Source organism: Macrotis lagotis, chromosome 1, assembly GCF_037893015.1.
Source record: "Macrotis lagotis isolate mMagLag1 chromosome 1, bilby.v1.9.chrom.fasta, whole genome shotgun sequence".
In the NCBI taxonomy this organism is placed as follows: domain Eukaryota; kingdom Metazoa; phylum Chordata; class Mammalia; order Peramelemorphia; family Peramelidae; genus Macrotis; species Macrotis lagotis.
Window position 1 is genome coordinate 641,557,271 of NC_133658.1, and position 72,089 is coordinate 641,629,359.

Below are 72,089 nucleotides of genomic sequence, written 5' to 3' on the forward strand. Positions count from 1 at the left end.
CACATTATCAGCAATACCTTGAGATGATAGACTAGGATGGATGCATCTCCTCTCAGCAGTTCAGCAATCAAGGACAAAGATTTATGATGGAAAATGCCATCCACATCCAAAGTAGAGTATACTATGTTGACTTTTTAAAATGTCTTTTATATTTTTCTTTCTTCCTTATGTTTTCCCCCTTTAGTTCTAACTCTTCTTTTACAACATGACTAATATAGAAATATGTTAAACATGATTGTACATTTACAATCTATATAAGATTACTTTCTGCCTTGGGGAAGGGAAAGGGAAGGGAAGATGTAGAAAAAATGTGGAACTCAAAAGCATACACAAAGGTGAATGTTGAAAATTATCTTTGCATATAATTGGGAAAAAATTTTTAAAAATAAAAAAAGTCTGTCAAGTAAAGATCTCTGGATCTATATGACCTGAAGACCTTCCAAAATGTATCATTAATGACTACCCTTTAGATATGGACACTTAATCAATTTCAAATATGTCTAATTATACTATTTGTTCAACCCACATTTTCCATCTTGTCCACAAAAATACCATAAGAAATTTTCTGTTAATCTTATGGTCAAGAAAGAGAGATGAGGTTAGACAAAATTAAAATTAGTTGTAATCAGAACTGGTTGTGAAATTTGGTTAAACTAAATTACTATTCAAAACTAAACAAATTGCTAAAATGAAGGTAAATTCTCCTGATCAACTAGTTTTGTAAACTGGCTAAATGTTAAATGAAATTAATTTGATATGATCTGTTTCTGATGAACTTGTCCTGGTTTTTTTACCTTCACTTCCTTTTCTAGATTTTACTAGCCATCCCTTTCATAATGTATCCTAGAATGCTTTTTACAGTAATTAAAGTAAATTCTGGAGTGAACCCATTTTAATTTCTTTCCTTTTTGTAAAAAAAAAAAAATTGAGGTGTTTTCGCCTGATCCAGTGGTATCTCTCTCATTCTCCACATTCTTTCAGTAGTACTATCCACCAGTTCTTTCAGTACCTGCCTGGGATGTAGGTTGGCAAGGTCTAGTGACTTGAACTTATAAAGGGTGGGTAAATTCTCTCTTACTACCACATTTGTACTTACAATCTTGCACAAAGTAGACACTGACCTATTACCAACTTTTTTCCCCTGCTTTTTCTAACCTAAAGATTATTCTATTAGAAAATATAGTAAAAAAAAAAAAAAGCATTGATTGGAAAGATCTGCTTTCTTTCCATTGTAAGTTTGTTTTCTAATCCACCCTAAGTACACTTCTTTGATTTTCTTCATTTCTCCATTATATATCCTTAAAATAAAAAAAATCAAAAAATTTCTTTGGGGGGGGGGATTCTCAACTTGATCAGTTCAATCTCATGTCATTCTTATAGGAATTGACCTCCTTTTCATTCTTTTTTCCCCACTTACAATTCTCATTTCCATGTTTTATACATTTACTTTTAAAAATCTTGAATTGGTATTTCGGTTCCTTACATATCTACATTGTTATATTGAAACAATGCCCCCCCTTTTCCTCTTCAAAGTATTTGTTTTCCTTTGTGTCTTCAGAATTTCATTCTCAAGAGCTTCTCCCCAATTTTAGACCACAGGATTGAATATATTATTTCTCTGATCACTCTGATGTCTACTCTTCCAAAATTCAGGGAGCATGTCAGATTATGCCCAAATTTACCTTCTTTCTCTTTCACAAATTCTAAGATGACCTGGTCACTTCCTGCTAAGTCTCACCATTTCTGCCCTAGCAATTAGTTCCTAAGTTTTATTGAGGAGGACCTGATGCAAGTTATACTTCCCATTGTTGCTTGCTTCCTCCAACTTTTAAATGGTTGAGTTATGATTAAGACCAGCCAAGAAAATAATGATTCTGCCTTTGGCAGAGGGCTAGAGCTCCCACAGATGGCCAGATAATTGAAGTTCCCTATCAGTACTATCTAAGACCTATTGTCGCCTTTCAATCTATTTTCCAAATGTTTCATGGAGTTGGACATCCTGTCCAGATGGTCTCCAGTACAAGGGTCAAACTTGGGCTGTAGACCTTGGGCTGTAGACCTTCCTGCTTAATAACACTCCCCAGTAGGATCAAACCAGATTAAAATGAAATTGAGAAATAGTTAACAAAATAAATGCAAATGCAATAGAGCATATACATTGTTGATATGTGATTTTCTAAATCAATATGAGGACAGCAGCTCCATTTGTATTGGAGTTTGGCACAACTGGTCTATAGATCAGTTCTGCTGACTATTTGATGTGATTCTTGGGTTCTAGTTTTCCTCTATAAAATGGACTACATGATTAAAATTATAGTTCATGTTTTGTAAGGTCTCTAACAGCTTTCAGACCCAAAGATTCATAAAATTTCCTTGTAAAATGGAAATACCAGTGACATAAAAGGTCATAGGTTTAGTGTTTGATGAGCAAGGAAAGAGGGAGGGAAAGGAAAAAAATAAAGAAAAAAGAATCAGGACTGAGGAACAAAAATGAGAGCTATTTGGAGGTTCATTGAGTCAATTTGATTCAAGAAACATTTATTAACCACCTATTTGGTACCAGGCACTCTGTTAGGAACTTGAAAACAATCCCTGCCCTCAAAGAGCTTACATTCTACTAAAACATGGAGAAGGGGAATGGGGAAGAGGGGTCCAGAGGGCAACAAGTACAGTGGTAAGTAAATAAAAATATATATACAAAATAAATATAAAGCAATTTCAGGGGTACAATGACACTGGAAAAAATCACTGAAGGTCTATTGTAGGAGGCAACATATGAGCTGAACCTTGAAGGGAGCTATAGATTCCAAGGGGGTGGGTGAGCAGAGAGAACATCCAGGTACAGGGCCATGAAATATTGAGAGTGTAAAAAAGGGGAGGAACATGTAATCAGTCTGGAAAGACAGAATGGAGGCAGACTGTGAAAGGTTTTAAATGCCAGAGAAATTGTATTTTAAATTTCAGGCAAGGCAATATAAGACCACTGAAAGGTGTCTTGAGCAGGGAGAGTTAGGTTGTCCAAGCTATGCTTTAAGAATCTCAATAAAGCATCTGTGCAGAGTATTCACCAGAGAGAGGAGAGCAACTAGAAGCAGAGGCAGCTAGTGATAAGAAGCAGGGCAATTGTGGTGTGGATAGAAAGAAAGAAAGAAAGGGGACCAGTGACTGAAGTTGTGAATCCAGGAATCCAGAAGAATGCTGATACTTTTGACAGAAATAGAGAAATTAGGAGAAGGGATTGATTAAGAAGGACAAGAAGTCAGAATCTGGGACTGTCCTGCCAAGTCCTGGTGTTGTATTGCAGAAATAAGGTTGAACAGCCTCATGACTATGTAAGGGGGTAACTGTAAAATTTCCCCAGGCAAGGAAGGAAGCAAGCTATGTTTTCTCCTTGAGGATGGACAATTTTTATTATTAAAGCAGATTGTCGGATATACCTGCCTAGGAAAGGGATGGTCATCCCCTACAGGGACATTAGCCAACATAATTCATAGCAATGCTCCCTGCTCTGACAAAGAAGTGCCAGACTCAGACAGGACTTGGTTTCCCTGCTCTGATTCTTCTATTGGCTAAGAGATGACCTCAGTTTAAGCAGGGAGGCCCCTGCTCCTATAGGTTGATCACATTTCTCTTCTGCACATGTCCCTCCTGAATTCTTGTTTCTGAGGCCAGTTTTGGAGACTAAGTTAGCTCCCAGATGAATGAGAAGTATTAGAAAAGAGGAAAAGACATTGTTCAAACATTCAGCATCTGGAGGGACTTGAAAGGCAGACCACATCAGTGTCTTCTGGGAGCAAAGCCAGCTTGGTCCTCAGAAAGAGCAGTGTGGGGAGGGGATAGAAGTCCAAACGTTTCCTCCTTAGGTGCTGCTGGAGAACACATATATGACACATTGTCAGACCCAAAGAGAAGATGAGAAAAGTATAGATGGAATCTTAAGGCACTGAGGGCTTGGTAGGCCTTAATATAGGAAATATGTGTCCACTAGAATTTTGCCATGGATTCTCAGAACCTGGGCATGGATCCATATCTTTGCCACCTCCAGTCCTCAAATCTTCTAGGCGGAGAAAATGTGGTTCACTTGCTGGAAGCCAGAGGAGAATTCAGGGATCTCAGGAACCTGGCAGGTCTAGAGGAACCCTAAGGCCAATCTCTTGGGAAAGCATTAAACTCTGTGTCCCAGTCATATAACTTCTGGAAAAATTCAGCTACTTTCTGTGGACATAGGAGAGACTGGGGGGAAGATGCCAGCTCTGAAATTCCATGAAGGATTTGAAATAAAAAAAAATCTATCTAATACCTCTTCAACTCTTTAAGAAAAAAACAGGGCTGAAAAGCAAACACAGGTTACTTTATAACTGCTTCCATTGATAGTCACAAGGTTGATTGGCCAATATGATAGACTGAAGCATTAGGACAATGGAAAGAGGTCTGGAGCACCTTTCCTAAATGTCCATTACAGATCCAAGGGCCTTCCACATCCACTGACCCTCCACTGTCAGTGTGGCTGCAGCCTAAAGAATTTGGGTTCCACATGTTCTGTGCCTTTGCCAGTTTGTCTTTTTTCCACAGTTCAGAAGGCAGTGAGACAAGAGCAGGATAATAGTACAGTTCATTGAAGTTATCTCCAGAGGTCCTCCACAACTCTGTTCACTGAATCCACCCACCCACTTAGACTTTCATGCCTTATTCCCTCTCTGAACTGGCCAGAACACCCTCTTAAAAATATCCATGGAATTCAAAGTCAACCATCCCAATATTTTTCAGTTTGGTTAGAAAATTAGGTCCTTTTCCATTTTATAACAATGCTGTCCAGTCTTGGGAAAGCAGGGACACATAGGCACATAAACATTCAGATGTGCACATGCACACACATACATGCAGCCATTGAATTAAATAATAATGTTACTGAAGAGTATCTTTGAGCCCACATTTCCAGGTGATACTGGAGAAATCCCTGTAGCTTCAATCACAAGGTAGAGCCTTCATAGTCATGGTCTGGCTTGCCATGCCAGCTGATTAGGACTTATGGCCCCGCACCTCACCCTGAGAATGAAAGAAAAGTAGAGAGCAGGTTAGAAGGGCAAAACAGGACCTGGAAGTTGCCTTGCCTTCCTTAGCATTGATTTATTCCCTTCCCTCAATAGAGAAGATAGTGGGTGAGCCTCACTTCAATTTAATTGAAGAAATACTTCTTGTGGCAGGCATCCTGCCAGGCAGGGTAAACAGCAGCAACAAAATAGTCCCTGACCTCAAGGGGTCTACATTCAACCACACACAAATAGGTAAGAACAAGATAATTTGAGGAAAGGGAAAGAAATTGGAAGGATTAGGAAAGGCTTCATGAAAGTAGCTCATAGCAGAACCTTAAAAGAAGCTAATAAGAATTCCAAGAAATTGAAATATGGAAAGATGTGAGTGATTTCTAGACTTAGAGAGTAGAAAAGGCAAAGGTAACAAGATGAGAGGTATGCCAAATTTTAGGTAGTCACATCAAAGTATGAATATACATTTGGTTAGGATTCATGCTAAGGAAAGTGGCTCTTTAGATGTCTGAGTGACCTGTCCTAGGCTCCCCTTTCAATTTTTTCTCTTATTATTCTCCTACCTCTGACACATTGGTAGGATTGGAAGCAGGGTATAATGGTATATGATTGACAACTGACTCCCCCCTCCCACAAAAAACAAAAACAAAAACCCAACAACAAAAAGAAAGTATAAAATACATTTAAACCTCATCTGCATTATTAACATTTCCTTCATCATTTACTTAAATCTGGACAATCAACAAAACAATAAAGCAAGCCCTGATCTGTATAGTTTGCCTATTTCAGAGTATAAATGCTCACAATGAAAACTGAACAATCGATGCTTTGAGTTGACTCCAGCACACCCCTGACTGGGATGATTTTGCCCTTTTGACCAAGGGAGAAGCAAGGCAGAGAGACATCTAGTATCTTGCCTGGTCATATAGCAATTTGGGTCAGAAACCAGGTCTTCTAACTCTTAGCTTGCTCCTGGACAATACAGGACTTCCAGCACAGAAGGACAAACTCCTTGGCCAGGCTTATCTTTCATTGTCTATTCTAAGCAATGATATATATGGTGTGCCCATGGGCAGGGGAAGGACAGGGTGACATTTCAGGGTTAGTACAGAAGCAGAGTTCCATCATATTTTCCTAGTAGAGAAGGAACAAAAGAGAAAAGATCTTTGAACTTAATGAAGTCTTAAATTTTTGCCAGTCTTGTGTTTTGTAATTTGCTAAGCCACTCAACATATAAGATGGGATATGATATTTTGGGGATTTTGTCTTGTCTTCTTATTAAACTGAAAATTTCATGAATGTAGAAACTGGGTTTTATCTAAGCTTTGTATCCAGTTGTATCCACTATCTTGGTATACAGTTGTATTCAGTATCTAAGCTTTGTACCACACAGTGGTACCTCATAAATGCCTATTAAATTACATTTTATTTTAACCCCCACATTTCTTAATCAGTATTATGGCAACATTAGGCAGCTAACTGGCATAGTGGAAAGATCACTAGACTTGGGAGTCATGTATCTTCAGACTAGCTAGCTGTGTGATTCTGATCAAGTCATTTAACTTCTGTCTGCCTCTCATATGTTAAATGGAAAAAATAAAAGCCCTTACTTCCCAGGGTTGTTGTGGGGATCAAAATAGATAATATTTAGTGCTACATAATAATTAATAATTATTATGGTAATAATATAAATATTAGTCAGATTAAGGAGAAAAGAGTTTTTGTCCTCATCCAACTCAGGAGAGCGGAAGGCAGGGGGAGGGTACCTAGCGGTCCCAGCACTATCAGGATTAAAGACTGCTCTCTTGGTTCTGCTCTTTGTTATTTCATTTAAGTTTTTCCATTGTTTTCTAAGATCACTGAGCATATCGTTTCTTATATTACATGGTATTCTGTTAAAATTACACACCACAACTTGTTCAGTCATTCCCCAATTGATAGGCATCCCTGTAATATCCAATTCTTTTCCACCACAAAGAGAGTTGCTATAAATATTTTAAAACATATATGTTCTATCATCTTTGAAAATAGACCTACTAGAGGCAGCTAAATGACGCAGTGGATAGAATACCAGCCCTGGAGTCAGGGGCACTTGAGTTCAAATTCGATCTCAAATATTTAGTAATTACATAGCTGTGTGACCTTGGCCAAGTCAGTTAACCCCATTGCCTTGCAAAAAACAAAACAAAAAATAAAACATAGACCTAGTAGTAGAATTGCTGGGTCAAAGGAAATAGAAAGTTTAATAACTTTTTGAAAATATTTCCATATTGCTCTCCAAAATGGTTGGAACATTTCACTATTCCACAAACCATGAATTAGTGTTCTTGTTCTTCCACATCCCCTCTGTTGATCTGTCACTTTCTCCTTCAATCATTTTAGCCAATCTGATGGGTATGAAATGATATTCCAAGGTTGTTTTAATTTGCATTTCTCTAATGATGATTTAGAGCATTTTTTCATCTTACTATAAATTGCTATGATTTCTTCTTTGGAAAACTGCCTGTCCATAATCTTTGACCATTTATCAATTGGGGAATGACTCATTCTTATAGATTTAACAAAGTTCTTTATATATTTGAGAGATGAAACCTTTATCCAAGAAATTATCTATAAAGTTTCCCCCAATTTTCAACTTCTCTTCGGATCTTGGCAGCATTTGTTTTATTTGTACAAAACCTTTTTAATTTGATATAAATGAAATTATCTATTTTATAGCTAACTCCTCTCTTTATCTTTTTTAATTCACAAATTGATTACTTATCTATAATTCTGATAAATAATATGTTCCATGTTCTTCAAATTTTCTTGTAATATCTCTGTTTAGATCTAGTCCGTGTATCAATTTTGGCCTTATCTTGGTAAATTGTATAAAATGTTGGTCTATTCCCAGGTTCTTCATATTACTTTCTGGTTTTTCTCAGCAATTTTTACCAAATAATGAAATCTCATCCCCAAATCTTAAGTCTTTACATTTGTTAAATGTAATATTATTATATTCATTTACTGCTGTAAATTATAAGTCTGTTCTATTCCATTGATCTACTTTTCTATTTCTTAGCCAGAATTATAAAGGGCTAAAACAAACAGAACCAAGAGAAATTTATATAGTAATAGCAATATTGTTTCAAGAATGAGTGAATAAGTCATTTTGGCTATTACAAATACCCAAATTAGTTATAAAGAACATGTGAAGAAAGATGCTGTATGCATTCAGAGAAAGAACCAATAAATAGAAGTATGTATAGAATAATTTTATACACACACATGTATTATATATGTGTGTCTAATGGTAGCCAGCTCAAAAAAGCAGGGAGGAAACTTTGCTGTATATTTAAAAGGAATAGCAAGCTTATATAGTTTATTTCCAGATTTATGTACTATCATCTTTTTTATTGTACTATGTTATGGAAATGCTTTTTTATGCCATAATGTTTTTTAAAAATGAATTAATTTAAGAAAATTCACTTTCATAATAAACATTATTATTATCTATTTCTAACAAACTATGCCTCATCAAATATTTAACAGTTTTCAAATGTTAAAAACAAACAAACCAACAACATTAGAGAGTAAGGTCTAGAGTTCAGTTACAAATAAATACCCCATCTCGCTGGAGAGTATGCCCTGGTTCTCTCACCTCCATTTTGCTGTAAATCCAATTAAGAACTTCTGTCACTTTGGTATATACACCAGGTTTGTTCCTCTGGCCACAGCCTGTGCCCCAGCTGGTCACGCCTGTGAGGTACCATCGGTTGTTTCTCTCACATACCAGTGGGCCCCCACTGTCCCCCTACAAGAAGAAGATAGTGGTCACAGACAAGGAGGGAGAGCAGATTTTTCCCTGGGTATCCTGGGTGTCTTGCTACAGGGAAGCCCCAGTCTCTCTATTCCTCCCCACTCTATTCCCATGGCCATTAGGATCCATCCTGCTCTTCCATTCACCCAAACAAAAGTCATTCTCTCACCTGGCAAGAGTCTCTCCCTCCTCGAAGGTCTCCAGCACACATCATTCGAGGAGTCAGGTAATTGTCATAGACCAAATAGTTATTGCACTGTTTAAAGTCAATGAGATTCACTTGAACTTCCCGCAGGAAGGGGGAAGTCTTCTCTTCATGGAAAAAGAGTGAGAGAGGAGGGGAAATGGAGATAGGGGATGAAATCTAGAGTTTGATTTCCAGTCCCTACAACCAGCCCAGTCCAGCCTCCACAGTGCCCATGACCAGGAAGACTTCTTAGGGCTATAGAAACCCTTTCAGTGGAGTCTTCCAAGGGTTCTTGTTCCTTGTACTTACTTGATCCTAGGTCCAAGTAAGCCCAAGGGGTTGAATGCATATCCACAAACATACCCATCCACCAGATACATTCTGATTGTCCCTCATAAATGTATATAGATAAACATACACACACAATACTTTGATTTTATAAAACTCATTCACAGAGCACCTTCACATATATGCACTGATCTGAAAGAGTTCTATGAAGAAAACAGGGCAACTGTTCTCATTCCCATTTTACTGATGAGGAAATTAAGTTGAATGAGGTTGATATAGATCATCTGGTAACCTGGAAGCCTAATCTCAGACCTTTTGATTCCCAATCCACTGTCTTATCTTGTCTTTTCATATTTACCACATTCATGAATATATAAACCCCAAAATGTGCTGAGTTAACTATACAAACACACAAAAAGAAACAACAAATTTGCACAGACTTCTCTCCTGGAAACTAGATGATAACTACCCTTCAACTAATTCCTGTTCCACTATTTCACTTCCCCCAAGACTTTCAATCTAAGAAGTAGGGCACAGTAATTATCATTATAATGATAATAATTATGATTTATTTATACTGTGTCCTAAGCATCTTGTACAAAGCATTTTGTATTATGTTATCTCATCTTAACAAAAACCTTGCAAAGTAGTTGTTGCTATTATCATCATTTTGTATATGTGGAAACTGAGGCAAGCAGAAGTTTAATGGCTTGACCAGGGTCATACAGGTAAGTGTTTGAGACAGAATTTGAAATCAGATCTTTGAGTCTACCATAAGCATTTAGCACCATGGAGTTAAAAGTGAGCTGTCTGCCAGGACTCATGGCTCCCTATGATGAAGAGACCTTGAGAGGTGACAATTGCTGGGGTCCTACACCCTCCTCTTGAGGCAGATCAACTTCCCTCAAACCCACAGCTCTAGGCACTTCCCTTGCTTTTTCTAAGATTGTGGGAACTATGCCCCCCCCCAAAAAATCTTAATCTCCATAGATTATAGTCAGCTCTAGTTCAGAACAGGAAATTTGGGAAGGTTGTGACTTGAGTTGCCCACCTCACTACATCTACCACCAGTCATTGCTTCTGTATCATCTCTGGCTCCTTACCATCTGTCTCCTTTGTCTTGCCAAAGCCAGTGATCCAACAGGTCTCATTGAGACTGAAAGTCTGTCCATGCATGGGAAGGCAGGCAGGATGGACATGAGCTGCAATAAAGAAAGACCCTGTGAAGTCAATTGTTTTAATTTATTTTTCCTCATAGATATGGAATCCACTAAATAACCTGAAAATTCTTTTCTCCTCATCCACTCCACTTATCCCTCATCTCAGAATCTTCATGAGATCTGTGATTGACTCCTTCCCTTTTTCCCAAGGAGGTCGCAAGGTCAACATACTCATAGGACTTACTTTTCACACATATAGAATCACTTTGAATTTGAGATGAAGAAGACACCTCACTGACCATCTAGCCAAGCCCAAAGTCACCCATACTTTGATTTCACCCCAAAGATCCATCCTCACCAAAGCCATGACAAGAATAAGTGTGTGAGCTGTGGACACTGAGCAGCCTGAAAGTGGCTCATTCCTTACACCTGTACCATTCTTGCAATAGAGGAACATCTACCTGACAGAGAGCACTCAGAAAATGTATTTTGTAGTCTCTGGGGCTCTTTTGGCTCACTTGCTGTAGTGTAGAAGAAAGTAGTAGTCTGATCTCCTGAACATCCAGGCCAATGGTCTGATGTCCTAGAGCTTTGTCCCTTCCATTCTGGTGATGGAGTCCCCCTTCTCCCTAGAATTAATCCACAGCAATATGACCTTGGTAAAAGGTCTTCTATTTCTATCATTACCCTGACTGTCTCTGATAAAATGCAGAGAGAGGAACACTGAAATTAGAGTCAGAAGAGCTGGGTTCAAGGCTATGATCTAACATTTACTAATTACGTGTGACCTTAGGGAAGTCATTTCCCCTCCCTCAGATGAAAATTTGCAAAATGATTATTTGATCTCTAGTCCTTTTTAAAATATGGTCTTGAAAAAAGATAAAGCTCCAACCCTGGAGTCAGGAGGTCCTGAGTTCAAATCTGACCTCAGTCACTTGACACCTGTAACTGTGTGACCCTGATTACCTCAAAAAATATGGTTTTGAGCATTTTTAACTAAAACATTTATTAAATTGAATTCCAGGCCTAAAAACTTCTCAAGTCGGGTCCTTTCCACTGTCCTTTTCTTTTGTCCCTTATGTTTCCCATAGACGGGGTGTCTTTTCCCTCCATCTTCCTTCTTGTCCCTTCAAATGTTTGTTTAAACCTTTCCATTACAGAATTTTCCTACACAAGGATGAAAAATGGTAGTCTGACGGTAATTTGAACATATTTCAGAGATAACAACTCTCTCAAGACTTTCTCCCCCATGTTTAAACATCAGACCTGAGTGTTCCTGCAACCTTCAAAAGGGGACCCTTAGAGGTGGGAGGCACCTAGGTTAGGGTTTGCAATGGTCACAGATTCTGGGTGGGGCCCCAGGGTCACTCTATGGTGCACTCCAGTCCCTCCCTGCTCACCAGACCTCAATTTCCTCCTCATTCCAATAGGCTAATAGCAATGACTCATGGCATCCTCTTCATAATTAAAGAGTCAGATACCAGCAAGTACCCCAGATCCCAAGAGGATGACAGTGGCAAGATTAACAAGGTTAAGATTCCTAGGACTTTAGCTCCACCCTAGGACCTCCTGTTTCTTTAGTGCTAGATATATTCCCACCATTCCTTCTATTTCTTCACCTGCATACCTTTGTAGTACCACAAGAGCAATGATCTATGATTGTGTGTTCCCCCTTTTATTTTGCATATGAGGAAACTAAGGCTCAAGTAAGCTAAGTAATTTGCTTATATGCATACAAGCAGTAAATGTCAGAGATGATATTCGAACACAGGTCTTCAATCCTCCAGAGCTCCATTTTGCTTATACCTTTGTTCTCATTTTACAGACAAACTATCCAAGACCTTAGTGAAGCAACAGAATCAGACCTAAAACCCAGATCTTTTGATGCCAAAGTGTTCTCACACCATACCCTCTTACCCAATTCTTTCCCGTCCTTCAAAATTCATTTCAAGTTTTCCTCCTCCATAAAGTCTCCCCTGAGTAGCACAAACCACATGATTGTTGCTACTCCTTTGAAATTCTGAAATACTCCTTGAATCATTCTTTTGATGCTTATCAAAAACTCTCATATTCTTTTAATATATACTTGTTATAATATATTATATATACATATATAATATATACTATATACTTAAATTCTATTTTATTTTTAGGTCTTCAACTTCTCCCTTCCACTGACCTTTTCCCCACTTCCCCACAACTGAAAAAGCAAGAAAAGCAAAATTTTTATAAACATTTAGTCAAGCAAAAACAAATTTTTGCATTGAATAATCCCAATCCTCCCTGCCCCCCCCCCAAAGGTTTCAATCTGTACTCAGTCTATTACTTTCTATCTGGAGAGGGGAAGTGTGCTTCATCATGAGTCTTTTGGTATTGTGTACTTTCCAGATATTCTGGAAAGTAAAAGTGGAACTATGCCTCCTTAAAAGTTAGTCACAAAGGGAGAAGTTGAAGACCCAAAAATAAAATAGAATTGAAGTATATATTATATATATTTTATATATATATATATATATATACTATATATTATAAAAAGTATATATTAAAAGAATATGAAAGTTTTTGATAAGCATCAAAAGAATGATTCAAGGAGTAAGTATTTCAGAATTTCAAAGGAGTAGCAACAATCATGTGGTTTGTGCTACTCAGGGGTGACTTTCTGGAGGAGGAAAACTTGAAATCAATTTTGAAGGATGGGAAAGAATTGGGTATTCATATCCTTTGATAAATTTACTAGAACTATGTCCCAAAGAGATCAAAGAAAGAAAAAAAGACTCATAAGTACAAAAATATTTATAGCAGCTCTTTTGGGTAATTTCAAAATTGGAACAAATTATGGTACAGGACTGTGATGGAATACATTAAAAATGATGAAAGGGATAGTTTCAGAGAAACCTGTAAAGACTTGAATGAACTGATACAGAGTGAAATGAGAAGAATCAAGAGAAAAAAATATAAGACAAGAATATTGTAAAAACAAACAAATTTGAAAAACCAACTCTAATTTCAGAAGGATGATGAAAAAGTATGTTGCCCACTTCCTGATAGAGAGGTGATGGACTCATCAAGAAGTACAATGAGTTTTTGGTGCAGTAATTTGTTTTGCTTGATTAAGCCTATTTGTTTCAAAAGATAGGTTTTCTCTTCTTTTTTAATGAAGGATGGGGGGGGGTAAGTGAGAGAAAACAAATGCTTGCTAATTGAAAAAACAATATTAAAGTTGGAAAAACAAAAAGAAAATAATAACGTATATATTTTATCTTTCCACTACTTCTGGAATCTAGGGGCCACGGAGAGAAAATAAGAGATAGCAACTTCTATGAAAAAGATCTGGGATTTTTAATGGAATGTCACTTAATATGAGTCAAGAAGATAACAGCACTTCCAAATCTGATAGTGCCTTGAATATTTCAAGGATTTACTGTTTCATTTGTCAGCACATTCTCTCTAACTGTGGAGTTTAAAGCTCCTCTTTACCACAAATTTCTGTGACTCAAAATTCAGTTCTTGGCTCAGCATCCAGTTCCAAATCTTAGTTTTAAAAAACCCTTCAAAGGGACTTATATGAACTGATTCAAAGTGAAAGGTACCATGTACAAAGTAACAACAATATTGTAAAATAGGTTGTGTATGACTTAGTCATTCTCAGCTAGGCAAGGCTCCATGACAACTTTGAAGAACTTCTGAGGAAAACACTATTCATTGTCAAAGAACTGATGGTGTCTGGATATTGATTGAAACATAGCTTTTTTTATTTTCTTGAGATTTTTTTAAATGTGTGTTTTCTTTCACAACATGACTATCATGGAAATGTAAAAAAAAGAAAAGAAAAGAAAACAGAAAACAGAAAAACCTCCACAGTCAAAACCTCTAGGAGCTGCCATAACATTTGCTCCATTGGCCAGAATAAGCTCCACACTATGATGTACCCTCAAAGAAGGACTTCATGTGGAGGTGGCCTAAATATAATTGGGGCTATAGAAGTATAAGTATAAAACAAGTAGGGAGAGAGCCCCACTGAATTCTACCCTCATAGATTCCATTTTGGAATATGATGTTCAGTTCTGAGCATCACATTTGAAGGATTTTGAAATGAACCAGAACACGTCCAAAAGAGAGTGATGAGAGAACTAGAAACTTAGGCAATGAAAGAAGTTGGAGAACCTAAAGATTTTATTTAACCTGGAGAAGAGATAACTTAGAGGAAATATGATAGTTGTCTTCAAATGTTTGAAGGAATGTCACCTGGAAGAGGGATGAAATTCATTCTGTTTAGGTTTGTGGAGAATTGGATATGATTGACAATGACTGAAGAATTTATTAAATAACATTCTCACAACAGTGAATAGAGTCAGGCTTGGATACAGGAATAAGTGGGTTTTAGTCTCACTTCTGACACTAGTTACATGGATTTGGGCAACCAGTTATCTTCTACAAGCTGTATTCAAGTGCTTTGCAAACTTTAAAGCATTATATAATCTCATTTATGATAATGTCATATTTTTTGTTGTTCAGCCATTTTTCAGACATGTCTGACTCTGTGATCCCATTTGGGATTCTCTTTGCAAAAATACTGGAATGGTTTGCTATTACCTTCTCCAACTTATTTTACAGATGAGTAAACTAAGGCAAACAGGGTGAAATGACTTGCCCAGGGTCACATAGTAAGTGACTGAGGCTAGCTTTGAACTCAGATCTTCTTGACTCTAGGCTCAGCATTCTATACACTGAGTCAATCCCTATTCACTGTACCATGGGAGCAAGGACCATGTCTAAGTTCTTATAACATTCTTTCCTACACATTTGGTGCTTAATCCATGGTTAATGAATGAACCAAATGGTCGAGAGAAGGGTGCAAAGCTGAGCCATCCACAGGGAGATCTAGGAAAGACAGTCTTGAATTCATTCACTCACCAGAAAGGGTCAAGGGCTTGTCAAGCTTCATGAGAGCAATGTCATAATCATCCTGCTCATCAGTGTAGTTGGAATTGATGATGATCTGGGAGACTGAGGCTGCTTCAGGCAAGTGGAGCAGGTTGGTAGTCCCAGCATACACTTTCCAACCCTCTAGCATTTTCTCACGGGTCCTGTCAGAACAATAGAGAGAATGGTGTCACCAGCCACCCAACTGCCCTGTCTAATGAGCAGCATGTGCTTCAAGCAGACAACATCAGTTTATGCCTTTGGCACCCTGATTAAAAGATTGGTAGTGAATGCTATAGCCTCTGGGAGGCTCCTTCTCGGGGCAGAGTTTTTAGGGGTTCAGCTACCGGTCCCTGACACTACCTTTCATGTATCATCTAGACAGGGATTCAAAGAGGAAATTGTTCCTATTCCATTTTTTCCCTATAAGATCTGATTCAATGGCTACTGCCACAAGCAAGTCCTCTTCTTTAGTTCTGTTTCTCCACCTTCTTAGTATGTTGAGCATACTCCTGCCCATCCACCTCCCCCTCCTAAAATGGCCTAAGAGAGTTCAGGAGTGGTTTAGGGAAAAGAATGTTGAATTTGAAATCAAAGGATCTGAATTTGAATCCTGGCTTCCATACTCACTTTCAGAATCTCCTGGAATCATTTAACCTCTACAGGGCTCAATCTTCTAAATGATGCTTTGGATTAGAATTCTGAGATGCTTCTAGACCTATCTTGTAGACCTCTGTTCTAGACCTATGATCCTCTGTATTATGTCACTTCATTCTCATTCAGATCAGATGAGACTCCTGAGAGAGCAGCAATGGCATCTTCTAATTTTGCAGAGGTGATTCAATCTAATAATTGTCTGTGAGCATAACTGTATCTGAGATGGCCCAGATGTATGGGGGGAAGATGTGGGAAGGGAGAAGATTCTTCATTTGGGAGTATGTCCAGCCCTTATCAACCATCCCACTGAAGTCTGGAGGTCCTCTGTTTACCCCCCTGCCCAGTCTAACCCACTCTGTCCCCACCCCAGCCTAGATCATTACTTACACAAAGAAGCAATGGGCAGCTGTGAGCACCCACTGGGCATCAATGAGGGTGCCCCCACAGATGTGGGTTGTGCCAAACTGGAGACTAACTTGCCAGGGCCACTTGTTCTCAGGGGCCAGAGCCCCACCCACAATCCGCCCAGTCATGACTCTCATACCACAGCCTGTGCAGAAAGAAGAATGGGAAAAGTCTAGAACTCTCATTCTTTTCTAGTACCCTCATTCTTCAACTGTGTTCCATACTGTTCCCTTTGGGTCCAGAAAGGGCTGTAAAAGCCCCACTCCTGCAAAACATGCAACCCACACTGCTGCATCATTTCCCAAACATGGCCTGGCTTTATCATTTCCTAGTCCCATGTTACAAAACTTCAAGGACCTACCTTAGGCATCAGTCACTTTGAGGATTATCTAGTATTTGGAGATTCAAATGAGATAACATATGTAAAGCATTTTACGAACTTCAAAGTGCCATATAAATGACACTTATTATTTTTATTATTCTCTCTCACCTCAAATGGCTATGTACTTCCCTTTTCAATCTAATTTTAATATCATCCTTAAGCAAGACATGATTAGGTGAATAAATCTGTTTTTATCATGAGATATATTTCAAAGTCCAGATTAAATAAATTTTGAATTATATTATCTTTCTAATTATCCACTCCCATAGCTCCTTTCTTTTGAGATAGATAATGATGGGGCATCTAGGTGGCGCATGGATAGAGCACCGGCCCTGGAGTCAGGAGTACCTGTGTTCAAATTTGACCTCAGACACTTAATAATTACCTAGCTGTGTGGCCTTGAGCAAGCCACTTAACCCCATTGCCTTGCAAAAACCTAAAAAAAAAAAAAACAAAGAGATAGATAATGATGTTTGTCCTTCATTCTCAAAGAAGATCATGACATCAGGGAGGTGATGTCATGATATGCAAGTGAATTGAATTTGAACGAAGGGGGGCTGTATTAAGTCACCAGTCTCACTTTCTCCTCCCAAGCCCTCTGAGTCAGGATGACTGGAGATGGCCCTGGATGCAACTCAATCAAGCAATTTAGGACAGATAACTGAGGGTTAACTAGACTTCTTATCCTGATTTAGCATGTCCAAACAATCCATTTCATCAGTGATTTTCTCTGATGGGCCTGGAGTCAGGAAGATTCATCTTCCTTTTCAAATCTGACTTCACACACTTACTAGCTGTATTACCCTGGGAAAGTTACTTAACCCTGTTTACCTCAGCTCCTCATCTATAAAATAAGCTAGAGAAGGAAATAGCAATCTATACCAGTATGTTTACCAAGAAAATACCAAATGGAGTGACAAAGAGTCCAGTATGACTCAAAAATGAACAACATGACAACAGTCAAAAAGGACTGACCACCACCAAACAACATGCTGGGGTGTCTGGTAAATATTTAACAAGAAAAAAGTAAGAATATGTACCTTTATATTTAATCAACATGAATATTTTCTTAAGTCTGGACAGTCAACAAAATAATATATCAAGCTCTGATGTATACCAATTACCAATTATTAGAACTGGCTCAGGGACATGCCCACCAATAAAAGAACAAACTTCACACACAGCCTGGCCAGACTTCCTCTAGAGGCCAGTGGCCCAGAAGTCAATGAAAAAGTTTACACTTCTCATGATGAGGGCAAGAGGGAGCAAAATGTAAATTAAGTGAGACTATAAGCTCTCTGTCTACATCCTGGGAATCTGTGACCTCACCCTACATGAAGGGACTGGACAACATCTGTTTAATCCTTGTTCCTTTGAACAGTGCTGTCAGACTCAATGGAGCCTCTAATCCGAATACAGGGATCCCCATAGGTCACATATTGACTTAGTTTTAAGATGTTATATTAGATAATTTTTAGAATATTTTAGAAATATTTTAGAATATTTTATTGTATTTTTATCTTATTATATATTTCTCTATTACTTTTTTGTGTTGGGTTGTGTTTGAGAGTAAGCTACATGTTTGACACTTCTGCCTTATACTACAACTTGAGACTTCCCTTCTGGGCCCTCAAGCAACAAGGTTGGCTCTGACTAGAGTCAGTGAAAATATGAAGTTATTGTTCTGGGAATATGTGTGACATTGAGAGAGACCAGTCCTGAACCAAAAGCCTGTAATAGATCTACTCTCCCCTGGCTTACATTTTGCAATATTATTAGTAAAAAATCAATGGCCAGCATTTACAAAGTGTTTTAAGATTTGCAAACTGCTTTATAAATGTTATCTTTTTTGATCCTCACAACAACTCTGTCTGGTAGATGTTATTATCAGTCCCACTTTACAAATGAGGAAACTGGGGCTAATCGAGGTAAAGTGAATTGTCCAAGCTCAAACAAAAAAATGGGTATCAGAGGCAGAATTTAAACTCAGGGCCTCTGACTTTTCAGTGCTTTTTCTCCTGTATCAGAGTGATGTTAGAGTGGAAATAGACTGTCTAACTAATAATAATTGTACTAATGAGTCATTTTTCTATAGTATTTCACAGCTTACAAAAGCAGTTTCCTCACAAGAAGCCCATGAAGGAGGTAATGTACTTTCTTTTATTCCCATTTTACAGACAAGAACACTAAAGTTCAGAGAGACAATGTGATATTAAAAAAAAAAGGATAGAGCACTGGTTTTGGAAGAACTAGGTTTAAATCCTGCCTCGTACACTTATTGGTTGTGTGACCCTGAACAAATTGTTTATCCTCCATTTTCCTTAGTTTCTTCATCTTGAAAAATGAAGGGATCAGACCTCTTTCTTATTCTAATTCTATGACCTTAGAAATGGCTCATCCACATTCGTATAACTACTAAGTATCAGAAGGGCAGTTAGAGCTCATGTCTTCTGATTCTTTTTGCTCCTGCCCTGCTATTCCATTATAAAACCTTGTCTCTCATGTAGACTTTGGCCCAGAACCACTGATGCCTGGCCACCCACTCCCCTCGAGTTCCCTGGTGTTGCTTTTAGCCCAAGTATGGCTCCTAGTGGGAACCTGATCCAACAAAAAGAAATCTTCTTACGGGTGCACTGAAGAGAGACGAACTGGTGGGAAGGGCAGTCAGACCTAGAGAAGGAGATACACAAAGAGGTGGGAAGCAAGAAGGACAAGCCCACCTCCCCCAGGAGCCTTCCTTGATTCACCACCAGTCAGTCTGTATTGCTCCTCATGTGGTCATCCTGCCAGAATTCACTTATTCATTTATAAAGTCTTATAAAATTATACTTGGCAGACATAGTTGAGCCAGTGCCAGAAGAGCTACCTATCTAACCTTGTTTTTAGTCATCTAACCTTTCTCACCCAGTTGTTCTTGTGGCTAAAGACCTTCATGGATCAGGAGAGATGGACTCCAAAATTTCTCTCTGTGTGAATCTGATTAACAAAATCTATGAGGGTGCTCTAGTTGAAAGGGTAGGAAGGTTGAACTCTGATTAGAATTCTAGTTGTAAATCCCCTGACTTTGTAACTGTAGGCAAATTGCTCTGCCTTCTCTACCTGTTTCCCAATCTTTAAAATGAAGAGATTGGATTAGTTAATATCTATCTCAATTCCCAAGAATATTCTTCGGACTAGCTCCAAATGGGAGCTCAGGAAATACTATCCCTTGACAAACAATAGCAAGGTCTTGGTGACTTCAGACACAGGAGAACATTGGCTCCTGTAGCTGATAAACCCATAGGAAGAAACTATATCCAAAGCATAGTTGGGAACTCACCACCCAAGCCCTGTAGTTCTTGGATTTCCTCCTTGCTTCTACCTCACGGATGGATTCATTCTCCCCATTCTTCTATTCAAAATCCACTTCCTCCTAGCAGATTTATAGTGCAAACAATGCTATGTTTACCTTTATGTTAGCCTTATTAAATGTCATTTTTGTACTTGTGGGTTTAGACCATCCATTCTGTCCTAAAGGTCAGCTTCCCAGAAGCCCGGAAGGTAGAATTTATGGTCATGTCCCATGTCCATCCTAAATACACATAACACATTCACTTGCAGACCATAAAGGAAGGGGAGGATTGAATTTGTGACTTCTATAGATGTCACAAAAATCATAGACTAACAGAATCTTAGAGTTGAAAGGGAACTTTTTAGGTCCTTGGGTTCCTAGAGTTAGAGCTGGAAAAAACCTTTAAGGTTATTTATAGACAAAGAACATGTTACCAAAGAAGTGTTGTGACCATTTCCAACTAGATGTAACAGGAATCGCCTTGATGATCTTCCTGATAAGTCATTTTCTGCCCTCTGTTTGGAAATCTCCAGTGAAAGGGAACCTTCTACCTCCAAAAGCAGATCATTCCATTTTTTTAATAGCTCTAATTCTTGAATTTGCCTCTGCAATTATCTTTGCTCATAGTTCTATTCTCTAGGATTAAAAGAACTAATAATCCCTCTTCTCAATAAAACCCTTGCTATACTACAAGATAATAACTATGCTTTCTTCTCCCTCCCCCCCACAACTCCCCAGCCAAGTCTTCTGTTCTCCAGGCTTAACATCCCCAATGTCTTCAACTGAACCTTGCATAGCAAAGCTTCTTAGCATTCTAATTATACTTCTCTAACCCAGAACAATTTTGTTAACAACCTTGCTGAAATATAAGAACCACAATGGAACATAGTACTCTAGATGTGATCTGACTATTAAATTGGCTATTTTAATAACTATTAACAATGACAGTGGGCCTATCCTTTCTCTTTGCTGGACATCATGATTCTCTGAACACAGAGATGAAGATGGTGAAAGTTTTCTTGGCCACTATGTCACATTATTTACTTATATGTCCATGGCTACCACACTTAATCCAAGTGGAGAAGATCTCTAAAATGGTCTTTTTGTCTTCTGGCCCACTTAATAGGTGAGGGAAAATGGAATATGGAGTATCAAGTGGCTTCAAGACAAACTGCTCCTTGACCCTTACCTGTTGATGCTCTCCTGGATGGTGTTGTTGTATTCAGAGACAGAGTAACTACTGGTGAAGCCTTGGTGAACAACTTCACCTGTGTAGTGAGCACTGCTGAGACAAAGGAGAAAAGAATGAGGAGGTGTTGGTCCTTCCCCTCCGGACTCTGAATTCTGACACAGTTCTGAAGTCAAATGATAAGCATTACCAATTATAACACCAATGGAACTCTTTCTTATACTCTGCCCCAAAGCATTTTTGCTTAGTGCTTGATTTCATTCTTGTAGCATCACTTAAAGATAAAGTAGGAATTATTCTTCCTATTGCACAGATTAGAAGAAACTGAGACCCAGAAAAGATAAGGAACCATTCCATCTACTCTTCACCAAGAAACATTGAAGTTACAAGACTGGTTTCTGAGAAAATGCCCTTCTGGAGGAGGTGACCCAGAATGAGGAACATCACCCTCATTCTCCATCATCAAAGAAAAACAATGATGAAGTTAATTGTTTGAACGTGCTTTGTTGAATAAGGAGTATTAGACTCATGAAGGTGAAGAACAGAGGACTGGTCAATAATTCCAAGTCTGATCTTTTATGGTAGCTTCTCTCAAAGGAACACAAAATCCTCCTAATTAAGGGTTTGTGTGAGAAATTCTTTGGACCAGGAATTGTTTGCCATTTCTTGGTTATATATCACTTTGGCTGTCTAGTAAAACCTATGGACTTCCATTTTGCAAAATAATGTTTTAAAACTTTTAAAAATATAGTTAGCATTTTTTAAAGTTCTGATTAATATCTCAGATTAAGAACCCCTGACTTATATGAATGTTCTGATATTTAGTTGTGCCAGGATTCAGGAAGATCTGAGTTCAAATCCAGCCTCAAACATTTACTGTGTGACCCTGGACAAATTACCTAACCTATTTACTTTAGTTTCCTTTACCGTAAAATGAAGATAACTTATCTCAAAGGTTTGTTATAAGGATCAAATGAGATCATTTGTAAAAGCACTTACTGCAGTGTCTGACACATTTTAGGTTGTATATAAATGTGTATTCCTTTCTTTTTTTCTCATCTTTCAAGATCCCTTTCAAGACCAACACCTGAGCCACATTCAAAGAGATTCAATTATTTACATGTTTGACCAGTCCCATGCGTAGTTCTACACTAGTGATGCCAAAAACTCAAAAACACAAAGGGCAAAAGGAGAGCAGATATTTGGGCTATAAATCACAGACACTTTAAAATCTAAAGGTGGCTTATCTATGAATCCCAGGCAATGTCTATACCTACTTTAACCTAATAAAACAACTACTTTGCCTTTCCTTGGAGAGGTTCCCAGCATCAGAAATAACTTGTCCAAGATCTTATTTAAATTTCACTTTATATGTCACAAGACCCATTTAATCACTAAATATCAGGTATGAAAGGAATATGAGAATTCATCTAGTCTGCCACACTGCCCAATGTTGAGGCTTAACTTCAATCATTCCTAATGATGAGAAATTCCCCATCTTTCACAGTAGCCAATTACATTCTAGAACAAATCTTATTATTAGGAAATTCTTTGTTAGAACAAGCAGGAGGGCTTTGAAAATTCTAGGTTGATCTTACTATCTACTTTTTTAAAAAGTAAATTATAGATGATAGAGATTCTACAAATTCATGTAAAACCCCTCTTCCTGTTCTACTGTGTATATTCACATATTCATTCTAGTTGGTATTTATTAAGATCAGAATAAAATTTAAAGCTAATTCTTAAAAATGTTCTTTCTTTTACTTACATGATAAAGTGGGGAGAATAATAACAATATTGTAACAACACTCAACTGTGAAACATTTACCTCCTCTGATCAAGACAGTGATCCAATTCCAAAAGACCCAGAATGAAACATGCTATCCATTTCCAGAGAAAGAACTGATGAACTCTAAGTGTAGATAGAACCAAACTTTTTTGTACTTTATTTTTCTTGTGGGTGATATTTTCTTTTTTCAACATGGTTAATATAGGAATAAGTTTTGCATGGCTTTGCATATATGTCATGTTACTTATCTTCTCAAGGGTTGGTGAAGAGGTCAGAAGGGGAAGAGAATTTGAAATTCAAAATTTTTAGAAATGAATGTTAAAAAAATGTACTGGGGCAGCTAGGTGGTACAGTGGATAGAGCAGCAGTCTTGGAATCAGGAAGATCTGAGTTCAAATTTGACCTCAATCACTTAATTACTTAGTGGTGTGACCTTGGGCAATTCATTTAACCCATTGCCTTGCCAAAAAAAACTGTATAAATAATTAGCAAATATTTAATGTTCTTCCTTGTATGAAACTGAAGCTTGCCTTTCTTTAGCTTCTATTTTTTTGTCCTAGGCCCATCCTAGGGAACCTAGAAAATCATTTCAGGATAAGTGGAACTAAAACTGGTTCAAGAGCAAGCTGGAAAACTGATTGTTAAGTTTTCAGTGTGAAAATTTAACACCTCAGAAGTCAGCAAACATTACAAATCTGGGCTTGATTTATTGTTTTGGTGATTTCTAGACTTAAAGCAATGAAGAAAATGTTAATATTTATTGAACTTTAAATTGTCATTCATTGTTTTTCCCCCCAGAGAACTGATTGTTAAATATTTGACAGCACACCCTTGTGTTCTTTGGATCCCAGCCATCCTATTAAATAGCACAGCTGCCTCTTCAGACAATGCTTTAGGCCAAGACTGGCTTTCAGAAGTCTTCTCTGACTAATATTTAGCCAATATCAGACTTAGAAAACTTTGGAGGCCAAAGGGGAGGTGTGGGGAGAAGGTAATGGAATGTTAAAGGCATGGAGGGATGGACAAAGGGGAAATAGGAAAGAAAGCATATAGTACCCCTGAAAACCAAGTTGTTGGCAGATCTTTTCAGAATAGGAGTTGTTCCAGCCATCCTTGCAGACAGGCAACCATTGGCGATGGATTCCAGAATAGAGTCTCAGCAGAGACTTGTCCCAGTCAAACCTCACTGAAAAGAGAGGAGAAAGACCCTGAGACTTGGGATTTATGGGTTAGAAGCCATCCTCATAGAACAACTTTTGTTGGTGAAGGGATAAGGTTCCAAGAGAAAAACTCTAAAATAAGAGTCAAGGCATCTCTATATGTGCTGAGGTCCTGGCATTCTGAAACAGCATATAAAAGATAGAAAATCTCTCCTTTTATAATTTTTGTGACATAGGATGACTTTCTGGGGAAGAGAAATTCAGTCAGTTAGTTAACAAGAACTTAATAAACTGTAACTAAATTTTATACCAGCACTTACCTAAGTGCTGATGAAATTTTAAAAAAAGCAAAAAACAAGAACCCACCCCAGGCCCTCTTCTCAAAAGGTTCACAATCTGATGGGGAAGAAACATGAAGACAACTGTGTACACACAAAATATATACAATCTGTAAAAAAAAAATGAGCTAGAGAAGGAAATGGCAGACCAATCTAGTATCTTTGCCAAGAAAAGCCCAAATGGTATTATGAAGAGTTGGATGTGACTGAAACAGGGAATGGTCAGAGCAACCACAGCAAAAAACAAATTGGGGATAGTCTCAAAAGGAAAGCACTAAGATTAAGGAAGACCAGGAAAGGATAGGAGAGAGAGGCATCAGAAAATGAAGTTGATGCTATTGTTCTATTAGAAGCCAAGAGGGATGAGAATTCAGGGAAGCCTGGAAGGATTTGCATTAATTGATGGTAAGTGAGATGAGCAGAACCAGAAGAACACTGTATACCCTAACAGCAAGATGGGGGCAATGATCAACCTTGATGGACTTGCTCATTTCATCAGTGCAACAATCAGGGGCAATTTGGGGGGTATATACAATGGATAATACCAAATGTATCCAAAGAAAGAATTGTGGAATTTAAAGAAAAACCAAAGACCATTAGTTTTAATTTTTTAAAAAAGGTGTCTCATCATGTAATTTTGCTATTTCTTTTTATTTTATTTTTTCCTTAAGGATATGATTTCTCTCTCAACACATTCAATTTTGATAATTTATAGCATGGAAACAATGTAAAGACTATCAGACTGCCTTCTGTGGGGGTGGGAGGGAGGGAAGCAAGATTTGGGGGAAAATTGTAAAATTCAAAAAATTATAAAAAAAGAAAAAAGAAAATGAAGATGACGTTTCAACAAAATTATTATTTAGGAAAAAAAACCTAAATTTTTTGTTGCTTTTTTTAGAAACTTCCTATATCTTACTTATCTTTGAAATGAGGGGGTGGGCTAGCTCTGATGTATTTTTCAGCTATAATTTGATTTCCTATGCTCCTAATTCTTTAGGTCACAGGAACTTGACCAGACTATCTATACATGTGAGGATCACCACCAGCCACTTTAGGTGGGATGGAGAAACTGCTAAGAATTCTGAGAAGAGGTGTGAAGCCCACAGAAGAGAGACAAGGGACCAAAATCTGAACCTAGTTCATAGACATCAAAGAACAAAACATCCTAAATTTGAAACTAGAAGATACCTGAGAGACCAATGAATCCAATATCCTATCTTTTTATAGAGAGAAAACTGAAGAACATTTTGTCAATCTGTCTCTCCCTCACACACACACATATAAAGACACAAGTATTCATCCAGATAGGTCATGTCTGAATAGAATATAAATAAGTACATACATAAACATTCACATTCACATTCACATTCACATTCACATTCACATTCACATTCACAGCTGTGTTTATCCAGCACCCTGAATGAGGATGGGGTGGGTGCAGGAACTTTTTATTTGTCTCTCACTCACCCTCCTACTTACAGCTCCCCTTGTATACCAGGCTCAGGCAGGATCATTCATCCCTACATGCCCACCCATCCTGACCCCACTTACCGCAGCCCAGCTCATCACTCTTAAACTTGCAGTCCACAATCCCATCACAGCGCACAGCGTTTCTTTGGCAGCTCTCAACAGGCTCCTTATATTTGATCTCTGTGTGGCCCTTCCAGAAATAAACTGGAGAAGGAATAGAAGTATCTTTCATTGCCAAGACTGAAGACTTAAGAGGCTTACTAGTCAAAAAAAACCCTGTGGTTGGCAGAGACATGGAATTGGGTTCCCACTGGGACTTGGGGTTTCTCCTTCACCCTTTCTCAAAGAATGGATGGTCTGGAATACTCTCCAAAATGTTGTGGTATGGAGAGCAACCTCAAGGGAACTGAAGCAAGTCATTTCCCTTACTCTGGGACTCAGTTTGTGAAATAAAATATTAGTGCTGATAGATATCTAATATTTCTTTAAACTACAAATGGTCTAGGAAGCAGAGTGGCAACATGAAGAGATAGCAAAAAACTTGGACCTACAAAAAACCTAGGCTCATATTGTGTTAGTTATGTGATCATTGAGCAACATAAATCTTCTGAACCTAGGTTTTCTCATCTGTAAAATCATGATTATATTTATTCTCCTAGAGAGGTTGTGAGGTTTAAATAAAGTGGTGTCTTTATGATAATAGATATGGTAAAAGTGAAGTGAAAACTATAAATATGAATTTTTATTATAAGTGACTATGAGTCTATCTCATGGGAGGAGAAGTTCTCTATGCCACTGATGCCTTGGGACTTTTGTAACTGAAACATCTTTCAGGTCATCAGGATCCATTAGTCCTCTTGGAATATATCTTACACCAATAACACAAACAAATTCTTCTCCCACTATCACTCAGAACCTCAAAAATTATCGACTTCTTTTCTTTCTCTCCATTAAGTGAATGGGTCCCTCAGAATTTTATCCTGAGTTCTTTAAATTCATTCCTTCATTAATTGCATTGGATTATCTCTAAAGTCTTTTCTAATTCTAATGATCATAGTCAAGAAAGAAATAGCCTAAAAGCCAAAATAATCTAGTTTCAAGTATCAACTCTGAAAGGGACTAGGTTGTATGGTCCCAGAGAAGTCAGTTAATCTTTTAGTTTACTCTTATCTATTAATCTTTTGGTGAAAGAAAGCTCACCTATGATCACAATCATAATTATCATCTCTTTGTGGTACATGGGATCATTTTTATGACTTACAAATCCATAGGCAGTGAAATAAATACCACAAGTCAAATATCAAAATCCATCTCATTACCTTTATGGTCATACCTGTTCTAACATACATATCTAGCCCTGAAATCTCATCCAAGTTCTCATCCCTATTACTTCAACTGACTCCAGGGTCTCACCACATCCTCATTATCACTCACATTTCTGTAGCTCTTTCAAGGTTTATACCTTTCGCGTCACAGTCCTGTGAGGTAGGGATAGTAAATATTATTAACTCAATTTTACAGATGAGAGAACTGAGACTTTGGAAGATTGAATGAAGTTTAGATTCTAACCTAGTTTCTCCTGACTACAAGTCCACAATTTTTCCACTACACAATGCTATTTAAATCCTCCTCCAACCCAATGTCCACAATTGAAGTCATATTTCCCACCCTCTAAATTAATTCCTTCTAAATTCTTTATTGCTGATATTGGTCCTGCCATTTGCCCAATGCTACATTAGAAATCTTGGCAGAAGTTTTGACTTTTCTGTTCTTTCATACTCTCCATCAAGTCTGTTGCCAAAACCCGTCAATTTGTCATTTACTAATCTCTTGAATTAGTCCTTTCCCCTCTGTTACCATAGGCATAGCCTCTCTAATATCATGGTTCTCTTTGAGAACAAAGGACAAACAACAACAACAACCACTTCCCTAATCTAGACATTCACTTCTTGGTTAATTTATAATCTATTGATCGGTCTACCTGACTTCAGTTCTGTTATTTTCTACCTGCCCTACCCTCCAACCAAACTATGCTGAATACCATCTACACTAAATGATATTATTATTATTATTATTATGAACCTTATGAACCTATAACCTCTTCACTGAAACTCAAGTATGGATCCATAATTTGACCCCATTTTTCCTAAACTAAACCTCTCACTTACTACTCAACATTATGTATCCTTTGTTCTATCAGAAAGAGCTGAAACCTCTTCATCTTTGATGGAACTGTTGCATACCATCTGGAACGTCTATCCTTTCTCTTTCTTGTTACCTATCCAAAGTTTAGCCTTTCTAATTCTGCCTCAAATCTTCCTTCTTTCACGAAGTTTTCTCCTATAAAAGTCTGGTCTCAGATACTTCCTCATTGTTTGACCCTGGACAACTATCTTAACCCCTTTGAGTCTCAGTTTCCTCTTTTGGAAGATGATGATAATAATAATAAGAAGAATAGAATAGAATTTATATAGCCCTCTAATGCTTATAAAGCACTTCACGTCTAACCTCCTTTGACTCCCACAACCTTGTGAGAAAGGTGCTATTTATTATTAGTTCCATGTTACAGATGAGGAAACTAAGAGAGTTAGAGGATAAATGACATGCACAGGAATACACAGCTAATAAGTGTCTGGGGCAGTATTTGAACTCAGTTCTTCCCAACCAAAAGTTCAGTGTTCCACAGCAACACCTTGCTGCCTCGTGATGGGAATGAGCAAGTAATAGTACCTGCCTCACAGGTTATTGTGAGTATCAAACAAGAGAATGTATAAAAGTAGTTTTGCAAACCATTAAGCACTATACTCATGCTAGCTATCATTATTATTAATGATAAAACTACACTGAGTGCATAGTTTCCTGGTCACTTCCTACCAAGGAATCACAGTATCTCTGAGTTGGAAGGAATCTCAAGTCATCTAGGCTAATCCATTATGATCCACAATCCTCTCTACCCCATACCAGACATGTGGACATCTAGCCTATATCTGAAGGCCACGAATGAAAGGAAACCCATGATTTTCCAGGACAATTCATTCCATTTTGGGATACCTCTAGTGAGGACATGGTTGACCTTGTCTGCCCAACCAATTCATCAGCAACAAGACTCACACAACAGGATGAGTGCGACGACCAAGGCAATAAGCAGCAGCACACAGCCAATAAAGGAAAGTCTCTTCTGGCTCCCCTGCCAGGTGATTTTGGGCATGGACACACCTAGGAGTGGCAGCAGAGGAAAGTGAGACTTCTCAAAAAGGACACATGCACCATGGAAGAGGGAAAAGGAAAAACTATTGACCTTTTTGGGCCCTATAAAGGCTTTTTAATTCTCCACAAAAATCCCTCAATTAATTGATTGATTGACTGCAGTTTCCCCAAATGACAACCATTTAATGCAAAGTATCTAGATGCTTATTCTCCCTATTGGAGCACCAATTGAGTATGAGCCAGGGAAGTCACAGAACTTAGGTAATTAGGGCATCATTGGTATGGTCTAGCAGAGCAAGCATGAATAAAATTTGAATACTGTCAGAGTCAATCCTAAGTAATCCATTCAGAATGACTAATTTTCCTATAGATCAATAGTTCTTAACTGTATTGGAGCCATGAACTCCTTGGGCCATTAGTTGAAACCTATGGATCACTTTAATGTATTTAAATAATTGAGGGGAATACTAAATTTCATTTAGAGGTTTTCACAAATAAAGATGTCAAATTTTTCCCATTTAAGTTCACAAACTCTCTGAAATCTCCACCAACTCATTTCCCCACCTCCCATAAAGAATTCTTGCTATAGAGGAACTACCTGCCCCATGATCTGGGCAAGCTATGTGTCTCTCCTATATCACTTTCCTCTAAGAGAGGAGAACTTCTTATCTTAGTACTTCTTTACTGGTGGATTTTGCTTACCAGCACTTCAACCTACAGTTAGCAGAATATGGTACCAGCTGGACTTCTAGCTAATTGAATAGGATGATCCAATGGAAAGAGTTAAAGATTCTAATTCATTATCTGTTTGAAATGTATTACCACATGCCCAGGACATCAGAATGGCAGACAGAATAGTAGGCAAAGTTTTTATCTGTCTTACTGGTACCCTACTTTCCCTATCTCCTGCACTGCCATAGAGACTTTCCTCCTTATGTGGGTTCAACAAGCCTACTGTTTCTCTATGACCTTCAGTCCTACTTTTATTCCCCTCAACTCAATAGCCCATCTTACTTCTGCTTTCAGGGTCTGCTTGTGTGGCTGGAGATGACCTTGTGGGGGTTGATCTTACAGCAGATCTCACTGGGGATGCTCTAACCAATCTGACTGGGGATGCTGTGGCAGAGGATGACCTTGCAGTAGATGATGCAGTGGATGGTGACCTGGAGGGTGATGACCTTATAGGGGATGATGTAATGGATGGTGACGGCGTGGATGATGATCGTGAAGGCAAGGCATTCTGAAAGAAGAGGAGATAGATATGGTATTTTGTGCAATTCCCCAAACTTTCAAATGTGTATAACTCCCAAATATTCCTGAACCTGGATTTAGAAGCTTCATAGAGTATATAGTTTCTACCAAATTTCTTCATAAACAAGAATCTGAGATAAACATTTACTCCAGCAAAAGCTCATAAACAAAATTGCTTCAGAATCACCATAGCTCCCCCCAAAACTATCACCTCTAGGGGATCTGCTAAGGGCTCCCAAGGGCAATGTAGCACTTTCCCTCAGGGCTGTGAAGTAATGTTCCTTTTGGGGACTTTTCTATTGAAAGGAATTAAGTCATTTAGTCAGGTTACCAGATGTTAGACACTGCCTAGTGTTTTGGCATTAGGGTAATGGGCCCTAGCCACTGAACAGAGATTATCCCATTGTAATATAAAGGAAGTCTGCAGGGCATGATAGATAGATAGATACATAGATAAATGATAGATGATAGATAGATAGATAGATAGATGATAGATAGATGGACAGACAGACAGCTGCTGTTGTTCACCCTTTGTTTTCAAAGATGACCAATGAATGACATAGGCAATGTCCTGAATTGCACATGAACTGGATTAAGTGAGGCAGAGTTGTGCAAAGTCATCAATCTCATTCTCTCTCTCAGAGTAATTGATGTCTGGTGCCAGGACAAAAGTCAAGACAACTGGCAATGACCCAGGATGTAGTTGATGACCTTGCCATCTTTGATATCTGATCAAGTTCTAAGTGCTCCACCTTATGTGCTTCAGCTACCTTCATGGCAGTTGGATCAAATTGTTCTCATTCCCGTATTCCGCAGGGGGATTTCTTCAACATGCTTGGGGTGATATCCCCCAACTCACTGATGGGTTTGAGGTCTATTAGTTATTCTCAACCTCATTTATCACATCTCCCAATACAGTTGACCAGGGGGTGGCTGCTGCCCATGCTACAGATTCTTGGAGCCATGAGTGGTTGGGTGAAAGTGATCACCAAAGGTGGATAGGCAACCCTAAAAAGGGATCAGCACCGGAGGTGTCACCCCACCCCGAACACCCCACATACCTCAGAGAGATTACATGTATGCACCTATCTATATTATATACCTTTATATACATATATGTGTGCATTCACATCTACACAATACATATGTGCATATATACACTTACATATATACATGCATACACACATATGCATACATATATACATGCATAGTATCCAACTCCCAGGGTTGTTGTGAAGATCAACCTATTGGTAAAATTTTTAACACAATGCCTGGAACCTAGTAGGTGCTTAAAAATATGTGTTTTCTTCCTTCTTCCCTTCCTTACTTCCTTTCTTCTTCCTCCTCCCTTCCTTCTTTTCTCCCACTCTCCCTTCTTTCCTTCCTTTGATCTTTTCTTCTTTATTATCTCATCCCTCCCTTCCCTCTACTCTTCTTTCCTCTCTCCCTTCATTCTTCTCTTTATCCCTCCCTTCCATTTTCTCTTCTTCCTTTCTTTCCTTTTCCTCTCTTCCTCTCTTCTTTCCTCTTTCCCCTTCCTTCTTCCTTCCTTTCCCTTCTACATTTCTCCCTCTTTTTCTTCATTTTTTCATTTATTATGTATTTCTATGTGCTGAGCACTATAGTAAGCCCTGGAGATATAAATACAAGCAAATGAGGCAATCCCTGGCTAAAAGCTCCCATTCTAAAGGGAAAAGACAATGCAAAAAGAAAGTGATGGTAAGGGGAGGGGGGGTGGGAAGAGGGAGGAGAAGGGCAAGCAAGGTTGCTGCTATTGAAGAGCTGGATCAGAAGAAGGAATGGGAGTAAAGCCAGAAGTGAAATGAGCATGGAGGAGGGGGCATCCTGAAATGATAGTCAGTCGGGGCTGGGGACTCACCAAACCTGAGAGCAGCCTCAGGACAGACAATGGGCTACACGCCTATCACAGCTACCAGCAGGCATCAGCACTAAGATCAGATGTGCTCTGAGAGAACAGGAATCCCAGGGCCTGTGGGGGCTCCTAAATCAGAGGTACCATAAGTAAAAAAAGCTAACTGGACCTTGGAGCCTGCAGTTGTCCTCTGCTAGGTTTTAAAGACACTTCTCCCCCTCTAAATCCACTGCTGAACATTTGGACTATAGAGTATCCAATTTCCCCTTCCAAGCTCTGGCTGTGACCCTGGAGCAATGCCAGAGCCCATGGTGCTGATCCATTCATGTCTGGTATTTTTCCAGTATCCAGGCATGCTGATCTCTGGTGATTCTCTCTGCTTATGCCCCACACCTGCTGCAGTTGGAGAATATCTCCTCTTTCTCCCTTCCAAGCAGTCCCTGTAGGGATAGGACCAAGAGACCCAGAAGGCCAGTCCCTGTGTCCCTTGTACAATTTCTGATCCAAATTGCTGGGGCTGACTAGTGAGTTATATAAAAATGGGAAGTGTTGTCTTTTAGGAGCTCCAAATATGAAGCTGGAAGGGACCTCAGGAAGCCATCTAGTTTAGCTCCTCATTGCAACATAGGAAGATTCAAAACCCAAGAGGCTAAGGGAGAGGTGACCAAGGTCATACAGGTGGAAAGTAGCAGGTCCATGATACAAACTCAAATGCTCTAATACCAAGTCATTCCATTCTTCCAATGTACCAAGTAGTTGATTTGGGAAGGATAAAAAAATTGGCTATGAGATCTAATCTGCTGCATTATGGGAATTTGAAAAAAAAAAGTTACCTTCTCTAGGTCTTCATTTATTTAAAAGGCATAGTAGAACATGCCCTATAATTATTTAACTTTATTACTAGGGATAACAATTAATAAAATAGTCTATCTAGTTATTAAAGTCCTTGCCCCAGTCCAACCCCCAGCATCTCTTTGGGATAGGGCTCCATCATCAACATTATTATTATCAATATTGTTGCTATCTTGTTTTTGAGATAAAATGACAGACTGAGTAAGACCTGGGTTCAAGTCCCACTTCTGACCCATTACTTGTTGTTGTCCTGGGCAATCCCTTAACCTGTTGATGGTACCAGGGAATACTCTTATACTCACAATTGCAGGGTAGGTGCCTCTGCATTGGGAGTTTTCTCATTGCAAGTTCCCCATAAAGGTAGAACCAGAAATTGAGTCCAAAAAAATCAGTCTTACTATTCACATCTCTGAAAGGAAATGATGTAGTCATTTCCCATAGTAGAGTTCTGAGGAAGAAAAAAAACCTCTTTGTGATAATATCTCAGGTCCAGGAATTGAGAATTCTGGGTGCCTGTGCTGTATTCTATCAACTGAATAAGAGATTAGGAGGCTCATGTATTAGCTAGTTTGTTGTTGGATTTAACCACTGAATGTTTGCTAGTGGTGTTGATTTTCTGAATAATTTTCTCTAATGAGTTATTTTGTAGAACACTTTACACATTGCCTGGTACACAGTAGGCACTTAATACTTGCATCTCATTTCCTGGTATACAGTTATTGTTGTTTGTCTTTCATTCTCAAAGAAGATCATGACATCAACTCGACCAGCACATGAATTGGTTATGAGTAAGGGGGAGTTGTGCTAAGTCACCAACCTCACTTTCTCCTCCAGAGTCAGGTCCAGTGGCCAGATGTGAACCAGGATGGCTGGAGATGGCCCTGGATGCAAGGCAATTAGGAATAAGGGACTTGCCCAAGGTCACCAAGTTAATAAGTGTCTAAGTCCAGATTTGAATCAGGTTCTCCTTATTTCAATGCCAGAGCTTTAACCACTGTGCCACTAGCTGCCCTTTGGTATACAGTAGGCACTTCATTAATGTTTGTTCTATATCATTGTTCTATTTTCCTACCTGGCTTAAAGTTCTCAGGGATATGTTTGTATGGTGATGATGATTACTCACCTACCAAGGACAGAACGATTTGCTTAGTAGGAATTAAAAACAGTTGGTGGAATGGGAAAAGATGGAGTGGCTCAGCATGAAGGAGAGTCTGGGACCCACTATCCATCCTAGAGATGTGAGGATCAGGTACTCTGGGAAAAAAGAACTCTCTCCCTTAAACTTGCTGAAGTCCCACCATCTCCATCATGAAGATGGGTTGTAAGGGAACCAAAATGAGTAAAGTGGGTGCCAACCAATCGATCTCTGGACCACATAGAAGAAGCAAACTCTCCTGGATGTTGGTACTCAGGAAATTGTCTTGGCTATTCTCCCTTGGTTTACTACTCTCATAAGCTTGAAACTGGATGTGCAGAAATCTCCCCCATTGAACCCTCTGAAGATTGGTCTAGGGAATAATGTGTACCTAACTCGAATCATTTTCACAGTCACATAAATCATTAGCCATGGGATGCTAACTAATCCCCAAAATACTTTTGCCAAAGTCTCTGAAGCCTCTGCCCAGTGGCCTAACACCATGGCCATTTGTCCAGCCACCTCTGGCCCCCTCCTCTCTATGCCCAATGAGTGAGCTTTTCCCTGTTCTTGGGGAGAAAAGGGAACATGCAGAATTTTCTCTGAACTGTTCCCCAAAATATAAGCCAGGCATCTGGTATAGAGCTGGGGCAGTGTGGAATGAGTAACAGTATTTCTGATCCTTTGAGCTGGGCCTAAAGATTGTAGGGTTTTTACTGTCACCCTGGATCTACTTTTATCCCCCAGAACTACAGGAAGGGGGTAATAAGGGCCTCAAAAGAATGTCATTCTCTTTCCCTCCAGGGTCCACCAGTTAGCACCTGCCTCATTCATTTCGATTCCTCCACAACCCATTTTCTTCTAGCAAATAAGCAAGTTTAATATTATCATCTACCCACTGCCTCGGTCCTAGAAAGAAGTAGAGGTGACAGACCCAGGGGCAAGAGAAGTATGAAAGGGGGAATTATTAAGGCGATCCCATTTTTCCTAAAAAGGGCGATGATAGAAAAGAAGGCCAAAATGAAAATGTAGCTAAGGCCTTGACCTTAGCTAGCCAGTATCAGGACAGATATATCCCCAGAAGCAGTAGGCAAATAAATAAATGAATGATTGATTGAACGCCTAGTTTCCTGTTGTTCATTGTGAAATATTCATAGACTAGGAGGGTGGAGGCAATATGCCAGGAATGAGGTCTTGTCCTGAGAATGGAGTATAAACATAATATATGTATATGTGGGTGTATATCTATATCTATATCTAGAGAGGGGGAGGGAGAGAGAGAGAGAGAGAGAGAGAGAGAGAGAGAGAGAGAGAGAGAGAGAGAGAGAGAGAGAGAGAGAGAGAATAGTAAGGCAGGGAAGAGAAAAGGTAAAGAAAATAAAAATCAGACAGAAGAGGACACCTTAGAATTCAGGACAAGGGGTGAAGGTCCTACTCTACTCCATCTCTGGAATTCTCAAGAGCCAGCTTTGGGCAAAAGTAGCTATGCTCAGGGACTACTGGTCGCAGAACAGCAGAAGCCTGGTAGGCAAAGCTGCAAGGGAGGCAGGGAGGCTGAAGGGGGGAACCACAGACATTAGCCACATCCTGTTGCAGAATCCCCCTTTGATAAAGAACTCAAACAAAACTCCCCCAGATTACTAAGAATGCAGTGAGAGAATTGCCAGTGAGAGAGCTATACCTCCTTCACAAGGCCATGGGGCTAAAGAGAATAGAATCATTCACAGAGGGAGGAGGCAGCTGGGGTGTACTGGAGAGAGCTTGGTTGCAGAATACTTGGGTTCAGATCCCTGCTCAGCCCCTGACCATCTACATGACTGGACCAGCCTCAACCTCCCTGGCCCTCGGTTTCTTCATAAGTCAAATGATTGGATTAAACCAAATAGGTCCTCTCAGTATAACATTCTATGAAATCCCCAAGAGTAGTTTCAAGGTTTTCCATACAGACCTGACTCTTGGAGTGGGACCACACCCAACCTGTTCCAGAAAGTACATAAAGTGATCTGGTTTGTAGGACCCACCTAGGAAGCCTAATATTTTGCACATAGGGGACGCTTGATAATGAATGTTTGTTTAATGAGATTCCATAGCCTTCCTCTTCACTTCTAGGTCTTAGCATTCCTCCCAATAAGGAAGTCCTTCTTGAGCTCTAAATAAGAACAAGTATTAGCAAGCATTAACTAAACCAAGTCTCTTTTCCTGTCTCAAAAAAAGATGGAGAATTCAATTTTATAAATATTTATTTTTACAATAAGCAAAGTCCTGTCCTTGGAGCAAGAGATAGAAAGATGGGGGGAAAGAAAGCCAGCAAAGAAACAAAACCAGCTCCCGTCCTCCAGGAGTCAGCATTCCACTGGAATCTAGTAGGAACTGGTGAGTCGCCAGTATCTTGGTCAGAGTCCTGACATCTTCCCACCCCTACTCCCCATTCTACCCCAGGAACAGTTCTTCCTGATCCATCTCCAAATATTCTGTTTTTCATCCATCTCTTTATTTACTCAGAACAATTTATTAAGTATCTATTTTGTGCTAGATGGGGGTAGAGCCAGGAAGACTCATCTTCCTGAGATCAAATCTGGCCTCAGACACTTAGTAACTGTGTGAACCTGGGCAAGTCACATAACCCTGCTTGCCTCTGTTTCCTCATCTGTAAAATGATCTGGAGAAGAAAAGACTAAACCATTCTTTGCCAAAAGATCCCAAATGGGGTCATGAAGAATTGGACATGAAGAAAATGCGTGAAAAAAAAAAAGAATATGCGTGAACAATAAAATTGTTTTAAGTACTTTGGTAGATGCTAGGAATACAAAGATAAAATCAAAACAGTTGCTACCCTCAAGGAATTTACATTCTAAAGCTAGGATTATTAATTTTCCTTATGCCATAGACACCTTTGACAGTCTGGTGAAGCTTATTGGTCCTTCCTTAGATAATGTTCTTAAATGGATAAAATGAAAATATTTGGAAAATAATTATATTGAAATAGTTACCAAAAAAAATTTAAGTTTATGGACTCTCCAGGTTAAGAACAACTGGTCTACCAAGTGTACCAAATTAGGCTCTATATGCCAGGTGATGAAACTTCTTAATCTTGGAGAGTTATCTAAGGTCAACAAAGCAGTGTAGGTTATAAATGGGATTTAAACCCAGGACTTCCTGACATTGAGGCTAATTTTTCAATCACTATTCAATCACTATAGCTGCCTTAATATATATATGTTTGTGTGTGTGTGTGTGTGTGTGTGTGTGTGTGTGTGTGTGTGTACACATATATATGTATGTAGATATATAATATGTATAAAAAATATGTACAAAGTAAATATGGAAGACCCAGGTTCAAATTCAGCCTCTGACAAACACTGGTTCTATCATGTTGAGCATTCGTTAAATCTCTAGTGTGTTCTGGGCAACTCTCAGATAGATAGAAGACTAGCTGTTGTTCATCTCCTGTTTTCAGAGTTGACCAATGATTTCCCTCCAGTTATGAAATCACAAGTTCAGACTTTTTTTCCCCCAATCCCTACCCCTCAAAGAAAACCCAAAGGAATCTGAAGGAAGGAGAACATTAACAGAAGCTTCACACATCGGGGACCCCTTGAATTAGACCTTGGAAGAAGGAGGAATTCTAAGAGGTGGAAGTGGCTTCCAGGGAAGGGTGACTGCCCCAAGTAAAGTCATGACAAAGGTAAAATTAATAACCCCTGTTTTAGAATTTAAGCTCCTTGAGAGCAGGAACTAATTTGGTTTTTATCTTCACATGTAGGGAACAACAAAAAGGACACTTTGCCTGGAAAATAGATTTGAGATTAAGGTCAGTGTCTTCCAAGTTCTAGATGAGGGAAGTTACTTTTACTAGGTCCTAAATAAAGCATAGTGGGACTGTTAAAATAGCTCTTAGCATAGGAGAACATCAAGGGTCAGGAAAATGCCTCCCTGGAGTTCCAGGCTACTAACAATTAGAGAATCATTGCATTTTTATTTGGATGATATTTTAGAGATTATCTCATCTGACCAATCCCCCCCATTTATTTTACAGAGAAGGAAACTGAGGCACAAAGTCTTCAAGTACCTTGCTCAGGATCACATAGCCACTAAATAATAGCTAGGTTTCTGACCACAAATTCATGGTTTTTTCCACTACACTACATTTATACTTTTTACAGCTTTTTTACAATTTATAAAATTATTTTTTACAACCACCTTCAGAGGCCAATCATGTCAAAATATTATTATCCCCCCTTAGTAAGTGAAATATTGAGACCAGATCGGTCAAGCGATCTGTCTGAGTAACCTTAGTTCTAGATTTAATGTTAACCCCAAATCTCCCATCTTCAAAATAATTTTCTATCCCTTTTACTCAGAAAGACCTTTGTCAGTCTTAGAGTGTTCTAATGACTCTAATGAGTCATTCATTCATTCATTTAACAGCCAAAAAAGGGGAGGAGGTTGTTAAAACAGTCCAAGCAGGTGGCAGTGAAGGGTGACAGAATTAGGAGTTGAAAGGAAGAACTGTAGATTTCTTTATTTCTCCAGTCTTCAAAAAAGTAAACAAATTGCCCAAAGTCACATAGCCAATAAGACATCAATGGAGCAGTGGGAAAAGTCCTGGGTTCAGAGTCTGAAGTCCTGGGTTGAAGTCCCAGCTCTACCACATAGAAATAATCTGAGTTTACAAACTCAGAGAACTTCAGGGTCAAAAGGAAGCTTGATGTCATTTAGCCTAATGTATCTTCTCTATAGCAACCCTGTCAAGTCATCCAACAACTAGTTGAAGACCTTTTACAATAAGGAAATCCACTACTTCCCATTACTTTGAGCACTGTTAATTGTTAGAAAGTTTTACTTAAGCAATCCTAGGTCTTCTATTCAACCTCTCTGACACTTCTCCCCATTGCTCCTGGGTCTCTTACACCAAGACTCAAATCCCTATTTTCCCTGACAGACCTTAGAGATAGTAATCATGTTCCTTCTTAGTGGTCTTTCCTAAAAGTTAACTATTCCTAAATCTATGCCAGCCCTTGATTGACAGGCTTATCCTGCTCATTCTCTCTGTAATGGCATGAGCTTGTCTATGACATTCTTAAAGCGTGGTCCTCAAAAAAGTTGTTCTAAATGTGTCTGAACAGGGTAGAGGACCAGAGGACCACCATTGACCTCTCTTTAAGCCCTGAACTGCCTAAGATTGCATGTACCTTTTGGCTGCCATAAAGTAGCACTGATTCCTATCCAGATGGCAGTCTACTAAAATTTCCAGATCTATTTCAAGTAATCCCCCAACTAGCCCTACCACTCACATCTTGTATTTCCAAAGTTGGTTTTGTGAGCTTTTGGAATTTAACATTTATCCCCACTAGAGTCCATTTAAAAAAATAAGTGAATGAAAAACTATTTATGGAGAACTTACTAAGTGAAAAGCACTGTACAAAAAACTGAGGATATAAATAGAAAAGCAAGATGGTCTCTGCTCTCCAGGAGCTCACATTCCAATGGAGGAGATAACAAGACAGAAGTAAGTCTAATGTTCTAGCCTTCTGAGATGCTTTTGGATCTTGACTCTGTCATCCAATGTGTTTACTATCCTTCTCATCATTCTGGTCTCTGTACCTCAGTTTGTTAAAGTGAAGCATTTAGGTTAAAAAAATCTCCAAGATGAGAGTGTCCTCTAATTATAATTCTTATTTCAGGCCATCAAGGCTTCTTCCTATTTGACCTACAAATGTCTATTACCACTGCTACTACTAAGCACCTGAACTACCACCACTGTGACTACTACCACCACTGCCACTACCACGTACCATTACCAGCTTGTCACCACTACTGCCACCACCATCATCACTACTGCCACCACTACCATTTGGCAACATTGCCACCTTGCCACCACCATTATTACTACTACTACTACTAGTACTACTACTACTACTACTACTACTACTACTACTACTACTACTACTACCAAGCTACTACTACTACAACTACTGCTACTACTATTATCACCATGACTATTACTATATCAACTACTACTACCACTGCTTATTATTATTATTATTATTATTATGTATTCTAGATATTTTTAATTAATCTGTAAAAGATAAAGTTATAACCTAAAAATTTTTATTGAAATTACAAAAAAAATCAAATTCAGTTTTTTAGCTACTTGTATAATTGTCCTCAGAATATTAAAGAGAAAACACTAAGAGCAGAGTAGTGACTTTCCCTGGGACCATTTCTATTTGAATTCCATAGAAAAAGATGAGAAAATTTTAATTATTATTATTGAAAATAATCAAATGTTTTTATTAATATTATCACTCATTAGTCATAATATTATTAATACTAATTAGTATTGCTAATAACAAAGATAGCCATTCATTTTTCCTTAGTACTTTCCTTATAGCAAACATTTGTGGGTAAGTAGCACAAGATTTATTATCTCCATTTTACAGAAGAAGCAACTGAAGTTCAGCAACTTGCTCATGATCACACTATTAATAAATCTCAGACCTGGGATTAGGTTCCACTAAGCTCCCTCAGAAACATGACAGGAGAAGGAATAGGTAGTAGAAAGAATAATGAAGGGGGCAAAAAATTGTGTGTGTCCTCCAGTTCTTTGCAGAACTCAGGGAAATAAAAGATCTTCCTTGCCTTGCTTGCATGACCTTCCCTACCACCCACAATCTCCATTTTCACTTCTTTTCCTAAAGCTGCTTCCATATCCTATTGTGTAATTACTCTCTCCCCTTCTCCCGGCAAGTCAGTGACCTTTACAACTCTTTGCCTTTCCCCTTGCTGGTATCCAACACCTTCTAGAACTGAGGAGACCAAGGACAACCTATCTTAGGCACGAAAAAAAATGATAACAGACTTGCCTGATCCTCTCTCACCCACCCATCCTTCCCTCGGAGAAAAGTAAAGTAAGAAGAAGATTTCAGGGAAAACAACTCTCTCTCATACCTATAAGACTTGGTACTTTTCAAAGAACTTGCTTTCACAATAAATTATGGCATTTTATCCTTCACAACTTTGTGAAATAAATAGGGAATATCTATGGCCATTTTAGCCATAAAGAAATGAAGACATAGAGTTTAAATAATCTGTCATTAAGTTGCTGAACGAGATTAATTTTTTCATTCTAGTGCATCTTTGAGGGAAGATTTTCCCTTAAGACATAATTTGCCTTTTGAACATTATCCTGGTAACCTAGAATTTTTCTTCTTTTACAAGAGTGGAATCTCCAGGGAAGACTTCCCATCCTTGTATCTCTGGAGGAAAGAAGGGGAGATTTCATTTTCATAGTCCTGGGGCCTGACCACCAAGAGAATTTTCCAAAAATTTCCAAGATTCCTAATTACCTTTTCCCCTTGGAACCTTGGGTCCCCTTTGGAGAGTCATGTTACATTGTGAATATATTTATTACTCCTTTTTAGACTATAAGCCCCATAGAGCCCTGTATCTTACCTAAGTAGGCAATTCAGCCAATGGGGAAATATCCCTGGTCTTGGAGTGAAAGGATTTGGGATCCAGTGCTAGTCATGAGACTTAATAGCTCTATGATTGAGGGCAAAACTCTTGACCTCTTCATTTATTTACCTATAAAATGAAGATACTAATTCCTGGATTGTGGGCAGTTAGATGGCACAGTAGATAGAGTACCAGACCTGGAATCAGGAAGATTCATCTTCTGAGTGCACATCCAGCTTCAGACACTTCCTAGCTCTGTGACTGAACACAAATCACCTAACCCTGTTTGCCTCAGTTTCCCCTTCTATAAAATGAGCTGGAGAAGAAAATGGCAAATCACTCTAGTATCTCTGCCAAGAAAACTTCAGCAGGTTCATGAATACTGAAAAACTACTGAACAACAACAATGCTTGGATGACTTCTCTCACTGGATCATTATGGACAGATTGTATGACATGCATAGGCACTTGATAAATATTTAACAGAAATACTATGTGACTTTTGGGGATTGGAACCTCCTAGGCTATCTAGTCCCTCTAGTCCAAGCTTTTCACTTAGAATTTCCTAGGTATGTGAACCTGGGTAGGTCATTTAACTCTTGTTTGCCTCAGTTTTCTCATCTGTACAAGGATCTGTACCTACCTACTATGATTGCTGTGAAGATAAAAATGAAATATTGTGAAGTGCTTTGCAAACCTTAAAGTGTTATATAAATTCTATTATTATTATTATTATTATTATTATTATTATTATTATTATTATTATTATTATATTTGAGAAAACTGAGGCCAAAGGAGGTTAAGTGACTGCTTAAGTTCACACAGATAATAAAGCCAGACAGTCAGGATTTGAACTCAAGTCTTCTGATGTGATACCATTGCTTTCTCCATGTTGCCTCTAAATGAAAAAGGCAAAGACTTTCTATAATTCTTTCTACACTGTCAACAAGGGTTTGAGACAGGCTTTCTGATCGTAAGGAAGAAGATAAGACTATGACCAATGGGAAAGGCATTCAAAAGTATCAAATATGACCCACAACACTCCTAGTGAATAAAAACACAACATAGATAATTTGAGTTTGTGATTTTCTAAGTATGTCACCCACAGGGATCATTTCTATTGAATTTGGAACCAACCATGTAGCAGAATTGGAGATGGATTTGGATACTGACTCTGCCATCTCCTACTTGGTTGGCACATGAATATCACTTTCTCTTTCAGAATCTGTTTCCTTTTCTGTAAAATTGAAGGAATCATATTACATGATACCAACATTTCCTTCTGCCTCTACTCTCTAATCCTCTCCTGATAGTGAGGGCAGTAGAAGATGGATGGGACTAGAATGCAGCTCCTCTATTATGGTGGCACCCTCTATTGTCAGGCCTGACCACTTGGGTGGTCCCCCTATAGGGATGGAAGGGGGAAATTCAAACATCTATCAAATAACAATATTAGTATATGGAGGAACATTGTCAGTCATCTAGTATAAGAGTTCTTAACCTGGGTTATCCAAACTCATTTTTAAAATATTTTGAAAATATTTCAATATAATTACAAAATCACAAAGGTAGTATCAGAGGTGAAATTTATACCAAGGTCCTGTGTTTCAGTAGTCCATGTCTGCATTTGTGTCTTATTAGATAATTGGTTAGACCACGGAGCAAATGAAATTGAAATTGTAGATTTGGTTCCCTGCAGACTTGTTAGCTTTGCATAGAAAAATAATTTGTTCCTGAGTCACTTCACAGGTGACAGATGGGAAATGAGAAAATGTGAATGATTAAATGTAAGGGATTGAGAGTGATTCTTCTTTCCTTCTTTGGGACCTTAGTGTGCCTCAGGAAGAAAAGCAAATGCTAAAGTATCTGAAGTTGAATTTGAACCCAAATACAGTCATCTAATATTTATTTCACCATACAATTCTATTTCTGCATGTTCTGAAAGGCTATTGTTGTTGTTCATTCATTTCTGACTCATAGAATGTATTTAGTAGCACATCATTAGTAGCTATGGGGTTTTCTCAGCAAGGATCCTGAAATGGTTGCCATTTCCTTCTCCAGTGTATTAAGACAAACAGAGGTAAATGGTCTAGCCAAGGGTCACAACAGCCAAGTAGTGTCAGGCAAGCCACCTACCTCTGTTCTCAGAGGGTAATTGCTGAACTGCACCTAGAAGGTTTGAAAGGATATACTTTACTCTCTCACCTGCCACTTGATGCTGAGGAGTAACGAGGATATTTTGCTTCCTATTAACTACATCTGCTAACAAAAAAATAAATGAGAAGACAGAAAAGATTTCTCCTCATTTCATGAAAAGTTTTGATGCAAAGTGAAGGAAAAAACTCTGTTCTTTGTTCTGGAAAAAGACCATGACATCACGGAGGTGATGCCATGACAAGCACATGAATTGGAGTGAGGAGGTACTATGCTAAATCACCAACCTCACTTTCTCCTCCAGAGTCATCTGGGTCCAATGGTCAGATATAAATCATACTGGCTGGGGATGGCCCTGGTTGAGAGGCAATCCAGGTTAAGTGACTTGCCCAAGGACACCCATCTAATAAGTGTCTAAGTGCAAATTTGAACTCAGGTCCTCTTGACCTCAGGGCCAGCACTCTACCCACTGCACCATATAGCTGCCCAGTTAGATTAAGATTATCACTTTTTCCACTGTTTCTGCTGTAGGCAACAGTTAAGTCAGTTATGATATCAGAAGTGATAGATACTACATTTTGGCAAGGATTAGGCCTAGCTAGGCAGTGGTTCAGATTATCAGAGAAACATCCAACATCTAGAGTCACCCAGCAGAGACTAACTAGAGAGCTGTTATTTAGCCCAGGCCAGCAAGGATCAGCCAAGGTTAGTAACAGAAATATCAGAATCAACACAGAAACTACCCTCATCAGAGAATATGGTGATATCAAAATCTTCGGTTTCAGAATTCTATGTCGCCATGGACACATGAATTCCCTAGATATGTACCTTACTATACTAATGACTTCAATGTTTACCCACACATCCCAACAGGCACTAAGAACATTGTTGGCAGAGTGTGATTCAGATTTATGAATGATATGTTATGTAAATATAATGTGTTTGTTGAATATTTTTAGTAAATGTTTTGGTTGAAGTTAATGAATTGTTAGAGGCTGATAAACTAATGGGAAATACCCTGATAGGGATAGAAGGGAGGAGTTCATGAACTCTGGTGTGGGTAACACCCACAATTGTCACTCCTAGGGTTCTGAGAGTATGGACTTTAGAAAACTTCCCTCTTTCTGTTGAAACTCCTACTTGCCAGCATGAAGGCAGAGTAAGGAGGGCAATAGTGATACAGAGTGAAAGGGGAAATTCCTCTGGGGACTGAGAACACAATGTTTCAGTGCACTGGTTTAAATAACTCGGAGTACATGCTCTTCTGATAATCAGTCAATCATGCAATTTTTCAAAGTGAGACTCCTATCTGGGACCAGAAACCCCAAGACAGATGCCAGGATTGAAGAGAATCTCGCAGTGCACCTCCTGGGACTTGGTGTCTGTGCTTCAGTAGAGAGATTGTCAAAAGGCGGGCAGCTGTAAAGGGCCAACCCATTGGGTATTGTCCTTTTGTCAGAGTACTCATACATAGGAACATAACACACAGAAGCCAAGTTCCTAGACCAACCATAGTGTTTTGCTGAGGGTCTAATTGCCTTCCAGTGACTCCATAAAGAGATAAAAGGAATTTCAGGACCTTCCACCTTAATCTCTCTCAACCATGGATTGGATCAGGAAGGGAGACAGAACAAAGAGAACTTTCTCCTCTCCTGGAAGGAAGCGCTAAGGGCTTCAGAGAGATATGGAATTTCCTATAGTGAGTTGATGGAGCCTTTTGACTATGAAAAGACATGTAAATGTAGATCAGGTTTGGGTTGGATTGGATTGGATTGTGCTGAATTAGACCGGACTGGATTAGATTGAATTACAGTTTCTCTCTTGGTGCTCACTACCAGAAAATACAAAACCCCAAAGACAACTGACTCACAATCAAATGAGTCCTTGTAGCCCAAGTCAGGGCTATCCCCAGGCTTTCACAGCACTGAAAAGAATACCATCTCTTCTCCTGCCCTTCAAAAAGAGCACTGGACCTATCTCACACAGACCCAAAGTTAGCATAGATGCTAGTGGGGATTAAAATGTCAATCCTTACTCTTGATTCCATCTCCTCCCATCCCTCACTTCGAGAATGAAGTCAAGGATGCCCCCAGTGCTAGCTCTATCACCTATAAAACTAAATAGGATTAGGCCCCAGAAGCCCAGCGTGACAGGTTGTCCCTTTCTCTAGCCCTGGTACTTGTCCTTCCCCACCCCCCACCCTAAACAACTTCCTGCATGCCTTGAATTGTCACCTCCACCCCCAATACTGCTGTACAAAGAGGAAGATATATTTGAAGACAACAAGGCATTTAATTGTTACACAAATTAGAATTGCCAGACATCACCCTAGGAGTCTTACACCTACACACACACACACACACACACACACACACACACACACACACACACACACACCCCTATACTAGCTGTTCAGTATCAAAGGATGAATCTATTGAGAAGATGGAACCTGCAACCTAAGAGAAATATCTCCATATAATGGATATTATCAAACCCAAGGATCTGTGATCAGGCTCTCCCAAAGTCTAGTTCTCCCAAGTTCATGGCCAATGGCTTGGGAAGAACTTATATTGTGTATAATTTGTGAGAGAGGCAACATGGAATATCTAATAGACCCCTGGACTGGTAGTCAGGGTGTCCTGAATTTGAATCCTATCCAAGACATGTACTAGCATGTAATGCCAATCAAATCATTTAGACTTTCTGAACTTCAGTCCTCATTTGTAAAATGAGAATAAAAACACATTGTCCACTTAGAATCACATAATTTTAGAGTTGAAAGGCTCCTTAACAATTATCTTAGTTAACCTATCTTCCCTAAAAGAATCTCCCCACTGTGAGACAAACTCACTATCTCCCAAGAAAAGTTATTTTGGACAACTCCAAAAGCTGTCTTTGACAGGAAGTTTTTTCCTGACATCAAATCTAGATTTCTACTTCATAGGGTTGACTTGAAGATCAACAGAGATTATATATGTAAAGCTCTTTGCAAACCTAGAGGCACTATATAAACATTGCCTATTACTCTGGGGAAGGTAGAGAGAGAAGAAGGGGAGGGAATCAAAGTAACAGGCTTAGTTAGACCAAGGATTTTCTTTTTGATGGCCTAAATCTTGGTATTGTACCAGGCCTCCTCTTGGGAGGGTAGCTCCAGACAACCCCACAGCCTACAGACTTAGTGTTATTAGGGTGATATCTTAAAAATTCCCTCTTTTAAGAATGTTTGATATAAGAAAATCTAATTTTTGAAAAGAGAAGAATTCAGAGATAGATTATTCTTTAAACAGGAATTAAACCTAAAGAAGAACCAAAAAAGCAGTGGAAAGGTAAATGGCAAGTCTAAGGATACTGTTAACTGGACATGAAAAGAGACATCAAATTCCTCACCAATGTCACATATATTGGGAAATAGAGTCAGGTCAGCCATGAAGAGGAATGAGAAAGAGTAGGTAGGCATCTTCAGTCTTGCAATGGGCCCTCCTCCCCCACCCCCCACCGATTATTGGAAAAATCAGAGGAAGGCCACCAACACTTTGGGTTTATCTCAAATGGAAACTTATGGAAAATTATGGAAGAATGTGTGGAAGAATTAAGGACTATTCAAGATAAGGAAGTGTAGGCAGGTTGTAAGCTGAAGTGATGAAGCCGGAACCCAATTCACGGATCATTTCCTACCTGGCTGTACAACTTTGGACCTCCTCTGACCCACTTCTCTACCATGCCCCAGGAATGTCATCATTGAGAAACCTCATCATCTTTCAAGGTCAAATAATCACTGGTCCTCACAACTCCTCACAACGTGGCCTCTGTTACCTTCTGCCCAGTTTAATGGAAGGGAAAACAAGAACACCAAAACTTCCTTTTAAATAGGGGACTCGGGACAAACAAATTATTCCTCACCTAGCTGCACTGCATGAGGACTTATTGGACTTCTCCACTAAACTCCCTCATATTTCCCCCCCTCACCCTTTTTCAGTTTCCTTTTGTGTATTGTCTTCATTCAATAGATTGTAAGCTTAATAAATGGGTTGAATATGGGTACATCAAAAAGTCAAAAAATTTTACAAAGGAATTCTTTGATTAACAAAATAGTTTATAGTGTTCACTTGAATATCAAATTCACTTCATATATTAAATTTTATTTTACTTGCAAAAACTCAATTTTTAGACTATTGTACATTTTTCCCTTACTATATGCCTGATTTTCAACAGTCCCCTCAAGGTCTCTCTAGGTCTCAGTTTCCTCATAAATAAAAAAGTTAGACTAAATGAACAAACCATCAAAGGGACTACAATCCCTTTTAACTCTAAATTGATTATCTTTGAAAGGCCAATATTTCAATCCTTTGATTTTTGAAAGGTTAAATTTTCCTTCCTTGGATACAGAAGGGAAGGTGGTATTTCATCTCCTCTTCCATATTATCCTGCAAGGTTCCAGAGAAAATGTAAGGAATGATCATCATTAAGCCAGCAATCTTTTTTAAGTCACCAGCTCCTATACTGACAGAATGAATGTCTAAGATGGTCTTTCTGTCTCTATAAGACCAAAGAAGCATTTAAAGTTTAGAGACGACTAGTTATCTCTATTCTGCCCTAACCCCCACCTCACCAGCATGAGCTTCCATCCTGTGTCCTCCAAAGGTAACAGAACTCTGCCTCTGAAGCACTGGAACACTAGCCAATAGGTGCCCCACCAAACAAAGGGATGAACTCAGAGAACACAAAACAGATTTAAAATTACCCACTTCAAGAGTGAAAGTTTGTCATTAAGAGACCTATATGGCACCTGCCACAATATGGGGCACCTGCCACACTATGGGGCACCTGCCACACTATGGGGCACCTAGGAATTAATTTTTCATTAGTCACCATTCTTCTACCAACAAGAGCAATCCCACTCTCAGCTCTTCCAATTTGGAAATGAGTGTCCTTAGCAAATGTTGACCCAAGGTCACACTCACTGAGCAACCATGGGTCATGAAGCTTCCAAGTCTGGTTCTCTCAAATCCTAGACGTGCCAGTTTTTCACCCTTTGGACATCTATTATTCCCCCTGGGATTGCCAAGATCTACTCATCCAACTAAATGAATGCTGAAGGTATAGGATTCCAAGTTGAATTTATAAAAATTGGAAAAGTGGACAAAAGTAAACAAAATACAATTCATTATGGTCAAGGAGATACCTATGGTGGGGGTGGGGGCTAGCCAGAGAGACTAAAGGGAAGGATAGAAAAGCGACAAGTATGGTAGAAAATCATCTGGGAATCAAAGTTAATTGTAAGCTGATTCCAAATCAGCTTTAAACCTCTGAAATCAAGGGTGTTGTGTTCAAAAAAGATAATAAATGGAAAGCACTTTACAAAACCTAAAGTGCTATATAAATATTATCATTATTATTATTATTCATTCTCTGAGCCTTCTACTGAACTCCAGTTGAGTTCAAAAGGCTACTAGAAGTACAGAGGTGCTCTAGTAAATGTTTAACACCCAGACTCAGAGGAGAAAGGGAGTAAATGAATACAACCTTTTAAGTTTAATTGGCATTATTACACTTTCTTAAGCCTAGACCATCAAAACCAAAAATCAAGGCTTCATTTGCCGAGAATGAATAGTTCTAGTCTAAATCTTCATACTGAAATATTTAACAATGGACTTTCTCAGGATAGTCTAATCTGGCACCAGCACTCTCCACATGCTAAGGAAATTAAAAGCATGTACTAGACCTTTCCTTTAAAATCAATATTGGTTGGACCTTCTTAGAGTCCTGGGTCCTACTATATAAAGTGAAGAGATACAAGAGGAATGTTAGGAGCTCCCAAGGGAGCTACCATCCATAGGGATGGTAAAGCAGAATGGGGAGACACAGTTCAGAGAAAAGATTCAAGAAATTGGAATGATTTCTCCTGGAGAAGAGAAGACTGAGGTATAATTTACCAATCTTTGGATTCACCTCTCTCTTCTCAACTATCTCATTGTGGAATCGATGTGATCCAGAACTCTCAAAGGTTCTGACAGGTCCTATCAATTTATAAGTCCAAGGTCAATGGAGTACTTGTCATCCTAGGTCATACAAAGACCAGGATATTGGGCCTGGAGCAAGGAAGATCTGAGTTCAAATCCAACCTTAGACATTTTGAGCTCTGTGACCCTGGACATGTCCCTTAACTTCTGTCTGCCTTTCAGTTTCTTTACCCTGTAAAATGGGGATAATACTTCATAGGTCTATAATAGAGATCAAATGAGAGAGTTTATAAAGTGCCTAGGACAAAGAGAGAAAGGACAATGCTTATTGTCTAGCTAAAGCCAGCAAGAATTACCAGGTGATAAAGTTGTTAGATTTTGTTTTTCCTAAAACAATTCTCAAAGATAATCTCCCAAAGCTCAGAGAGGGTTGAAGAGAAAATAATTACAAGAACATCACATCTATTTTGAAGTCTGAAAAACTACTTCAAGTATCTAGGGTAGAGTGGTGTGGTGAAATGAGCACTGAGGATCTGGGTTCAAATCCTGTTACCAACTATGAGATTTGAGGCAAATAATTTAACCTCCCTTGTTAAAAACCCTCACTTAACCTCATCTGTAAAATGGGGGTGTGTATTAGATGATTTATGAGGTTCCTTCCAGTTCAAAAGATCAGATTCTCTGAAGTTTGTGAGAAGTTCTTTCATAGAGGAGAGAGTGAACAGGGGCAGAATAGAGGAAAGAAGCTTACAGTACAATGGAGGAATTGTGATTAGACACAAGAAAGAATAGAGGAGCTAAGTGCATAATGGATAGAACGCAATGTCTTAAAGCAGGAAGACTCATCTTCTGAGTCCAAATTCAGCCTCAGACACTTCCTAGCTGTGTGATACTGGGCAAGTCACTGAACCCTGTTTACCTCAGAAGAAAGTAGTAAACCACTCCAGTATCTTTGTAAAAATAAGTCACTAAAAGGTAAAACATGGCTAAAAACTACTAAATAACAACAAAATAAGAACTTGTCAACATTATAGTAGTAAAGATTATTAAATGAGAGAATGAATGCCAAGGAAGACTGTGAAATCTCTTTAAAATTATAAAGTTATTAAAGTTCTACATTTACTTATAGGATTTAAATGTCTAGAAGTAGAGATGAATAACATCACTAAGGGTCCTTTCTCCTCCCATGACTCTCTAAGCCCCAGAAAGTTTATGATCAAGGCAGATTAACAAGTAAATGGAAATGACTGAGCAACCACAGGGTGAAAAGTAGTACAGTTTGTAGAACTTACAGAAAATTCAGGAGTCTTGTCCCTCCCCCCCTCCCCAACCTGGCTATTCTCACTGATCAGGTTCCAAGTCTCCACTGGAGAGAGAGACAGAGAGAGAGAGAGAGAGAGAGAGAGAGAGAGAGAGAGAGAGAGAGAGAGAGAGAGAGAGAGAGAGAGATCTGAGGCAAATGATAGAACCATATGATTATGCTCTTGAACCTTCCCTCCAAACCCTCCCTGGAACCTAACCACCTTCTGGGATGGACTAGTTGAACAGGGTTTCCCAGAGCGAGCTTACCCGGTGGTTGTTCCCCTCCATGATTTCTGGTGGGATGAAACTTCCCCAACTCAGCTGATGGACAGATCCATGTTATACTGGATTTTTGTGTCCCAGGGACAGGAAGGGGGGAAAAGGAGGCTGGCTCAAAACCCTATAAAGTCTGGCCTGTCAGAAATGGGGTGGAGGAGCAAGGTGGTTGGGATGTGTGAGGTAATGTGATGTATAAACAACAAGGCAGAACTAGCTGGACCTGTCCCTCCACCCCTCCTCCAGCTAGATCCCCAGTTACTCAGCGAATACTAGGGACTTTGCCTGAAACCGTCACTCTAATAGCACCCTTGGGTGTAGCTTTGTGCAGGGGGTATGGGCCTGGCACTTAAGGAGAAAGAGCAGGGACCTTAGAGGAATGTAAATAGTGTCATTCCCCTCTGTACTTAAAAAAAATCCCTCACCAAAGCCTCTCCAATATCACCCAGTCCACATAGGAGTTATCACTAGAGATCAAGTAGGAGAAGGTGAAACCTGTGTTACTGCCTGTGTTCCATTTCTAGTCTCAGAATGCAAAGAAAAAGTCAAAGAAGCAGAACGGTATAAGAGATGGAGCTCTGGAATAAGAGGAGAGCTTCGAGTCAGGAGACCAAATTTCAAATCCTGCTTTGGATTCATACTAGCTATGTGAGTATGAGTAAGTAAATTCACCTTTCTCAGTCATAGTTTCCTCATCCATAAAAATAAGGGGGAGAGGGGATGAAGGGGGCGTGTTTGTGAATAAATCTACAATTCTTGCCTTTCAGAGTAATTGTGAGGAGAGTGCTTTGCAAGTCTTTTATAGAACACTATAAAATTATGAATTATTATTAACATGTTGGGGCCAGTGAAGAACTCTCTATCTCAAGGCAGATCAAAGAGGAAGTTATCCAAAATTGCAATAAGAAAGATATAGTTGAATTTCCAAGAACTTTCCAAATGATCAAAGGTTGAAAGATTCTAGGATAAAATTTATCCTTCTGAAGAAATTTAGCACAACTCTACTCATTTTTCCATCATGTATGACAAAGAGGGGTGTAAAAGAATACTAATGATACAGAGGACTATTAAAATAGATGCATTCAGGGAAAAGGGATCCCTGCCCTCCAGAAAATCTAACCTCCACCCTGCTAGAATTTGTGGAAAAGGCAGGCCCTTGGAAAAGTGGACCACAGTGCTAGGGCCATAGAGGCAATACCAGGCTCATGGATTGTTTTAGGCACATGTTATCATAGTTTCAGGAAAGCAAGGTGCATGTTCAGTGGCCATAGCAGGAAAAAAGAATGGCCCCAAACAGGAAATATAACCATCATCTCTATGTCAGCAGCCAGGGGCAAAATTCTTTTTTGCCCCATGCTAATTATAACTAGGTAGCTAGGTGGCACTATGTAGAGAGGGTTAGGCTTGGAGTTAAGAAGACTCATCTTCTGAGTTCAAATCTGGCCTCAGACCCTTACTAGCTGTGTGATTTAAGTCATTTAAGCCTGTTTGCCTCAGTCTCATCTGTAAAATGAGCTGGAGAAGAAATGGCAGACCACTCCAGTAACTTTCCCAAGAAAACTCCAAATGGGGTCATGAAGAATTAGACAGGACTGAACAACATTTCTCATGTGTATGGAGAAGTCTGAGAGACAGTATGGAAGACTGTATTAAAAAGTAGTAGACACCTGGCTTCTAATCCTAGCTGTGCTTGCTCCCTAAATGATTATTTCCTGACCAAGTCCTTCCTCCTCCTGCTGTTCTTCATTCTCTGGGGCCCTGGGAAAACTAACTCTCATCCAGAGGAACATGGTTGTCTTGGAGATTTCCCTTCTCCAAATCAGTGAGGGAAATGAAGAAGGAAGGAGAGGTAGACAGACACAACTTCCTTGAAACAGATTTAGCAAATCTCTTTGTTCCTAGGATCTGGAACTAAGCTTCTAGAGGCTGAGACCATGGACACCCAATACCTCTTTCAATCTGGGGAAATGGGGAAGGGGGATGGATAGGTTACTCCAAAAGCCAATGATCCACTGCCCTTTTCAGAAATGATACATCTCCATCTATAAGAATAAAACAAAACAAAACAAAATCCCACGTCTTCTTGTAGCTCCTGTAGAGCCCTATTCCTAGTCTCTTGGTTGATCACAGCAGTGTAGGAAACAGAAAAGAGCACTGAATTTATAAACAGAGAGTTAAAGTCTTGCCTCTGATATTAGGTAACTAATATAACTTCTCTGAAGAAAAAAAGGCCTGAGTTTCCCCTTCTATAAAAAAGGGAAGCTGGGACCTCTCACATGCCCTCCCACTCTAAGTCAATGGATCAAAGATGACAATCAACCCACCACCACCTCTGTGTTTTAAAACTATTTCTAAATAAGTTTCAAAGGCTTCAAGGGCTCTCCTTGAAAGATGGAAGTCATAGTCTCAAGCCCAGTGATTTCTGAAGAAATCTAACATTTTCTACTTCTTGACTGTAGGGAGGGAGTTGGGAGTCACCATTACTAGTGGAGAGTACAATTTGCCTTTTACAACTGTTCAACTCCATTGTCCTGGTATCTTGGGTATTTGTCCTCAGTCCACAACTTTCCCCCCTCTCTATCTGCACCCGACTCCCTCTGACAAATTTCACACTGCCTGACTTCTTTTTTTTAAATCTGTTTGTTGTTTAATTTTTCTTCACTTATGCATAAAAGTAATTATTAACATTCAGTTTTTAATCTTTGAGGTTCAAATTATCTTCTTTTCTCTCCCTCCCCAACCCCTCCAACCCCAATGAGAAGGCAAACAATTCGATATAGGTTTTATATGTTTTGCATAGTCATGCAAAAAATTTCCATATTAGTCATGTTGCGAAAGAATACATAGACCAAACAACAGCATAACTAAAAAAAAAGAAAGTAAAAAAGTATGCCTCAATGAGTATTCAGACAGCATATGTTCTTTTTCTGATTTTCATCATAAATTCTTCAAAGTTGTCTTGGATCATTGTATTGCTGAGAATAGCTAGTCATCCACTGTTGATCATTTTACAATATTGCTGTAATTTTGTACAATACATTTCACTTTACATCAGCTCATGTAAGTTGTTTTTGTGAGAGCATCCTACTTATAATTTCTTAAAGAATAATAATATTCCATCATAATCATATAGCACAATTTGTTCAGCCATTCCCCAAATTCTCAATTTCTAATTCTTTGCCACCATAAAAGAACTGCTGTATTTTTTTATATATAAACCCTTTTCCTTTTTGTGTTTTAATCTCTTTTGAGACACAGATCTAATAGTGTTATTGCTGGTCAAAGAATATGCATGTTTCATAGCCCATTGGACATAGTTCCAAATTGCTCTATAGAATGAATGAATCAGTTCACAACTTCACTAACAATGCATTAATGCCTCATTATAATTTTGCTGAGTAGGTGATTCTTAGATGTGATCCTAATTCCTTTTCTCTCTGGAATATCATATTTCAAGCCCTTCAATCCTTTATGTAGTAGCTGCTAAATCTTCTGTTATCCTGACTGTGGTTCCATCTCTACTTGAATTGTTTCTGGCTGCTTGTTTTGTTTTCTGCCTGCACTGGGAACTCAGGAATTTGGATATAATATTCCTAGGAGTTGCCAATTTGGGATCTCTTTCAGGAGGTGATCAATTATACAAATAGATCAAATTCTATTTTACCCCCTGGTTCTGGAACATAAGGGCAATTTTTCTTGATTTCTTGAAAGATGATGTCTCGGGTTTTTTTTTTTATTATGACTTTCAATAGTTCAATATTTTTTTTGTTTTTGCAAAGCAATGGGGTTAAGTGGCTTGCCCAAGGTCATCAAGCTAGGCAATTATTAAGTGTCTGAGGCCGAATTTGAACTCAAACACTTTTGATTCCAGGGCTAGTACTCTATCCTCTGTGCTACTTAACTACCCCTAATTCAATAATTTTAAAATTATTTCTCCTGCATCTATTTTCTGGGCCAGTTATTTTTCCAATGACATATTTCACATTATCTTTCATTTTTTCCATTCTTTTGGTTTTGTTTTATTGTTTATTTCTCATTAAGTCATTCTCATTCATTTCTCATTAAGCTTCTATTTGCTCAGTTCTAATTTTTAAGGAACTATTTTCTTTCACTGAGGTTTTGTACCTCCTTTTACATTTGGCCAACATTACTTTTTAAGGAGCTTTTCTCCTTCAGTGAATTTTTGTATCTCTTTTTTTTTTCATTTTGTCATTTCTGCCATTCAAGGCATTCTCCTTGTTGACTTTTTGTATATCTTTTATCATTTGACCAAGTGTATTTTTAAGGTGTTATTTTTTGTGTGTGTCTCGTCTTCTAAACTGTTAACTTGGTTTTTCATGATTTTCTTGCACCACTATCATTTTCTTCCCAATTTTTCCCCTGCCTCTCTTACTTGATTTTCAAAATCCTTTTTGAGCTCTGACCATGACCTGAAACTAATTCATATTTTTGTTGGAGGCTTTGGTTGTAGGAGCTTTGACTTTGTTATCTTCTTCTGAATGTGTTTTGATTGTCACCATAATAACTTTCTATGGTCACATTTTTTTCTCTGTTGTTTACTCATTTTCCCAGTCTATTGCTTGATTTTAAATCTTTGTTAAAAGGGCTTTGCTGGGGCAGTACAGTGGATAGAGCACTGGCCCTGGAGTCAGGAGGACCTGAGTTCAAATCCAGCCTCAGACACTTAATAATTACCTAGACATGTGGCCTTGGACAAGCCACTTAATCCCACTGCCTTGCAAAAACTAAAAAAAAAAAAAAAAAAACCATGGGGGAGCTCTGCTTCCAGGGTAGAGGGAAGCCTGACCCAAGCTTCATTGGTTTTGTGCAGCTGTTTTCAAAGGTAGTTCTAGGAAAAAGCAAATTTTCAGCTCTTCTGAATTGATATGATCTAAGGAGAGGTATTTTCTGCTCTCCTGGTCTGTGGTCTGGTTATGAGTGACCGCAAGCACTCTTCTCTGCCCTGGAACTCCCTTGCGGCCACAATCTCTGGTGTGTTAGTGCTCCTAACCCTGGGACTACCACCCAGATCAGAGTATGGGCAAAACAATAGAATCCTGCTCTGGTGCTAGCAAAGGGACCCTTGTAATCTCCTTCTGAGCAGTTGTTCAACCTCCTTACTTTCTGTGGGCTGCTGCCACTGTGGGTCCCCAGGCTGCTCTTGATTGGCTGCAGTCCCCTCTGCTGCACTGTGCTGCACTCTCACTCAGGTGTGACTAACCTTTCCTGCTGACCTTCTAAATTGACTTTGGCTGGAAAATTATTTCATTTTGTCCTTTTGTGGGTTCTACTGCCCCAGGAATTATTTTGTGGCATTATTTAGCAATATTTGGAGGAATTTGAGGGAGAGTTCAGGTGAATACCTGCATTTTCTCTGCCTCACTTCTAGATCTCTCTATCTCCTGCAATCCTGCCTATCTCACCTCTGACCTCTCCCACATCATCTTTCTTCCCACATCATCTCCCAAGAGTGGAACCAAGAGCCTTACTCATTGTTTCTCTACTCTCCCATTCTAACCTACCTCCCCTGCAGGGTCCCTGGCCTGTCCCAGAGAACTGAACCTGTCAGCCTGGTTGTACCACAGGCATCGAGGCCCCAGCTTCCTCCACACATGGCCATTAAAAATAAACTCTAATCAGTACTCTGGGCACTACTGTGGGTGGAACCTCCACCAGGAAGGCCCAGGTTAAGAATAGCACTTACCTTTTATTCCCTAACTTCTTGGGACTGCCCTTTCCTGGCAGCAGAGAACTATGTCCCCACCCTGAAAACCATGCCCATTTGTTCTTTTTGGGTCAATTCTACTTTGGGACTTTTCCATCTTGAGTCCAGGAAAGTTTCACATTAAATAATTATTATTATACTTACAACATAGCATCTGTGAAAATAAATTTCTATTTAAATTAGGCATCAGATCAAAAATGAAACCAGTCGGTGGGCCTATGATTTAAAAAAAAGGCAGCTTCTGCTGCCTTGGGTATTTTTACTACCATTCCCCAAGGTTTTAAAGAAAGTTACCTTCCTGGGTGCCTCAGGAACATCATTACAATTGGCATTCAAATGGTATGATAACTTTCTGATTTTATGGATCTAAAAGCTTTCTGTTCACATAGCCCATTTCCCCATAATTCCCTCCCCAGCTTTCCCTTCTTTGGGAAACTTCTATGCCTCATACTTTTATAGCATGGGTTTTCCTTAGCCAATAGAGCCTCCTTTCAATGATATGAAAGATAGGAAAACTGACACACCTGATTGAATCTCCCTATAAAACTGATGAAAGCTCTCATCTCCCTTAAGGCTACCCCAATGGAGCATCTGCTTACTACTTCACTACCCTAGTGGAGGAAGTTGCCAGTTACTCTAGTTTGCAGGTGTCAGTGGATCTTCTTGGTGTGGAAGGGCCAATCCCCAGCTGTCTCATATATTAGCCAGGAGAAAAAATGGAAAATAATACAATTAATTTGCTAGAATCTATACAGCACTTTAAAGTTTGCAAAGAACTATACATCTTATCTCATTTGATCCTCACAACAAACCCTGGGAAGTAGATGTGAGGAAACTGAGACTGAGAATAGATAAGTGACTTGTCCTCTTGATCACACTGTTAAGTTTGTGTCATCCTGACTCCAAGCCCATTGTGATATCTCAACACATAGAGAACAGAGAACTGGCAAAGCTAGGTGTACCAAACTCAGGAGGCTCCACTTGAACATTAGTATCTGAACCCCTTCTTCCACCTGTTGTAGCCAAAAAGACCATCACCACCCCAGGGGCCTCTATGGTTGTATTTTTCTCTATTCCCCCCTATGCCCCACGTTCTCACCTTCAAGTGTATTATTGTATTTGGCCCCAAACCTTACATTACTGATTTAATGCTTGAATCATTTACTGACCAATCTGCTTCTTTTGTGAAATTGCCACACTGGACTGAGAAAATACTTCAGAATTAAAACATCTCTCAATTACCTCTTTTGGTAAAGCAAAGAAAGTGATAGAGGGAAACGTCCTAAATTTGGGTTCAAATATGGTCTCTCCTACTTACTACCTCTGTGACCTTGGACAAATCACTTGATCTCCTTCGATGAGGGTTTCCTCATCAGTTAAATAAAGAAGTTGGCCTGTGAGGTCCTTTCCAGCTCTAAATCTTTGACCATCTGATCCTCTAAAGTTGTATAACTATTAAGTGGAAGGGTAAGGATTCAATCCTAGGTCTTCTCTACTTGCCACTGAAATACCACTATTGCTTCATGTAACTAATCCCCCTTCCCTTAGCCCTTCTCAAGGTCCACTAGTCAGCCAACGAGTATTTATTAGGTGCTCACTGTATGCCTAACTCTGGGCGGCAGTTTCACAAAAGAAAGGTGAAGATATCATTCTTGCCCTCAAGGACCTTGAATTCTAATGGGGGAGACTTTGCGCAAATCATTGTATTCATACTCTCCACATATACATTCACTTGCACACTCATAAAGCAAAAAAAAAAAAAGTAAGCTAATCTCAAGAGGAATAGGAGTAGGAAAGGACTGAGAAAGGCTTGCTGTAGAAGATGAGATGAGATTTGAATTGAGTCTTGAAGGAATCTGGGAAGTAGAGGAGAGGAAAGAGAGTTTTCTAGGTTTGGGGGAGAACCAGAGAAGATTCCTAGAATCAGGATGTGGAGTACTGTGGGTGAGAAAAGGCCAGAAGGCCAGGTTGATCTTTGAGTGCAAGGAGGGAACTTGATTCTAAGTAGACTAGGAACATAGGGAGGACCAACTTGCAAAGGAATTTAAGTGCAAAATAGATGATGTTGTATTTAATCCTAGGAATAATATGCAACCACTGGAGTTTAGTTGCTCAGAGGATAAAGTGGTCAGAACTCTGCTTTGGGAAATCACTTTGGCAACTAAGTGGAGAAGAGACTGAAGTGAGGAGAGACATCAATTAGAAAATTATTGTAATAGAGTAGGTGACATGTAATAAGGGCCCCTAATGAGGGTAGTGGCTGTTTGAGAGAAGACATAAAGAGTCATTATAATGGTTAAAAATGGCAAAATTGAGCACCTGATTGGGTTTAAGGACTGAGAGAGAGTGAGGAACCAAGGATCACACCTAGGCTGTGAGTCTGGTGAATGAAAGGATGACAGTGTTCTCTATAGTAATAGGAAAGTAGTAGATGGGAAGAATAGGGGGTGGGGAGGGAATAATGAATTCAGTTTGGGAAATGTTGAGTTTGAGATATCACAAAGATCTAAGTTGAGATGTCTGACAGGTGTTTGGCAATGCAGAGTAGAGCTCAGGAGAAAGATTAGAGCTGAATATGTACATCTAGGAATCATCTAAATGAAGATAATAGAATGAACCATGGGAGCTAATAAAATCACAGAGCAAGACAATATAGAGAAGAAAGAAGAGGGCAAAGGAAGAAGACCATTAGATATAGCAATGAAAATATCATTGGTAACTTTGGAGAAAGCAATTTTACTTCAATAATGAGGTCAGAAGACAGGGGCACCTAGTGCAAATGGTTTTCTTGAGTTTAGCCAAGAAGACAAGAGATGGAAGATAATAGCCATTGGGAAGGTCGAATAAAGTAAGGATTTTTTTCCCTAAGCATGGAGGAGAAAGAGGTATGTTTGTAGTCAGCATGTAAGAGCCTGGTAGATGGGAAGAGAGTGAAGATTATAGTAGGATGATAGGGAGATATGCTGGAGGAGATGATGGGGATAAGATCAAGCAAGGGTCCATGTAGAAAGGTCATCTTGGCAAGTATTCTTGTGAAGCAAGAATGAAGGAGGAATTCTTAGGGGAAGACATTCTAAGGGATGTGAAATAAGGAGATGAGAAAGGAAAGCATTCAAGGAATAATCTCCACTGTTTTCATAAACTATGAAACTACCCTTTCATGTGAAAATGATGAAAATGAGACAATCTGGCCACCTGAGATTAAGAAGGCAGCTACTTATAAGTTGAAGGCATCACTTTAAAAAAGCTCAGCAGTGGAATTTGGGATTGAGCACAGTTGCACCTCTATTCAAGGGTGGAAGGAAAAGACCAGAGGGGACAAACTAGGAAATAAGATTGAACAAAGTATAAGAATAAAGGTATCTGTGGGCAGCTTAGTGTTGCAGAGAATAGAGCACTGACTCTGGAGCCAGGAGGACCTGAGTTTAAAATTTCAGACACTTTATACTTATGTAACTGTGACCTCTGACAAGTCACTTGACCCCATTGCCTTGCAAAAACAAACAAGAAAGAATATAGAGATCTTTTGGAGATAATCTAGGTTCCAGTCCTGCCTCTGATACTGGCTGGCTGTGTGAGTATGAACAGGTTTAATATCTCAAAACCCAAGTTTCCTCATTGGCAAAATGAGGGAGCTAGAGGAAATTACCTCTAAATTCCCTTTTAGCTTTCAAATTATTTCAAGTTCAAGGGGAAAAGAAAGGAAGTTTGACTTTAGAGAAGACAAATGACAAAAAACCCCAGGTGGTTTCTAATCCCCTGATAAAATGCTCTGAAGCAGCAGAGAAAAGACCAGGAGCCAGAGACCATATGTGAGGATAAAGAAGATGGACCCAGGATTCCCCAGAATGAAAAGAATATAGAAGTGGCCAGGAAGAAATGGGTTCAGATAGCTTCATAATCGATTATTACAGGCTCAGCTGAGGGTCATCTCCTGCATGAAGGAATCATATCCCAATCTCTTCCCTTCCTCCCACTTACACAATTCATGTATTTTTCCCTTCTGAATTTACCATATTTTTCCTTCTCAGTGTACATGTAGAATGAGAACTTCCTGAGGGCAGGTGCTGTTTCACTTTATTTTTGCTTTATCTTTTTTTTTCCCATGTCACTCATATGGTACTAGTTGATACCTACTGAAAGTTTTTAATTGAACTGACTACCAGATTCTGGCATGTTTGGTATACATTTCTAACCTATTGAATTCAATAGGAGCCACACTCAGCGAGATTCACAAAGTCTAGATTCTGCAGAGGACAGAATTATGGAGTCATGGAATTTTAGAACTAGGAGGAATCTTAAAGGGCATCTCATTTTACAGATAAGGAAACAGGTCTATTGAATGCCTTGCCCAAGTCAAACTGGAAGGTTAGTGAAGCATGACAATTATATCTTATATTTGAAAAATACTTTTTTAAAAAGAACATTTTCATATCCATTTTCTTATTGGATTCTCAATACAGTCCTGTGAAGTGAGGCCTAAAAGATATTAATTATTCCCATTTTCTAGGATGAATATACTGAGGCCCAACTAAATCAAGTGACTTGTCGAAAGTTCACACAGCCATAGCAGGACTAGAGCCCTCATCTCCTGACTTAGCCCAATTCTGCACTTACCAGTTTCAAGAGCTTTGAGTTATATCCCTTACTACCATTAACAACCATTGTATAAAGTATATCTGCACACTTACTTGAAACTACACTTTCAGTTTGTGTCAGATTCCACAATATCAATTTTACAAACATAGAATGAAAGGTGCTTAGTATTATTTTAATTATTGTTCAAACCATACTCTTCAAGTTTCAGAGAGTCTCCTCTTCTGTTGTGGCAGAATTTTTTTTCCTTGATGTTTTTTCACTCTGAAGAAATGCTCTAGGTAGGGGAAAGAATTCCCAGCTAAATTTTTCTTATGCTTTTTTCAAGGCAATGGGGTTGAGTGACTTGTCCAAGGTCACACAGCTAAATAATTATTAAATGTATGAGACCAGATTTGAACTCAGGTACTCCTGACTCCAGGGTCAGTGCTCTATCCACTGCACCAGCTATCTCCCCCGTCAGCTAAATTCTTGATCCTTTTCTCTAAAGGTTTCTTGACTTTCTGACAGAATCATACCTCAAATCTTCTTTATTGTATCTTTCTTGTTCATTATAACAAGTACCAGCCTGGAATCTAGGGTACCTGAATTTTCCTCTTTTCCATCCCAACTGCTGGCCTAATCAGGAACAAATAACAGTGATAACTGGTGATTCTGTCTCCCAGGGCAACTAGAATGAAAGATATGGGTGGTGAAGAAAATACTTCCAGGATGGATTTTCAAATATAAGTTCCTGTTTAAGAAGAGACCACAGAATAACACTCCATGAGAAAGAAGCAGAAATCACAAGACTTCAAAAAGACACTACTAGAGAGACCACTTCCAAGATAAGAAGCAAAGGGAAGGAGCTTTAAAAAATTTTTATTGATATCTTTTATTTTTATATCATCAAAACTTCTCTTTTTTTTCTTTTTTTGCAAAGCAAATGGGGTTAAGTGACTTGCCCAAGGCCACACAGCTAGGTAATTATTAAGTGTCTGAGGCTGGATTTGAACTCAGGTACTCCCGACTCCAGGGCCGGTGCTCTATCCACTGTGCTACCTAGCCGCCCCTAAAACTTCTCTTAATATACCTCAATTTATCCCTTTCCAAAGAGTCATCCCATAAAACAAGAGAAAGAAGGAGAAATAGGCAAAATAAATCAATATACCCCCCCCAGAAATCTGAAAATGTTTGCAACCAGTTGGTATGCTCCTACCCACTGACCCAGCATTCCCTTTCTAGATATATACACACTACAAAAATCATCAATAGGAAGAAAGTCCCCAAACCATACAAATCAAAATAAAAAAACTAGAAACAAAATAGATGCCCATTGATTTAGGGAATGATTAAACAAATGGTTACATATATGAAATATAACTATTATAAGAAATAGTAAATATGATAAATACAGAGAAGCAAGGAATATTTATATAATATGATACAGAGTATAGGAAGCAGAGCAAAAAAACTCTAAAACTGAAACATACAAAATGACAATATAAATGAAAAGAACAAAAATCAAAAGCAGATATGGCAGCATTACATTGAACAAACATAACCTCAAAGAAATGTTAAATAATTATTCTTACTAAGTAATGAATTCAGTTCTTTCTACCTACTAAAGAAATACTGTATGTATTCTATGAATTTTGGCACTCCTGTCAAAGCCTTAATTGCCTCACCCTAGTTAAAGCATTGTTTTTCTCCCTTTCATTCAAATAAGAAATTATTAGAATTTTTTTTAAAAAAAGTTTTCTTGGTGAATCAAAATCAAAAGCAATGTAAGGCAAAATAAGTAAAAAGTTTCAGGTAGTTAAGTTTATATTGGCTTATTAGATTTTTAATTGAATTTTAATTTGTTAATTAAATTAATTAATTAAATTTAAATTTAATCAATGAAGAAGAGACAAAAGTTTATAGAGGCAACCATGGAACCCCAAATTTTTCTGGAATGTTCCAAGCATGACTAATTTTGAGAGAACACTCACTTATCCTCAATGTAAAACAAAAAACCCAGTAGATAAAAAAGGTACAGAAGGAGCAGAATGAGTTGAGTGTCAGGAGTCTAATCTAGACTAGGCAGTATGACTACAGTCAGCAGAGGTGGTAAGACCCAAAGCACTTCAGCCACATGGCTGCTTGCCAGAACTTAGGCCAATAGAGGCAACTACAAACCCAAGTGAAACTTTGACTGAGTCACTAACCAGGAGAGGGTGGCATGGGGCAGTAGAACAGGACCCACAGGTGCCCTGAGAAATCACTTAGCAAACAGGCTAAACCACACCCTGAAAGCCATCCAATTTAGGAAGAAGGGATTAGCTCTTATAGAAAATAGATCATATACTTCAGAGTAGAAGGGGATTGTTATCGTTGTTGACTGTTTCAGTCTTGTCTAACTCTTTTTGTGACTTCCTTTGGAGATTTCTTGGAAAAAATACTGGAGGGGTTTGCCATTTCCTTCTCCAGCTCATTTTACAGATGAAAACACTGGGCAAGCAGGACTAAGTGACTTACCCAGGATCACTCAGCTAGTAAATGTCTGAGGCTAGATTTGAACTCCAGTCCTTTTGATTCCAAGGTCAACACTCTATCCACTCTACCACCTAGCTGTCCTAAAGGGAATTTTAGAGACCATCTAATCCAACCAACCCATTTTACAGACTAGACCAAGATTAAGTAAAATGACTCATACTCAAGGAACACTTAATTTCTGTTAAGTAGCAGAACTTGGATTTGAAATCATTGGATTGCAAATCAACATTCTTTCATGTAGTAAGTCACTATTTTATTTGACCATAAAAAACAATTAAGAAAGAGGGAGAAGAAACTTAAAGGAAAAAAACAGATTAGGGAATGAGAGAAACCCTTTGCCCGAGTCATCATAAAATAAATAAAATAAAAGATTTTTTATCTACTGTCTCTCTCTACATATGCAGTCATGAACTAAACTGGGGAACTTTCTGGGTTTTCAAAAAGAAGATCCCAGAGAGGCAATACAGTATTTCCTCAGTCATATGACTGAGAAATTATTTGTGGTATACAGACACCTCCCAAAGGGAGGAGAAATGACCTACACAGAGACTAGAAGCCACCTATGAAATTCAGTTATGATCCAGAGTATTACCTGGGAAAATTCTGAAACCTAGTTTTTCCTTGGGGATAGCTCAAAACAGAGTCCATCATGCAACTGACAGATCAGGAAGAGATTGAATGTGGGAGGCCAAAGCAGACACAGCAGAGTTGCTCTGACTTTCTGACAGCATATTTCATCATAAGATTCTCTGACATATGATCCTCACGTCAGCAGACTTCTGGGCAGCTTTAACAAGAGAACACCCTTAACCTGATACAAACAAGGTCATTGTAAGTTTTTGTGTCTTCCTGTTGTTTATAATGCCTTTTCCCTTTAATTCTCAATCAAAACAATTTAAGTTTACTATATTTTATTTAAATTAAAGAGAAAAAAGGTATTTGTCTATTTCCAGGCCAAAAGAACTAGAGAAATTCCTGCACTATAGCGGTCAGGTGGTGAAAGAAAAGAAGAAAGGTCTAGCATCTTCAGATCTGTCCTCAGTACTAATCACTCCATCTCTGCTTTTTGACATCCAATCCATCCTTCAAGGCCCAGTTCAAATGCTACTCCTTTATAAAGCCTTGCCCTCATATGGACACATAACACTCAATAGTCTCTTAGGGACTTCCCACATTATAGTGTTTATCTTCATATATGTCTCCTCGTAGATCTGCTTGGTAGATTTGGGGAAGGGAAGGGGGAAGCAGAGAGGGGGACCATGGGCATGTGGTGGGATGGGGTGAAATCAGACAAGATTACACAGGATGGAAAGAAATGGAGGGAATGAATTAGTTGAAGGAGAACCCACAAGGATAAAATCAATCAGTAAACAATTTTTGTCTCCCCCCACCAGGCTGTAGAAGGCATCTAATTAGCACAGTAGTTAGAGTGCAAGATCCAGAGTCAGGAAAACTCCTCTTTGTCACTTCAAATCTAGCTTCAGATACTTACTAGCTATATACCCTGGATAAGTTCCTTAACCCTCTTTGTCTCAGTTTCCTTATCTGTGAAATGAGCTGGGGAAAAAAAATGGCAAACCACTCTAGTATCTTTGCCAAGAAAACTCCAAATGAAACTACTGAACAAACACAACAACCCTGATTTGTAAGTTCCATGAGAGAAAGAACAGTCTCTCATTTGTCTTTTTAACTTCCCCATACCCTAGCATAATTCTTTGCATAAGCAGAATAAATGAATGAAAGGATTTATATTCAGCAGGTGCTCAGTTAATAATTGTGGATTTATTTGTTTCTTTTTATTCCCCCACCTTTCCCTAAAATATTATGGCAGGCACCCAGTATGATATATGCAATAATTACTCAATTAATTGACTAAATTGCACCCACTATAATGGAGTATAATTACCTCAAATTATCTCTCAAATGAATGGACCATAGATCTGAGTCAATGTGACATTTCTTGAATCTTAAAAGTAACCAGAAAGAGACTTTCTGCAAATACTTATTCATTTAAATTAACTGAATTTGGAGAAGTCCCTTAGATTTCCAGATTTCTGAATTACTCTACTATAGACTGAATTCTAACATCCCAGTGACCAGAGACATAATCTAGAATTTTGGTATCTGGGAGCAAATTCAATTGGTCAGATAAAAAAGAGTAGTGGGAAAAAACTCTACCTGTACTGGTTGGTCCAGTAGAGGTGGTCTGAGAAAGAGGTAAGCTCTTTTTTCAGAAAACTTTATGGTAGCCCCTGAGGCATAGTTAACAAATCCCAAATTTTAAATTCCAGGAGAAAGTTAGGGAAGATGAAGGAGACAGACAGTGAGGTGGGACCATAAGGGATGGCTAATATGAAACTATGAGGGTTGGCCAGACAACAACTGCAGGAAGGAAATGGGTTCCCTCAGAAATGATGCCCTGGGACAAAATCCTGGTTATGAAACTCTAGTTACAATTTCGCCAATGAGTAGGAGCATCTCCAGACTGCTTTCCCTTGAATTATATGTCTCAAAACTCTAAGATTCTATGCACAATTTTTCTTAATTTCACCAGAGCTCTAATGTATGCGGTGGTGGTGGTAGTGGTGGTGGTGGTGGTGGTTCTGTCTCCGTTTGTGTGTGTGTGTGTGTGTGTGTGTGTGTGTTGGTGGTGGTGGTGGGGGTGGGGGGAAGATTAGAGGTTAATGCAAAAAACATTCTGTCTGGAGAACTGTTGCTGCCATCTCCTGTATCCTGACTTTGTGACTCTCCAGGTCTCTCTTTTCACTTCTCAACTCTGTCAAAGCAAGTTCTTCCAGTTTGGCACTTACTGACATGCCTGGCGGTGATGCAACACTGGCTCTCCATCAGCCCCATGTTCAGTTTAATTATCCCAATGTAGAAATGATCCAGAGGGGCTAAGAAAAGAGTAATTAGGCAGGGTGGGGCACTGAGCTGACTAACTGGATGCCTTGCTTGCTGGAGGAAGGGGAGAGGGGGGAGGGGAGGGGAGGAGAGAGGAGGAGAGGGGAGGAAGGGAAGCAAGCAGGCAAGCAAAATTGTTATCTATCAACTCAGTTGGAGACTTTTCCAAAGACTCAAGTGATTATCTAAAATTCCCAGAACAAAGATACAAGTTCTAAAACACTCCACTCTCACCACACACTTACACACAGCACACTGAATAGGCAGTTTTCAAAAGAAGAAAATAAATCTATATATAATCTTTTGAAAAAATGCTCCAAATCATTATTGATTAGGGAAATGCAATTTAAAGCAACAATGAGGTATCACCTCACACCTATCAAATTGGCTAAGATGAGCAAAAGGGAAGATAATCAATGTTGGACAGGTTATGAAAGGATTGGAATATTGATGCATTGCTGGTGGAGTTGTGAATGGATCCAACCTTTCTAGAGAACAATATGGAACTATGCCCAAAGAGCAATAAAAATGTTCATTCCCTTTGACCCTGCAATTCCAATTCTAGGCCTTTATCCAGAAGAAATCTAGGAAAAATGGGGAAAGTACCACATGTTTCAAAATATTCATAGCAACTCTTTTAGTAGTAGCAAAAATTTGGAAATTGAGGGGATGTCCATCAACTGGGGAATGGCTAAACAATTTATGGTACATCAATACTAAGGACTATTATTGTTCTATAACAAACCATAAATGGTCAGACTCTAGAGAAGCATGGAATGATTTACAGGACCTGATGCTGAGTGAAGGAAATAGAACCAAGAGAACAATGTACACATCAACAACAACATTATGAGATGATCAACCTTGATGAAAGCAGCTCCTTTCAGCAGTTCAGAGAGCTAGGACAACCATATTAGATCAACTAGGGACAATATTATCCATAGGAAGAAAAACAAAATAAAATAAAAAACCCTTCAGTATCTGATGAACACTTCATAAAAATTATCTCTTATGTATCTCTTCCCTTAATCCTAATTCCTCATACCTAAAATGACCAATCTGGAAACATTTATCAAAAATATATATGTATAATGTTAATCTGCCACTGAGGGGAGGGAGGTGGGAAGGGAAGGGATAAATGTTGAAAAAACTCTCAGAGCATATATTTGGAAAAATAAAATATCAATAAAAAATAAAATAAATCAATGAGCATTTAGAAAATGATTGCTATGTACCAGATATGTACCAAGAAATTTTATTAAAAAATGAAATAGTCTCTGCCCTTGAGATACTTGTATTCCCAGTTATCAAGGAGCACCCCATAAAGGCAGAGTGGGTTTGTAATGGTGGGATATTGGAAATGGTGTGGCCCTTTGGCTTCAATGGAGGGACAGAATGGGGGCTTGCTGTTTTTAGATGCTTGGGTTGTATCCAAGATAAGAGCATTGAAGTAGGTTGTATCCACATGCCTGGATCATTAGCTATCCGCACAAGAATGATTAGGAGGCCATATCACACTTGATTAGGTGGGGTGGGGAAAATGTGTGGGCTTTCCCAGCCCCCAATGTTGGCAGGTGAGGTAGTGTGAGTCATACCCATCTCTGACCCCAGTGCCAAGAATGTAACCAGGATGTTCCATCATCCTCATAGTCCTGAGCTGTGTCAGAGCCAGATTCAACTCCAATCTGACCAGAGAAACCCCCCAGTAAATGTTCTTGTTGAGAAAAAGTCAGGGGAAAGAAATTTCTGTGGCCCAGTACCTAAGTGTTCTTCTCCCCAGAAAGTTCCCTTCAAAAACAATAGATAGGCAGAGAAGCAGCATAACCCCAAAGTGGTCCATGATGAAATGTGTATGTGCTCATATGCCCACTGCGGACTGGGGAAGAAGAATGAGAAGTCATAAAAAAAAGAGTTGGGTATGGGGGAGAAAAAAAGGTAGGAAAAGAAGGAACAAGGTAGGAATTATTGTGTCATCCATACTTGCAAAGATAGCCAAATAGATTTACAATTAAGAAAACATCTCAAACATGCAGGCAAGGGCAAGGATTTCATTTGAGGCAGAAAAGAGAGAGATGGAAAAAAACAGAGAAAGAAGAAAATGGAAACTCTAAAGAAAAGGAGGGAAGGTTGAATGATCTGGTAAGGATGAACAATGATAGCAAGCAAAAAAGTCCCAAATTTTGAAAAGCTCATCAATTCAGTAATAGCTATGAGAAGTAAACTAGAAAAGAAATCTCTGAGTCAAAAGAAATCTCAATACTAATCTGGTTTAATCTTGCACTCTAAAACATACTTAATAATCAATCATTTTCTGCTTAAAGATTTGCAAGGAGAAAAAAATTCACCACTTTACAAATAAATCCATTCTGCTTTTGGAGAGTTTTAAATGTAAGGAATTATTTTCTGCCATTAAACCCAAATTTGCCTGCTTTGACATTCACTTATTGTTGTTGGATTAAACAGAACCAATCTAAACCCTCTTCCAAAGCTGAGAGTTTCATATATTTGAAGATAGCTAAACTTTTCCCTCTCCCGAGACTTATCTTCTCCATTCAAAGCATTTTCCAACCAATCATTATATAATTTTTCCATAAAATAGGATAGGTTAAAACAGGAAGGAAAAGGCCAGGACAGGGTGGAATAGAATGGGATAGAATAGAATGAAATATTAAATTTGACCTCTCCTTCATTTCACTACTTCCAAGGTTCTTAATTTTATCATTTCCTGACAACATCACAACCTCACCAGATTATCATGGATCTCTTCTTGAGACTAAGTCACTGCTGATGAGCCTCTTTGAACACAAATCTTCACTAAATCTCTCTAGTGTGATAAGATTTAGCAGAGTTGGCATTCTGTATAATTGTGAAAAACAAAGAATCACCTTTGAATTATGATGAGGCAACAGAATAGGACTTTGGTTAGAATCAGTGCAAGAGAGAGACAAAGATGAAGACAATAAATAAGAAGATGAAGAAGGAGGAGGAAAAGAAGGAAAAGAAGAACTACCATTTGTATAGTGCTTTAAGCTTTGCAAAAAACTTTACAAATTATTACCTTATTTTATCATCCTGACTATTACTGACTATTACTATTACTATCCTGATTATTATCACGCCCCATTTTAAGAAAATGAGGAAGGCAGCAGTTAAATGACTTACACAAGATCACATAGCTAATATAGGATGCCAGATCTGACTTCAGTTCTTCCTGACTCCAAGAGAGTAGATTTAGAGATTGAAACCCCCATCCTGTGCCACTTACTACTTATGTGACTTTGGGCATATGACTTAATTTTTCTGCCTCAGTTTCCTCTTCCATAAAATGAGAAGGCTGTACTAGAGAAACTCCAAATTCCCTTCCAGTTCTTAATTCTATGATCAAATGACTATTGGTCATTTGGCAGATGAAAAAGTAGAGACTTTGAGAGATTCCGTGATTAAGAATGGCTAAAAGTATACAGGTCAGAGGTGGTAGAAAAACAAAAATTCAAGACTCCATCCTCTCATATTTTTAAAATTCCTAATACAGTAGAACTTATTGTTAGAGCCACCTCATTTATTGTACAACATCACAGCAACTCATGCAGGAATGGGGAAAAAGAGTGTATCTCTCTCTCTCTCTCTCTCTCTCTCTCTCTCTCTCTCTCTCTCTCTCTCTCTCTCTCTCTCTCTCTCTCTCTCTCTCTCTCTCTCTGTCTCTCTCTCTGTCTCTCTCTGTCTCTCTCTGTCTCTCTCTGTCCCTCTCTCTCTCTCTCTCTCTCTCTCTCTCTCTCTCGACTGTTCCACACCTCATCTCTCCTCAAATTACCTGAGTTATCTTCTCTCCCTCTCTATTGAGTTCCTCACCTCATACTTCAGGGTAAAAATTAGTCAAAAGTTCCCTCTTCTCTTCTCATCCTTATCTCACATTCAGACCTCTTCCCTTCTTAGATGGTTGGGTTGCGCCCAAGATGAGAATACTGAGACAGGTTGTATCTACATACCTGGGTCATTAGCTATCAGCACAAAAATGATTAGGAGGCCATATCATATCACACTTGATCAGGTGGGGTGGAGATATTGTGAGCTTCCCCAGACCCCAATCTTGATTCTAGGTTTTCATTTTCTTCAATGGATAAACTTCACTGGATGGATCATCCCCACTGACTCCTTCCCTGTTGTCTACAAACATATCTATGGTTCCCCAACACTGAAAAAACTTTACTTGCTCTGATAATTCCCACTAGTTTTGATCCTGCATGTTCAATGATTTTCTTGTCTAGATTTGGACTCGAATTGAGGAAGACCTGAGTTCCCACACTGCCTCAGATACTTACTAGGTGTGTGGTCCAAGACAAGTCACTTCACTTTTTCAACTGAACTTTCTCATCTATTAAATGAGAATAATAATAGTTCTTCTTCAAGGTTTAGTTGAGAGGATCAAATTAAAATACATTTAATGTGTTCAGCAAACCATAAAAATATAATAACAAAATTAACATAAATGTAAGCTAACAGTAATAGCTTATATTTATAAAATGCTTCAAGGTTTACAACATATTTTATAAATACCTGTAGTCTCATCAAATCTAAGGCTTCAAGAGCTATTTTTATCACCCTCTTTAAAAAGAGAGTAAATTGAAGTAGAGAAAGATTAAAGAGCATGCCCAGTGTCAACCAGGGAGTAAGGATTTGAGCCTAGAATTAAGCTCAGACATTCCTGACTTAAAAAAATACACTTTGTCTACATCACCTTACTGCCTAAAAATCACCAA

The 72,089-nt window shown here is 38.8% G+C and overlaps 1 protein-coding gene across 2 annotated transcripts; it reads right to left on the reverse strand.

The window, feature by feature from the left end:
- Positions 1-2,489: 2,489 nt before the first annotated feature.
- TMPRSS13 (transmembrane serine protease 13) lies at positions 2,490-51,756 on the reverse strand. 2 transcript variants are annotated; one of them, XM_074215153.1, is made up of 13 exons: positions 51,582-51,756; positions 30,345-30,570; positions 29,235-29,339; positions 26,205-26,327; positions 24,212-24,341; positions 21,367-21,462; positions 19,473-19,516; positions 16,447-16,609; positions 15,394-15,566; positions 10,423-10,521; positions 9,014-9,156; positions 8,686-8,838; positions 2,490-5,046 (listed from the first exon to the last, which is right to left on the reverse strand). In XM_074215153.1, the coding sequence occupies exons 1-13, from the start codon at positions 51,600-51,602 to the stop codon at positions 5,020-5,022; spliced, it is 1,503 nt and encodes a 500-aa protein (XP_074071254.1). In that variant the 5' UTR covers positions 51,603-51,756; the 3' UTR covers positions 2,490-5,019. The 2 variants fall into 2 exon arrangements, with proteins under 2 accessions (XP_074071254.1, XP_074071255.1); XM_074215154.1 differs by having other exon boundaries at positions 2,491-5,046; positions 21,367-21,459.
- Between the last annotated feature and the right edge of the window lie 20,333 nt (positions 51,757-72,089).

Bases quoted from the DNA above. Each gene is read 5' to 3' on its own strand.
- TMPRSS13 (XM_074215153.1), bottom strand. From the start codon at position 51,602: ATGGAGGGGAACAACCACCGG. The intron at 26,328-29,234 runs GTGAGTCTTGTT...TTCCTTCTCCAG, and splicing joins CGTCGCACTCATCCTGTTGT to TTTATTTCTGGAAGGGCCAC. The intron at 21,463-24,211 runs GTACTATATGCT...CCTTTGTCTCAG, and splicing joins CAACAACTTGGTTTTCAGGG to CAGTGCTCACTACACAGGTG.